At 40.2% G+C, this 72089-nt stretch overlaps 3 protein-coding genes across 4 annotated transcripts; 2 read left to right on the top strand and 1 right to left on the bottom strand.

Annotated features, from left to right (window-relative positions):
• Positions 1 to 7655: 7655 nt before the first annotated feature.
• On the top strand, positions 7656 to 12092 carry LOC139735260 (uncharacterized). The gene is made up of 3 exons (XM_071646015.1): positions 7656 to 8379; positions 8460 to 8731; positions 10708 to 12092. The coding sequence occupies exons 1-3, from the start codon at positions 7656 to 7658 to the stop codon at positions 11686 to 11688; spliced, it is 1977 nt and encodes a 658-aa protein (XP_071502116.1). The 3' UTR covers positions 11689 to 12092.
• Positions 12093 to 20204: 8112 nt separating this feature from the next.
• On the bottom strand, positions 20205 to 40080 carry LOC139735259 (uncharacterized). Its single transcript, XM_071646014.1, has 3 exons — positions 39993 to 40080; positions 38752 to 39040; positions 20205 to 21249 (listed from the first exon to the last, which is right to left on the bottom strand). The coding sequence occupies exons 1-3, from the start codon at positions 40078 to 40080 to the stop codon at positions 20205 to 20207; spliced, it is 1422 nt and encodes a 473-aa protein (XP_071502115.1).
• A 3903-nt stretch (positions 40081 to 43983) lies between these two features.
• Positions 43984 to 67865, top strand: LOC139735248 (galactosylceramide sulfotransferase-like). Of its 2 annotated transcripts, none has more exons than XM_071646003.1 (4): positions 43984 to 44471; positions 57661 to 57721; positions 59987 to 60467; positions 66904 to 67865. In XM_071646003.1, the coding sequence occupies exons 1-4, from the start codon at positions 44350 to 44352 to the stop codon at positions 67680 to 67682; spliced, it is 1443 nt and encodes a 480-aa protein (XP_071502104.1). In that variant the 5' UTR covers positions 43984 to 44349; the 3' UTR covers positions 67683 to 67865. The 2 variants fall into 2 exon arrangements, with proteins under 2 accessions (XP_071502104.1, XP_071502105.1); XM_071646004.1 differs by lacking the exon at positions 43984 to 44471 and adding an exon at positions 47454 to 48163.
• The last annotated feature ends 4224 nt before the right edge of the window (positions 67866 to 72089 follow it).

The raw sequence follows: 72089 nt of genomic DNA, 5'->3' as shown, positions 1-72089 counted from the left end.
CAGCAATTAAAACCTGCTGGCAAGACTGAAACATCATAACTTGATTTTGCAAGTTTTTGAATTGAATGCTTTTAGGAACTTGTATAAGAAGCCGCAAAAGTTATGTGTACTTAGATACATTACTTCAACAGTGTTGACAAAATCTTCATAGACCAACTTTTAATAGTATTGTGGAAACATCCGGACTGTGAAAAACACATCCATTTTATATTTCCTATAGCTGAATCCTACTTCCTGGTTACCATGGCAATAATCTGAAATACTTTGTGATATACGATTCTTTTGCATCTTATACAGCAGAGAAATCAGACTCATAAACTTTGACGGGGATGGTGTTATAGCAGAATAGAAGTAACACTGCTATCTAATCATTGGCGTCCAGTGGTGATACTGCTAATCTGTTGCAATGATTATGCGGATCTCGGCATGCTGCGACGCGGTACTACAAGAATGTTGTCGGGCCTCCATCCTTTTTTTTTTTTTTTTTCCTTTGTAAAGGTTACGTTTCGGTAGCCGGATCGGGCAGCTAAGACTAAAAATGGATTGCTACGTCTACTTTCACATTGGGCCAATACATTTATTTTTGTTTTTCATTTCACCGATATTTCAAATCTTAGATTTTAGTCACGTGGCCCGAATGGGCTACCAGAGGAAAATATTATAGTGTGGAGAACTGATATCCTCATTTCGCGGCCCATGCTTTATCATTATAGGGATGTAACCCAATAGCCATTTCAGGGGCGGATCCAGGATTTCCGTACAGGGGAGGCGCCTTTAAAAAGTTTTTCCTGAAACTTCAAAGAATTGTTTTATTTTTTTCTCAATATTTACTGATTATACTCATGATCGTATGACTGGAATGAAAAGATACTCACTTTAAATGCGTACATTATTTTGTATATGCCAAATAAATTAACAAACCTATATCGACAAAATTTCATGGACGTGTTCCTTATTTGCGTAAGATATGTGGTACCAGCAGGGAGCTTCAAACAGAAGCTCCGCATCGTTCCGTCGTATTCATGTATACTTACAGTGCACTCCTGTTATGACGAACACGGTTAATTCGAAATTCCGGTTACAACGTCGAAGTCAAAAAATTAAGGCTGCGACATTATCGGTTAAAATTTCGATATAACGAACGAAAACTGTCGGTCCCACGGACTTCGTTATAACGGGAGTCCACTGTATGGGGTTGTTCCTATAGAAGACGTTTAGTGTTTGCATCACATCCATCGCTTATTTAGTGGAAGAGATGTACTCCCCGCCATGTAACTCTTCCTGACCCAGGTGTAAACTAAATGGAAATGACAGGGCAATTCCGGAACAAAAATGTTGACCTGATTGAGACAGCTCTTGGTATGATATGAGACTACTGTTACATTACTATCATAAAAAACTGTGAATGAAGTTATTATCAGTATCATTTTATTTTTGTAAGATCAAGACAACAATCAGCACAAAAACGTTGAAGCTTCACTATTTTATCCATCTGATGGCCACATTGCATGCCCATGCAGAAGACATGCAACTGATGACATCTTTGCTACAGCATGACGCTATCCCTTCGTGGTCAGAGTGATAGAACACATCACCTCACGCAATTGCTTGCTCCGTATACAAGCAGCAATCAACACGAGACAGGCTTAATTATTCAGTCAAACAAGTAATAATTGTAGTATAGTCTATCCAAATACTCTGTTCGCCAGAAACCGTGCCACCATCTCCCTGGTACCGTGCACGTTATCTCCTTTGTACTCTTTCCTTCGAACTATTAACTCAAGGAGACAGGTGATGTCCTTAGTTAATCAAGACTGCCTAAGTTCTCACCGTTGTCCCGTCCCTCAAGTCGGTACATGTGTTTGACTGCACTGAAATAAATACCTGTCGAGAATATGTAAGTATATAATTTATTGCAATCCTATGTGAGAGAAACATCAAAGGACAAGTTCACCTTCATAGACATGTGGGTTGAGTGCATGGAGCAATATTAGTAGAACACATCAGTGAGAGTTTGAGAAGAATTGGACAACCCGTTCAAAAGTTATGAATTTTTAAAGTTTCTCCTCACTCAAGGCTGAATGAGAAGACTACTATAGCTTGTGATGTCACATGAGTACAACGATATAAAGAAAGAATAAGGAAAATTCAACATATTTTCACTTTTCTCGCATAACAAAAGAACACTTGACTTCTCTCTTTCAGAAGGCAGGGGGAATAATATTACCCTTAACATATGTCAGTAACATGTCGAAGAAATGTGCACTTTATTCAAAAAGTGAAGTTTTGTGAAATTCTCTTTTATTTTCTTTATAATATCGTTGTACGCATATCGTCGCTGGGGTGACAAAACCTCGTATCTCAAAATTGTCAAATGTTCAGGAGAGAGAGAAAAAAAAAAACAAAAACAAAACAAAACACCATGGCGGCCAAAGCACTATTGTGAATGGGAAAGCCTTTCCTTTGACATGTCATGGTGACTTCATTTTTGAAGTAAGACAGTTGGGATTTGGCCAAGACATCACTTGAACCATTATTTGACCATTAAGCTAAAAAAAATAAATAAAAAAAATTGACATTTTTGAGATACGAGGTCTTGTCACCCCAGCGACGATATGACATCATACATTGTAGTAGTCTTCTCATCTAGCAGTGACTGTGCAGATGCTTTAAAAATTCATAACTTTTGAACAGATTGTCCGATTTTCCCCAAACTTTCTCTGATATGTTCTACTAATATTGTTGCATTCACTTAATCCACATGTATATGAAGGTGAACTTGTCCTTTAACGGAATTAAAGTTTGATATGATATTTTCGACGTCAATGTTCTTTATAAAACTAAGTGTAGTTGTGAAGTGGAACTATACTATATAGTATATCTTGCCTTTAGGACGTCCCCAATATTGGTCACGGTGCAGTGGGTATAATAATTGTCATTGCCGTTGTCTACTTTATCGAAGTAGAAGGTATACACGAAATATATTTTGATATTATTATCTTACCGCGATAAACTAGGGAGGTGACTCCCTGGATAAACTGAAGATTCGTCATGCCTTCCTGCGCAGCATGGCGTTGCATGAAAGAACCTGGCACAAGTGTAATTGCACACCGCTTTCCGACAGATCTAAAAGGAAGGAAAAAGTGGGAAATCGGAGTGCGACGAGAAAGCAGATCCAAACACAAAAGGAAGGAAAAAGTGGGAAATGAGAGTGCGACCAGAAATCTGGTCATCGAGTAGCAACTCGTTTCTGTTCCAGGTGAGATTCATTTTACAAATGTTCTTAAACTAAGTGTAGTTGTGAAGTGGAACTATACTATATAGTATATCTTGCCTTTAGGACGTCCCCAATATTGGTCACGGTGCAGTGGGTATAATAATTGTCATTGCCGTTGTCTGCTTTATCGAAGTAGAAGGTATACACGAAAGATATTTTGATATTGGATAAACTGAAGATTCGTCATGCCTTCCTGCGCAGCATGGCGTTGCATGAAAGAACCTGGCACAAGTGTAATTGCACACCGCTTTCCGACAGATCTAAAAGGAAGGAAAAAGTGGGAAATCGGAGTGCGACGAGAAAGCAGATCCAAACACAAAAGGAAGGAAAAAGTGGGAAATGAGAGTGCGACCAGAAATCTGGTCATCGAGTAGCAACTCGTTTCTGTTCCAGGTGAGATTCATTTTACAAATGTTCTTTATAAAACTAAGTGTAGTTGTGAAGTGGAACTATACTATATAGTATATCTTGCCTTTAGGACGTCCCCAATATTGGTCACGGTGCAGTGGGTATAATAATTGTCATTGCCGTTGTCTACTTTATCGAAGTAGAAGGTATACACGAAAGATATTTTGATATTATTATCTTACCGCGATAAACTAGGGAGGTGACTCCCTGGATAAACTGAAGATTCGTCATGCCTTCCTGCGCAGTATGGCGTTGCATGAAAGAACCTGGCACAAGTGTAATTGCACACCGCTTTCCGACAGATCTAAAAGGAAGGAAAAAGTGGGAAATCGGAGTGCGACGAGAAAGCAGATCCAAACACAAAAGGAAGGAAAAAGTGGGAAATGAGAGTGCGACCAGAAATCTGGTCATCGAGTAGCAACTCGTTTCTGTTCCAGGTGAGATTCATTTTACAAATGTTCTTTATAAAACTAAGTGTAGTTGTGAAGTGGAACTATACTATATATCTTGCCTTTAGGACGTCCCCAATATTGGTCACGGTGCAGTGGGTATAATAATTGTCATTGCCGTTGTCTACTTTATCGAAGTAGAAGGTATACACGAAATATATTTTGATATTATTATCTTACCGCGATAAACTAGGGAGGTGACTCCCTGGATAAACTGAAGATTCGTCATGCCTTCCTGCGCAGCATGGCGTTGCATGAAAGAACCTGGCACAAGTGTAATTGCACACCGCTTTCCGACAGATCTAAAAGGAAGGAAAAAGTGGGAAATCGGACTGCGACGAGAAAGCAGATCCAAACACAAAAGGAAGGAAAAAGTGGGAAATGAGAGTGCGACCAGAAATCTGGTCATCGAGTAGCAACTCGTTTCTGTTCCAGGTGAGATTCATTTTACAAATGTTCTTTATAAAACTAAGTGTAGTTGTGAAGTGGAACTATACTATATAGTATATCTTGCCTTTAGGACGTCCCCAATATTGGTCACGGTGCAGTGGGTATAATAATTGTCATTGCCGCTGTCTACTTTATCGAAGTAGAAGGTATACACGAAAGATATTTTGATATTATTATCTTACCGCGATAAACTAGGGAGGTGACTCCCTGGATAAACTGAAGATTCGTCATGCCTTCCTGCGCAGTATGGCGTTGCATGAAAGAACCTGGCACAAGTGTAATTGCACACCGCTTTCCGTCAGATCTAAAAGGAAGGAAAAAGTGGGAAATCGGAGTGCGACGAGAAAGCAGATCCAAACACAAAAGGAAGGAAAAAGTGGGAAATGAGAGTGCGACCAGATATCAGGTCATCGAGTAGCAACTCGTTTCTGTTCCAGGTGAGATTCATTTTACAGGTCAAAGGATCAAAGTTAGGAAAATGTTGAAATTCTACTATCTACAGGTGTGATCTATATATTGTTGAAATATCATTACATAGTTCCTCCATACCTTGGGGATTACCCAATGTATAAAAAAAAACAGTATTGGCATGCCACCATCACTCCAAATTGACACGTACTCTCTAAAAAAAATCGAGTGAAAATTTTCACTCTGAAAAGAGTGAATACAAAAAAGAGTGAATTTCGAGTGAAATTGGAGTGAACTTTGAGTGAAAATGTACATTTTCACTCATTTTGGAGTGACGTCAGGGATCACTCCAAAATCTTCGAGTGATCCCTGACGTCACTCCAAAATGAGTGAAAATGAGCATTTTCACTCAAAATTCACTCCAATTTCACTCGAAATTCACTCTTTTTTGTATTCACTCTTTTTAGAGTGAAATTTTTCACTCGATTTTTTTTAGAGAGTACGGAAAGGTTTTGGCTATGATGGTCAAAGGTCAAGTGAAATACTAACATGACAGGATTTTCCCTATATTTTTAAAATGACCGCTCAAAGTATTTGAATTGTCATAAAGATAGATTAGTCAAAGTAAAAATGCTCAAATTCCTTAATACTTGCTCAGTCTGCGAGTCTTTAACAATAAAATTCCATCCATTCACACCTAGTTTAAGGAAAGTAAACACTCGACGCATTAAATTTTGTGACAAACACGCCATTTTTTTTTCTACCAGGTATGTGAAACTTTCGTGAACATTGGAAAGACGTACTCCAGACCTGTTAAGAGAACAATATGGCGGAGGTCCACCAGTCGCCGTTATCTTGTATAGGACATTTTCATTTGTTTTTTTTTACTTACTACATATCTATTCAATGATCATGGCAGTGTAGTTCTAATTTGGTGCGGATGCCACCGAGGATATCCCTCATAACGTAATCCAGGTACTGTCTTGTGCTTAGTTCAATTTCAGATCTTTCTCTTTAAATTATTTTTAAACAATTTGAGATCATTTTACATACCTTAATACGCACTTATCGATGACGTTGCCATGTTGTACATTGTACATAAGTGTATTCCTTTTGAATTACATACTAATGTGTACTAGTAGGCCTTCATGCCAGTTTCATACATATGGGAGTAAATAGGATGGTAATTGATGGTTATGTACGTGCGAATCATTAACAATTGTGGAATTCGTCTATCGTCTGTGCACAGCTAGAATTGTAAATTTATATATCATTTTGTTATACAACAATCTTGTTACCTGGACAACTTGCTAAATACAATATATTTATAGCATACAGTCTGGTTACAGATAATGACCCCGCCATTGTAACTTCCTTATTTTTTACAGCAATTATTTATCATGATATTCCTATAAAGGAATTATGCCTATTATTCATCAAGTTTATGCACCTTTGTGTTTGTGTCTATATGAATGTGTAAGAATGATTGCCATGACAGTTGGCTTTGTTCAACATGGTTGGAATGAAAGAATGTCCCTCCCCCAACCTACCCCCCCCCCTTTCTCTCTCTCCCTCTCTAAGAAAAAAAAAAGTTAAGCATTGCAGACAGTATGTCCCTTGCGCCTTTGGGACGCCTGCGCGTACACGCTAGTTCCCCAAGCGCACGCGCTAAAACCTTAAGCGCACTGTCCGCTGGGTAACGACATTGGCCCGTATTCTACTGTAGACCAAGGTTTAAACCTATTTTAGACTCACCTATGGTTTCTTCTTCTTCTGATTAAGTCTGCCTCCTTCAATAGACTGAAGATTCTTGCAGACTGGTGCTATTTACATTATAATACAATTTATTTACAGATATTTACAAGCACATAGAAAATTTGACGAAAATACTAGCCACTGTGATCAACCGTTTGACGGTTTCGAAATGATCCCACAGATGGCGCTGAAACAATTTCTGACGATAGGGAATTCCAGTTCCTTACAGTTCTTGGGAAGAACGAATGGCGATGCGATTCAGTTCTCGAATATGGTACCTGATAGGAGTGTGGTTGCGAGGCTCTCGTTAACTGAGTAGCCTGTTTGATGATAGGGTCCTGTGCTGAAAGAGGAGTGAGATTATTGTGTATTTTATTTCGTGAGTTTACGCAAGAACTCACAGTGAGAGCCCGCTCAACGCGCGCGCAGTCATATCGCTTCTTCGCACGTTTTGCACGAGGGGCTAAGTTCCCTCATCGCAGTCTAAATCCAGTTTTATTCGTCCTTTTAACTGTGCATCGTCGCAATATCTTATCATATTGTGGATTGTTATTATTATAGCTCAGTTAGAGCTGACTTTGCTTCGGAAGTGGATTTTTATTCACGAGATATCGCGGGATGGAAATTCCGCTTTCCGCTCACCCACAGCATACAGCTAAGCCTGTCGTGGGTGGCACCACTAGTACGAGCGCCCTGCATACAGCTAAGTCTGTCGTGGCGATGGTGACTACAGCCGTGCATCATGAACCCAAGTGTTCGCCGGCTAGTATTAAGGCTCCAACAAAGAAAGAAGGGAATGGGAAAACCCTTAAAAAACCCACCAAACCAGGCCTATAAGTAAGAAGGCGGCTCCCCCTAAAGAGAAGACGGACGCGGAGGTGCTTTCCCGCCTTTCTAAACTCGAATCCATGTTTGAAAAGGTCATGGAAATACTGCCGTCTCAGCCTACTCGTATCCAACAACAGCAACTACGTGCCGGCCATGTTGGCACGGCTTGTACCGCAGAAAACCACGGTGGTGTGCCGTTTGGGGGCATGGATGTGTGTGCTACAGACGATAGTACGCAAGCACGCGGTACGCTGCACGACGACCACGGCGGCAGCAGCTACAGTGGGGATGAATGCGATTTCCCTGCGGCGGCAGCGGGTTACGCACCCGCAGAGCTCACGGGGCGGCCAGTACAAGTGCCATCCTTTGCTGCAAAATTTGCGGTCTCCGCCTGTGTGGGCGACCCTATCAATGACGAATTGGCAAATTCTACAAATTATCTCATCTCCCATTGTCTGGAGGAAAAATCTATGGAAGAGTCAGCGGCAAACTACCCAGCACCGAGCAATTGCCCCAACTTACTAGTCAAAGTCAATCCAGTGATTTGGGATAATGTGACACAGACTACGCGCAGCAGAGACGTTAAGCTGCAGAGAGTACAGAAATCTCTTACCCGCGGGCTGTGTGCGTTCCTACAAACTCTTCCTACTGACTTGAACGAGGCGCAACAGGACGCACTCGCTTTACTCTGTAATGCCAATTACGAGATGAATTGCCTGAGAAAGGAGCTGATCAAGCCCGATATGAACGCTGCTTACGCACATCTGTGCAAGCCTACTACGCCCGTGACCGCGTTTCTATTCGGTGATGACTTGGGACAACGTGTAAAAGATCTCAAGGAGGAGAATAGGGCTGCCTTTAGTGTGGTTAAAGGCCAGGCTAAGAGATCTACTCATCAGCCGTACCACCCATACAAGCGCACGGCCAGCGGTGGATTCAGCCGGAAGCAATATCGGAACGCAGGCTGGCTCGCAGCTGGCGATACATCCAGGCCTTTTTTAGGCCAGCAGCAGCGGGGATACAGACATTCAGCCCCGCACACGCAGACTCGCCCACCTCCAGCTCATGCGCACAACCGGGGGCAGAGCTACTCGACAGCAACCCCAGCCAAGCCAAACACTGTGTCACGGAGAAAGTAACTGCACTACCCAAGGAGGTAAGTTGCAGGCCTAGCTCTTGTTGTGGAAATACACAATCTACTCACACTGTACAGTCAGTTTTTGACATTGAACATATAGATGTTCCATTAGACCTGCCCGTTGGGGGTCGATTGAGGCATTTTAGCAAACAGTGGAATCATATTACCACTGATCCTTTCATACTTGATGCAATTAGCGGTTACAAACTTGAATTTCAAGAGGCGTATAGCCCACCTCATAGAGGTAAACCGCCTTACCACTACAGAGTGGGTAATGCTGAGGAGAGCAAGATTGACAATGAAATTCGAAAACTGGCCGAGAAAGGCGTAATCGAAGAATGCCAGCATATGGCTGGAGAATTTGTGTCCAATATCTTTACACGCCCAAAGAAAAATGGGGACATACGCCTAATTTTAGATTTATCGGACCTCAATGACAGTCTGAATGTACAGCATTTCAAAATGGATAACATCCATACGGCTACAACCCTAATTTCCCCTGGTTGTTACCTTGCCTCAATCGACCTTCGAGATGCCTACTACTCTGTCCCTGTTCACCCCTCATATCGCAAGTATTTGAGATTTGTCTGGCACGAGAAATGTTGGCAATTTAAGGTACTCCCCAATGGCCTTAGTACAGCGCCTAGGCTCTTCACAAAGCTTATGAAGCCGGTGTTCGCAAAGCTGCGACAGGCAGGCCACCTGGTTGTGGGGTATTTAGATGACACTCTCATAATCGGTGAAACTGAATCACAAGCACTAGAAGCGGTGCAAGCAACCACAAAACTGCTCTCTGACCTTGGTTTTGTCATTCATTCAGAGAAATCTATCCTAGAGCCTCAGCAACGGCTCCAATTTTTGGGGTTTATCTTGGATTCGGAAAGCATGACTATAACGCTCCCGCATGAGAAATGTCAAAATATCAGGGCAGTATGTGCGGAATTGCTAGGGAAACAAAACCCTACTATCAGGCAGGTGGCGCAGGTCATTGGGAAACTGATTGCTACTTTCCCTAATGCTATTCAATATGGCCCCCTCTTCTATCGTAACCTAGAAAGAGACAAAATTCTTGCACTAAAATCAAGCAAAGGGCATTTTGATAGACCTATGAATTTGTCTGAAGCTTCTAAACAGGAGTTAATGTGGTGGTTCAATAACATTCACTGCCAGTCGGCACCAATTAGTCGAGATCGGTCAGCTTTAGAGCTACGTACTGACGCCAGTGGGCAAGGATGGGGTGCCACTGATTTAAGCAGTGAAACTGGCGGTAGATGGGATGATCAGGAGATGGTGCATGCTCAAAACAATGATATCAACTATCTTGAAATCTTAGCTGCAGGGCTTGGTTTGAAGTCATTTTGCGGCCACCTGCATGATACACATGTGCTCATTAGAACTGACAACACAACAGCTGTAGCCTACCTGAACAATATGGGAGGCATTAAATCTCGAGCCTGCGACAGGGCAGCACGAGACATTTGGGTTTGTTGTAAGGAAAGGAATATCTGGATCACAGCAGCCTATTTACCAGGTCGTGACAATACAGAAGCAGACAGGAGATCTCGTCGTTTTAATGACAGAACAGAATGGATGCTGAATAAGAAAGTTTTTACTGATATCACTAAGAAATGTGGTACTCCCCAAATTGATCTTTTCGCGTCCAGACTCAATAAGCAGCTGCCTGCGTACGTTACGTGGCTGCCTGACCCAGATGCGGTTTCTGTGGATGCATTCACTCTGAATTGGGGTGATCTGTATTTCTACGCATTCCCTCCTTTCTGCCTCATCCCCAAATGTCTCCAAAAAATAGAAAACGACAAGGCACATGGTCTCTTGATTGTCCCAAACTGGCCTACGCAAGCGTGGTTTCCTCGCATGAGGAGAATGCTTAAAGATGAACCACTCTTAATTCCTAGACACAGGAATTTGATTACGCAACCAGTATCTGGGGAACCGCACCCTTTACACGCTTGCCTTGATCTGTTATGTTGCAGGTTTTGAAGCTGCCGTTCGAGAACTCTGGCATGAGCAGCAGAACGGTGGACATCTTGGCAGCATCTTGGAGGGCATCAACCCAAAGACAATATTTTACATATGATTATATAAGGAAATGGAGAAAGTTTTGTACACTTAAGAAGGAAAGTCACCTTCATGCCAAGATTAATTTTGTTTTGGAGTTTTTTACACACATGTTTTATGAAGAGAACTTGAGCTATTCAGCTATTAACTCAGCACGGAGTGCACTTGCTACCTTTCTAGTGTTAGAGGATGAACAATTTACTGTCAGCACTCATCCGCTTCTCTCTCGTTTTATGAGAGGTGTGTTCCAGCTCAGGCCCCCAAGGCCGCGGTATTCGGAAATTTGGGACGTGAATATTGTTTTTAGATATTTGAGAAGTCTAGCTCCCGCTAACTCGCTTAGCTTGAAGCAATTAACGATGAAGCTGTGCATGTTACTGGCCTTGATATCCACCCAGAGGGTACAGACTTTGCATTGCCTGAATCTAGACAGCATGATTCTCAAACAATCTATGGTGTCATTCAAAGTTAATGAACATCTTAAGCAGTCTAGACCTGGGAATTTTGGATTGGACGTACTTTTGAAAGCGTACCCCCCAGACAGACGTTTGTGTGTAGTTACATACATTAAGGCCTACCTTCGGAGAACCAAAGAGATCCGAGGAGAGGAAAGTCATCTCTTCATTAGTTTTCGCAAGCCTTTCAAGAGAGTAACGGCACAGACAATTTCTCGATGGATCAAAGAAATCATGACTGGCGCTGGCATTGACACCACAATGTTCAGTGCACATTCAACCCGAGCAGCATCTAGCTCAGCAGCAAACAGGGCGGATGTACCTATTCCTCTGATCCTCGCAAAAGCAGGCTGGTCAAAAGAACGAACATTCCGTAAATTCTACGACAAACCTCTACAAGAAGAGGGACAGTGCCTGTCACAGCTCATTATGAGGGAATAATGGCCTCAGACCAAGGTAATTTGAGCTTACATTTTGCTTGCCATTGTGCATGCTTGAGTTTGTTCAGTTGGAACAAATGTGACTTCTGTGCTACAAAATCTCACTGTGAGTTCTTGCGTAAACTCACGAAATAAAATAGAAAGATTAAACGAGAACTTACCTGTTTGAAGTTTGATCTTTATTTTATGAGGGAGTTGGAGAAAGAATTCACAGTCCCTCCTCTCCCTTCCCATGGCATGAATACTATTACAAAATGTATAGATCAACTTCAAGTAAGTTCTCAATCTTTCCACTCTGACAGAAGTCACATCTTGTTGCTACGAAGTATGACTGCGCGCGCGTTGAGCGGGCTCTCACTGTGAATTCTTTCTCCAACTCCCTCATAAAATAAAGATCAAACTTCAAACAGGTAAGTTCTCGTTTAATCTTTCTATTTTGTACATCATAATTAGCCTGTCACTTTCTCTGCGCTGTTCCAGAGTAGTCCAATTAAGTTCTTGTAGCATTTTGGTGACACTCGAGGTGTTATGGTAGCGATTTAAAGTGAATCGCGCAGCTCTTCTCTGGACCATTTCCACTTGGTGGATTAGGTTCTTGGTAGATGGGTCCCAAACTGTGGAAGCATACTCAACAATTGGTCGAACCAATGTTTTGTAAGCTGTGGCTTTAACATCAGAAGATTTTATGCGAAGATTGCATTTTAGAAATGCAAGCACGTTATTGGCTTTATTGACAGTATTGTTGATGTGTTGGGTCCACTTCAAATCAGAAGTGATGGTTACACCCAAGTACTTCACGGATTCAACAGATTCAAGAGGGGCGTTATTTAGATGATACACGTGTTGCAACTTACTTCTTTTCCTGGATATCGTCAAAACCTTACATTTATCTGTGTTCAAATCCATCATCCATTTTTTCGCCCAGTCACCAATTTTGTTTAGGTCCTCTTGAAGATTTTGCGTATGATGTTGATTGTCGATAGTCATGTAAGAAATTGCATCATCAGCAAAAAGGCGAACCTTTGACGCGAGACCATCAGGCAAGTCATTGATGTAAAGTAGAAAGAGGCAAGGCCCAAGAACCGACCCCTGAGGCACTCCAGATCCTACCGCTACTGAAGAAGATTTAATACCATCCAAAACGACCCTCTGACTTCTTCCATTGAGAAAACTTTGAATCCATTTCAGATTTTTCCCCCTGATACCGTAGTAGTCCAGTTTACGTAAAAGCCGCTCATGCCCAACCTTGTCAAAAGCTTTTGAAAAATCCATGACTATAACATCCGTTTGACGTCCTGCTTCCAAGTTCCTATGTAAATCGCTTGTGAAACCAAGTAATTGTTGTTCACATGACATGTTCTTACGGAAGCCATATTGCAGGGGGAAAATGATGTTTTAGCTAGACCTGAGGTTTAATTTTGTATTCTGCTAGCTAGGTTTAGTTAAACCCAAGTCTATTTCGGGTTTAGATTAAACCCGAAATAGTCTTGGGTCAAGCCACCATGGTGCCCTCTATGGAAGAAGAAATTCTCCCTCTCTGAGTACTTTTCTCTCCACAAATCCTCTTCACTTTATTATTGGCAGTGTATCAGCCACATGAGCGTGACCTTCTTGGATTTTGAATGGTTTTTACGTGTATTTATGTCGAATGAGGGCATGCTGTACTTTTGCTTGCGACGACTCGTGAAGCACTGTACATTACTGTACAGTTTGTGTACGTGTGCGACGCACATCACAGGATACATGGTAAGCTTGGCGTAGCGCTATTATATTCCTGGCTAGCTAGCTTTGAATGCTCAGTTACCAGCAGAGTCATCGCGCCGCGCCGGCCGGCGACACGGTTGCTGTGTGCGCTGGATGGGACATGGCTTTTTAGGTCGATTGAATCGTGAATAATTCGGAATGGATTGGCGATTGATCAAACCAGGACTTTGAGGTAGGAAATTGAATAAAAGCTTTTCTCTTAAGATTGTCAGTTAATAAGAATGGAAACCATTCTAAAATTTAGAAATAGATCTAGGCCTATATCAACCCTGTCTCGTATTATTACTATATAGAGTATAATCAACAATTGTTAGAAGTAGATTTTACCTACCGACGGGACCGTACCACACTAACCTAACTTTTAATAGATCTAACGTTAGTCCTAACGTTACAATAATGTACTCTAGCTATTCGAATAGGTTCTAGTTACTAACGTTAGTAGGACCCTACTCCTAACACCGTTAGTAGTAACGTTTAATAGAAAGATTAAACGAGAACTTACCTGTTTGAAGTTTGATCTTTATTTTATGAGGGAGTTGGAGAAAGAATTCACAGTGAGAGCCCGCTCAACGCGCGCGCAGTCATACTTCGTAGCAACAAGATGTGACTTCTGTCAGAGTGGAAAGATTGAGAACTTACTTGAAGTTGATCTATACGTTTTGTAATAGTATTCATGCCATGGGAAGGGAGAGGAGGGACTGTGAATTCTTTCTCCAACTCCCTCATAAAATAAAGATCAAACTTCAAACAGGTAAGTTCTCGTTTAATCTTTCTATTTTATTTCGTGAGTTTACGCAAGAACTCACAGTGAGATTTTGTAGCACAGAAGTCACATTTGTTCCAACTGAACAAACTCAAGCATGCACAATGGCAAGCAAAATGTAAGCTCAAATTACCTTGGTCTGAGGCCATTATTCCCTCATAGTGAGCTGTGACAGGCACTGTCCCTCTTCTTGTAGAGGTTTGTCGTAGAATTTACGGAATGTTCGTTCTTTTGACCAGCCTGCTTTTGCGAGGATCAGAGGAATAGGTACATCCGCCCTGTTTGCTGCTGAGCTAGATGCTGCTCGGGTTGAATGTGCACTGAACATTGTGGTGTCAATGCCAGCGCCAGTCATGATTTCTTTGATCCATCGAGAAATTGTCTGTGCCGTTACTCTCTTGAAAGGCTTGCGAAAACTAATGAAGAGATGACTTTCCTCTCCTCGGATCTCTTTGGTTCTCCGAAGGTAGGCCTTAATGTATGTAACTACACACAAACGTCTGTCTGGGGGGTACGCTTTCAAAAGTACGTCCAATCCAAAATTCCCAGGTCTAGACTGCTTAAGATGTTCATTAACTTTGAATGACACCATAGATTGTTTGAGAATCATGCAGTCTAGATTCAGGCAATGCAAAGTCTGTACCCTCTGGGTGGATATCAAGGCCAGTAACATGCACAGCTTCATCGTTAATTGCTTCAAGCTAAGCGAGTTAGCGGGAGCTAGACTTCTCAAATATCTAAAAACAATATTCACGTCCCAAATTTCCGAATACCGCGGCCTTGGGGGCCTGAGCTGGAACACACCTCTCATAAAACGAGAGAGAAGCGGATGAGTGCTGACAGTAAATTGTTCATCCTCTAACACTAGAAAGGTAGCAAGTGCACTCCGTGCTGAGTTAATAGCTGAATAGCTCAAGTTCTCTATATAAAACATGTGTGTAAAAAACTCCAAAACAAAATTAATCTTGGCATGAAGGTGACTTTCCTTCTTAAGTGTACAAAACTTTCTCCATTTCCTTATATAATCATATGTACAATATTGTCTTTGGGTTGATGCCCTCCAAGATGCTGCCAAGATGTCCACCGTTCTGCTGCTCATGCCAGAGTTCTCGAACGGCAGCTTCAAAACCTGCAACATAACAGATCAAGGCAAGCGTGTAAAGGGTGCGGTTCCCCAGATACTGGTTGCGTAATCAAATTCCTGTGTCTAGGAATTAAGAGTGGTTCATCTTTAAGCATTCTCCTCATGCGAGGAAACCACGCTTGCGTAGGCCAGTTTGGGACAATCAAGAGACCATGTGCCTTGTCGTTTTCTATTTTTTGGAGACATTTGGGGATGAGGCAGAAAGGAGGGAATGCGTAGAAATACAGATCACCCCAATTCAGAGTGAATGCATCCACAGAAACCGCATCTGGGTCAGGCAGCCACGTAACGTACGCAGGCAGCTGCTTATTGAGTCTGGACGCGAAAAGATCAATTTGGGGAGTACCACATTTCTTAGTGATATCAGTAAAAACTTTCTTATTCAGCATCCATTCTGTTCTGTCATTAAAATGACGAGATCTCCTGTCTGCTTCTGTATTGTCACGACCTGGTAAATAGGCTGCTGTGATCCAGATATTCCTTTCCTTACAACAAACCCAAATGTCTCGTGCTGCCCTGTCGCAGGCTCGAGATTTAATGCCTCCCATATTGTTCAGGTAGGCTACAGCTGTTGTGTTGTCAGTTCTAATGAGCACATGTGTATCATGCAGGTGGCCGCAAAATGACTTCAAACCAAGCCCTGCAGCTAAGATTTCAAGATAGTTGATATCATTGTTTTGAGCATGCACCATCTCCTGATCATCCCATCTACCGCCAGTTTCACTGCTTAAATCAGTGGCACCCCATCCTTGCCCACTGGCGTCAGTACGTAGCTCTAAAGCTGGCCGATCTCGACTAATTGGTGCCGACTGGCAGTGAATGTTATTGAACCACCACATTAACTCCTGTTTAGAAGCTTCAGACAAATTCATAGGTCTATCAAAATGCCCTTTGCTTGATTTTAGTGCAAGAATTTTGTCTCTTTCTAGGTTACGATAGAAGAGGGGGCCATATTGAATAGCATTAGGGAAAGTAGCAATCAGTTTCCCAATGACCTGCGCCACCTGCCTGATAGTAGGGTTTTGTTTCCCTAGCAATTCCGCACATACTGCCCTGATATTTTGACATTTCTCATGCGGGAGCGTTATAGTCATGCTTTCCGAATCCAAGATAAACCCCAAAAATTGGAGCCGTTGCTGAGGCTCTAGGATAGATTTCTCTGAATGAATGACAAAACCAAGGTCAGAGAGCAGTTTTGTGGTTGCTTGCACCGCTTCTAGTGCTTGTGATTCAGTTTCACCGATTATGAGAGTGTCATCTAAATACCCCACAACCAGGTGGCCTGCCTGTCGCAGCTTTGCGAACACCGGCTTCATAAGCTTTGTGAAGAGCCTAGGCGCTGTACTAAGGCCATTGGGGAGTACCTTAAATTGCCAACATTTCTCGTGCCAGACAAATCTCAAATACTTGCGATATGAGGGGTGAACAGGGACAGAGTAGTAGGCATCTCGAAGGTCGATTGAGGCAAGGTAACAACCAGGGGAAATTAGGGTTGTAGCCGTATGGATGTTATCCATTTTGAAATGCTGTACATTCAGACTGTCATTGAGGTCCGATAAATCTAAAATTAGGCGTATGTCCCCATTTTTCTTTGGGCGTGTAAAGATATTGGACACAAATTCTCCAGCCATATGCTGGCATTCTTCGATTACGCCTTTCTCGGCCAGTTTTCGAATTTCAATGTCAATCTTGCTCTCCTCAGCATTACCCACTCTGTAGTGGTAAGGCGGTTTACCTCTATGAGGTGGGCTATACGCCTCTTGAAATTCAAGTTTGTAACCGCTAATTGCATCAAGTATGAAAGGATCAGTGGTAATATGATTCCACTGTTTGCTAAAATGCCTCAATCGACCCCCAACGGGCAGGTCTAATGGAACATCTACATGTTCAATGTCAAAAACTGACTGTACAGTGTGAGTAGATTGTGTATTTCCACAACAAGAGCTAGGCCTGCAACTTACCTCCTTGGGTAGTGCAGTTACTTTCTCCGTGACACAGCCCTTACGAAAAAGTCCTGTGGTACTCCTGTGGTAATTACCACAGGACGGTACCACAGGACAGTACCACAGGACAGTACCACAGGAAAGTACCACAGGACAGTACCACAGGAATTGTCCTGTGGTATTTTGGGACATACCACAGGACAGTACCACAGGAATTCCTGTGGTATTTTGGGACGTACCACAGGGCAGTACCACAGGAAAGTACCACAGGACCGGTACCACAGAACAGTACCACAGGACAGTACCACAGGAATTCCTGTGGTATTTTGGGACGTACCACAGGGCAGTACCACAGGAAATCCTGTGGTATTTTGGGACGTACCACAGGGCAGTACCACAGGAAATCCTGTGGTATTTTGGGACGTACCACAGGGCAGTACCACAGGACTAGTACCACAGAACAGTACCACAGGAACTGTCCTGTGGTATTTTGGGACAGTACCACAGGACAGTACCACAGGTCGATCATTACCACACAGCATTACCACAGGGCAGTACCACACAGCATTTCGAAAAAAAAAATCTGGGAGAATTTTAGTCACATATCAAGGAATATTCCTGATAGGTGAGTGATGGATTTCAGTACAAACATGGCCCTAGTTAATAACCTGTCCTACTCCTAACATATAACCTCAAACGAGAGTCTAATGGCCAAGTGCCAATCTAGTCCTATAATAGATCTATATAGTCATATTCTATTCCTAGGTAGCCATCGACCGTATCAGTACATATATATATGGCCGTCTATCCGTAAAGCATTAAGGCATGGTTACTAACTCGATTATACTTTATTATCAAGATATGAAATTACACTTTCATAACAATATCTATGATATTGGGAATAACATAACATAATTAGACAATCTTTCATACAGTTCAAAGTAAGGTCCATCATTAATACTTTGACATTTTAAGTCATATATGTATTTTCTAAAATCTAGAGTGCTTTTTATGAATATTCATGAGCTATGTAAAAATTTGTACCACAGGAGTACCACAGGAGTACCACAGGAGTACCACAGGAGTACCGTACCACAGAAGTCCTTATGAAATTTCTCATGCTTTACATCAGCACTTTCACTAAATAGGTAATACTGTAGGAGTATAGGACAGGATAAGTAATGGCAAATCAATTGCTATAATTCACAGCATAACTCATCTATCAATTAATTGAGAAATATTAATATGTGCTTTTCTGTTTGTATTTTTGTAATGAATTTCAGTAGATTCTGCCTTACAATTTTCCTGTGTGGTACTCCTGTGTGGTACTGCTGTTTGATATTCTCCTGGGGGGCGTTTCATCAACGAGTTCGTCGGAGTTTTCATCGACAAATTTGCTATCAGCCAATCAGATGCAAGAATTTCATTAGCTTTTGATAGTTGTCAGTGTAAATCCTTGCGTCTGATTGGCTGATAGCAAATTCGTCGGTGAAAACCTCCGACGAACTCGTTGATGAAACGCCCCCCTGATGTGATAGTCCTCTGGTATAAAATGTTAAGAAAAAAAAAAAGAATATCCTGTAGCATTTTTCTGTGGTACTTACAAATTTAATTTGCTGTGTGGTACTTCTGTGTGGAATAGCACCATATTATGATTTTCCTGTGGGATTTAATTGGACAGTTCCTGTGGTACTCTCCTGTGGTATACATCGAAAATTACCACAGGAATTCCTGTCGTACTGTCCTGTGGTACGTCCCAAAATTCTACAGGAATTCCTGTCGTACTGTCCTGTGGTACGTCCCAAAATACCACAGGACAAGTCATGTGGTACTGTCCTGTGGTACTATCCTGTGGTACTCTCCTGTGGTACTGTCCTGTGGTACTGCCCTGTGGTACGTCCCAAAATACCACAGGACAAGTCGTGTGGTACCGTCCTGTGGTACTATCCTGTGGTACTTTCCTGTGGTACTGTCCTGTGGTACTGCCCTGTGGTACCGTCCTGTGGTATGTCCCAAAATACCACAGGACAAGTCATGTGGTACTGTCCTGTGGTACTATCCTGTGGTACTGTCCTGTGGTACTGTCCTGTGGTATTGCCCTGTGGTACGTCCCAAAATACCACAGGACAAGTCGTGTGGTACTGTCCTGTGGTACTATCCTGTGGTACTTTCCTGTGGTACTGTCCTGTGGTACTGCCCTGTGGTACTGCCCTGTGGTACTGTCCTGTGGTACGTCCCAAAATACCACAGGACAAGTCGTGTGGTACTGTCCTGTGGTACTGTCCTGTGGTATTGCCCTGTGGTACGTCCCAAACTACCACAGGACAAGTCGTGTGGTACTGTCCTGTGGTACTATCCTGTGGTACTTTCCTGTGGTACTGTCCTGTGGTACTGCTCTGTGGTACTGCCCTGTGGTACTGTCCTGTGGTACGTCCCAAAATACCACAGGACAATTCATGCGGTACTGTCCTGTGGTACTGTCGTGTGGTATACGTCCCAAAATACCACAGGACAATTTGTGTGTATACTGTCTTGTGGTACTGTCCTGTGGTACTTTCCTGTGGTAATGTCCTGTGGTACTGCCCTGTGGTACATCCCAGAGTACCACCCGAGCCTGTGACACAGTACCACACAGTTCCTGTGTTAACATATATTTGTGTGGTACATTGTGTGGTACCAACCAGTACCACAGGGAGTACCACATGAGCCTGTAAAACAGTACCACACAGTTCCTGTGGTAACATTTATTTATGTGGTACATTGTGTGGTACTGACAAGTACTACAGGGAGTACCCTACAAGCCTGTGGTACAGTACCACACAGTTCCTGTGGTAACATTACAAGTGTGTGGTACATTGTGTGGTACCGACAAGTACCACAGGGAGTACCACAGGACTTTTTTGTTAGGGAGTGTTTGGCTTGGCTGGGGTTGCTGTCGAGTAGCTCTGCTCCCGGTTGTGCGCATGAGCTGGAGGTGGGCGAGTCTGCGTGTGCGGGGCTGAATGTCTGTATCCCCGCTGCTGCTGGCCTAAAAAAGGCCTGGATGTATCGCCAGCTGCGAGCCAGCCTGCGTTCCGATATTGCTTCCGGCTGAATCCACCGCTGGCCGTGCGCTTGTATGGGTGGTACGGCTGATGTGTAGATCTCTTAGCCTGGCCTTTAACCACACTAAAGGCAGCCCTATTCTCCTCCTTGAGATCTTTTACACGTTGTCCCAAGTCATCACCGAATAGAAACGCGGTCACGGGCGTAGTAGGCTTGCACAGATGTGCGTAAGCAGCGTTCATATCGGGCTTGATCAGCTCCTTTCTCAGGCAATTCATCTCGTAATTGGCATTACAGAGTAAAGCGAGTGCGTCCTGTTGCGCCTCGTTCAAGTCAGTAGGAAGAGTTTGTAGGAACGCACACAGCCCGCGGGTAAGAGATTTCTGTACTCTCTGCAGCTTAACGTCTCTGCTGCGCGTAGTCTGTGTCACATTATCCCAAATCACTGGATTGACTTTAGGGACTAGTAAGTTGGGGCAATTGCTCGGTGCTGGGTAGTTTGCCGCTGACTCTTCCATAGATTTTTCCTCCAGACAATGGGAGATGAGATAATTTGTAGAATTTGCCAATTCGTCATTGATAGGGTCGCCCACACAGGCGGAGACCGCAAATTTTGCAGCAAAGGATGGCACTTGTACTGGCCGCCCCGTGAGCTCTGCGGGTGCGTAACCCGCTGCCGCCGCAGGGAAATCGCATTCATCCCCACTGTAGCTGCTGCCGCCGTGGTCGTCGTGCAGCGTACCGCGTGCTTGCGTACTATCGTCTGTATAAATTAGCACACACATCCATGCCCCCAAACGGCACACCACCGTGGTTTTCTGCGGTACAAGCCGTGCCAACATGGCCGGCACGTAGTTGCTGTTGTTGGATACGAGTAGGCTGAGACGGCAGTATTTCCATAACCTTTTCAAACATGGATTCGAGTTTAGAAAGGCGGGAAAGCACCTCCGCGTCCGTCTTCTCTTTAGGGGGAGCCGCCTTCTTACTTAGGCCTGGTTTGGTGGGTTTTTTAAGGGTTTTCCCATTCCCTTCTTTCTTTGTTGGAGCCTTAATACTAGCCGGCGAACACTTGGGTTCATGATGCACGGCTGTAGTCACCATCGCCACGACAGACTTAGCTGTATGCAGGGCGCTCGTACTAGTGGTGCCACCCACGACAGGCTTAGCTGTATGCTGTGGGGGAGCGGAAAGCGGAATTTCCATCCCGCGATATCTCGTGCATAAAAATCCACTTCCGAAGCAAAGTCAGCTCTAACTGAGCTATAATAATAACAATCCACAATATGATAAGATATTGCAACGATGCACAGTTAAAAGGACGAATAAAACTGGATTTAGACTGCGATGAGGGAACTTAGCCCCTCGTGCAAAATGTGCGAAGAAGCGATATGACTGCGCGCGCGTTGAGCGGGCTCTCACTGTGAGTTCTTGCGTAAACTCACGAAATAAAATAGTCCTACGATCTAGGTTCTCGATCTAATAATGTTAGTCTATCTATGCCAAATCGACCTCGTCTGCAGGGTCTACCCTCTACTAGTCCTACATTGAGTTCTTGGTCTAGTCTTCAGGTTATTTTCATCGTAAAGTCTAGACTATTAACGTATTAGTACATGTAATACTAGGTAGTAGTAGTAGTATTTGTAACATTTAGATCTCGAGTCTCTTCTAACTTGTACCTAACTTGTACAAGTACCGTGGATCTAGTACGTAGTAGGCGTATCTTGTGTGTACACGCGTGTGGCCGGCAAGCTAGCTGCAGTGTTTCAAGCCAGCCACTCGTTTTGTGCCATTTTGGCATTGATCTGTGTGCTGGTACCCTTACCAGTCATCGTTAGACTCGATTTAAACTCGAAATAAACCTCCTCCTGGGTAGGTTTAATTTAAACCCAATTTAGACCACAGCAGGACTTAGTAGAATACAAATTAAACCTGGGTTTAAACCTGGGTCTAAACTGGTGGTTTAAACCCAGGTTTAAACCCAAAAAACCCACTTTAGACCCAAGCGTGGGTTTAAACTCGGGTCTAAGTTTTTAGCAGAATACGGGCCCATGGCGTCCAATTCATGAGTTGGCCAGACTCTCTTAAAGGTGCATGGTCCCCGTGTTTTAGTCAAATGCGTACGCGGGTGCACGGCGCAAGTTTCCTATAGAGACCTACGCTATCGACTTCTTTTGGCGCTTACGCTTTGGCCCACTTTCCCGAGTCCGAAGAAGTCCGATTCACTGTAGTCAGTGGTCCGATCACAGTTCGGCTCATGATTCGGCTGAGAGGGATGACAGATTTAGCAAACTTCTTTTGTGATGTCATAATAACAAGCACATATGCACGCACCCTTGCATTACAACAGACTGCGCGATGCGCAGAGAAGACAACAAAGGCAACGTTACTTAGCAACACCTACGCACTTTACTCTTGATGACAGCTCTACTTCGGTAATCTTCGCAGTATCATCAACAGCGCCATCTACACTACCGGGACTATGCCCCTTTAATATACGGCACTGCCCTCCGCACTCCCCACCCCTCTCCCTACATTAGCACGCGCGCAGAATGAAAAACTGCGTTAGCCAATGGGCGTCTCGTACTGAGTGCGCGAATGCTTGCTAGTGCGCGAACCTTTGTTACAAGTGCGTGATAAACATGTTGCCCGGGGGTAGGGGAGAGCAGGGGGGGGGGGGGGTCGGCTGATACACACCGATACACCCACTATGGCTGCGCCCTGTGCCGTAAAATGTCTGCTGCCCTCAACGAACCCGAATCGGTCAATAGAGAACACGACTTGTACACAAAGTCACCAAGGCGCCTTGTTTAAAGAGAAGATGAGACGGTGACTGACTTATGAAAACTCGCCAAGTTGCCTCGAACATGATGCGAGAAGGCGGATTGTTTAAACTCGACAAGGGTCCTTGATTAAACGACTATTACAAACTGGTCGAAAACGATTTGACGTATTTGTACAGTCACCTCGCATTTTCGAGAGAGACATACGCGGCGTCAAGCAGACGTGGTGAGTTTGTATAAATCAGTCGCCCTCTCTCCTTTTTTATTGCCAAAACATGGTGCCTAATACCCCTTTCCCGCTGCCACTGTCGGTGACCCGTCGTTGGATTACCCAGGTGAATTCACCGAGGGACCTCCGGTAAAAATTTCAGTGCCGTCTTTTCATACCTACGACAATGCTCTCGGTGAATTTTGTTGGCAACTTTCCCCCAGACGTGTTTTTCTGCTCGCACCGCGGCCGATCCCAGCCAATACCAGCGGAAGTGTGTAATATGGCGCTACATTTCGCGCGCTAATTTGAACGTGGTACTAGTGGTACTCGTAATACTTTACCTCTATTCAAAATTTTTCTCACAGAACTTAACTCCAAAATAGTTAATTCAACTGCAACTAAATTCAACAGGACAAACGACACGGCAACTCAAGAAATTTGATGTGTGTGTATGTGTGTGTGTGTGTGTGTATATATGTGTGCGAGCGCGCACAAGAACTGCCGATTTTTGCAAAATCTTTTGGGAAAATCAGTTTACTTTTAGGTGTGGGTGAACGGGTCATTTTGGTGTACTGCTGGTCGTAACCCACTAGTCATACAGTCCACGATCCATACTGCCTACGAGTAATCGTCTGCTCCTTCTCGTATCTGAGTATTGGATTCTTCATTGTATTACTTTCCCATATCTGGAGGATAAAATGTATCAGACGATTTCCCACCTCGGGAAATCCGTAAATAAAGAACTCAAACGGGATGCTGTCTGGTCTTGCTGCTTTACCGGGCCGAATGCCTTGTTGAACTCATGAGGTGATCGAGGGCGGCTGGACATCCAATGGCGGATGGGGGGGGGGGGGGAGGATCAGTGGGCGTGTCATGGAGGAAATCATCAGGCGCGCATGAGAGGCTCTCGAAATGTGACTTCCAGCGCGATGAAGGAATCCCTGAGTGTCTGTCATCGAAAAGCCACAGCTGCGTTTTTCAAGCTAGCCGCACCTTATGGGACAGAAGAGCTCCTAATTGGTTGCAGCTAAAAGTGGCACAGGTTTCGCTGGTCTGCACAGTTTTGTATAACCTCTGCTTTCATCTGCCGCCACAAGATGTTCTGCGCTTCTCGGATTCTTCGCTGCGGCATTTCATTGATGCTTGTTGGCGTTTCCATTGTTCTCCGCAGTGGCATGGTCCTCGATCGAGGAGGAGGCACATCCGGACTTTGGTTTCAAAGAGACGGGAGATGTTGTCACTATTCTCGTCAAACCAGTCTGAGTTCTTCCAAGAAAAGCTGATTGTTACCTCGGCAGCAGCAGCAGTCATGGCACAATCTTCAATAGAGACAAGCGCTCTGGGAGGTTCAACATGCAGGTGTCTTCCAATAGATTCCCCGATCGATATCTAGTTGATGCCTATGAGCTCTTGAGTTTGGCGCAGTTGAAGCGTCGACAGGGAATGTTTGCTGAGACCCACTTTGGTAGGCAGTTGACCTTGATGTCAAGACGTCGGGAGATAAGAAGACGGTGATCATTCCAGTGGTCATCTGAACCTACTCATAGTAGTGTGCATGTGCTGGCAGATCAATTTACCGTACATGTCCGATATGTTTGTCCAACCTTTACTAGGGGCTCCTATTGAGGGATGGGCTGCGGTGGATCCTAAAAAGGCCAACTAAGTCATGAATCTTGCAGCCAACTCTAAATTCTCCTCTATCCATACATTGGAGAGCGACTATCTGAGATTTGCTCCAAATGTGTGGTCATTTACCTGAGGCTTCCAATTCTTCAAACCTGCCTCCGGTACAGTTGATTATACCATTGCCATTGGGAATGCCAGTGGTAATGACGCAAAGAGTAGAAAGACGAAGCCAGTCGCAGAGTAAACTGCTTAAGATGATTATTGCTGCGCGACGGCCACGTCGAGCAGGCGCTTGTCCAGGGACGTCTCCACTAGGCTAAAGAATTAAGCCGAGCAGGTTTGATGAGGCTAGGTGCAGCGAGCTGACGGAGGCTGTCCCCCTCTGTCACGCCTATCCGCCAGGCGTTACCTTCTTCCGCAGAAGCAAAGCCTTGGGGCTTTTGGATTCCCCGTCTCTACTTGCTTTACTCTAAGCTTGGGGACTTGGTGTCGGTGATTGGTCGTGTTTAGTCTCAAACCTCATCCTCGACCATGTCGCCATGGCTGACCCTACCAGGCGTCTGAGACTCCAGACGGCATCGCTCTCAGAATAAGTGGAATACCAAGCTCTTCCACCTCGCCAACGACGACTATCTGAAAAGCTATGAGTGATACAGCTAGCCCACGAGTTATACAGCTTACGAGTCATACAACCTACGAGCGAAGCACTTAGTGAACAAGGCCCACGTGCTCGACGTCAAGTAAACTAGTCCCACGAGCTACATTCCATGAGCTACGTGCCACTAGCTACGTGCCACGAGCTACGTTCCACGAGCTAGACACTAGGCAAATACAACCCACGATCTCGACACTAGTTATAAGTAACCATGGCCCAGCTCGATATAACATATAGGATATAATTGATGTAATTTCGAGCCCGTGGACCTTTTTTTGTGTTTTTTTCCTTAGTGTCGAGCTACAGTGGGCCTTATTTGCTAAATTTCTAGCTCCTGAGCTGCATGTCTTGAGTTCTGTGTGACTCGTGATGGATGTATGTATCATTGGTATTTTTTTTCAACGTCTAGCTAATGGGGCGTATGACACGTGGATATCCAACTCGTGGGATGACACCGTTTCAACAATAAGACTACACACGCTGCCATACATAGTGTATTTCACAGCCCGCATTTTATACCAGTCATTTGAATACAATGTTGGACCTTCATAGTTACAAGACGAGCTGCTTCACGTGTTTACTCTAGAGGGATGTGTGTGTGTGTGTGTGTGTGCGTGTGTGTGTGTTGGGGGGGGGGGGGGATAAGGATAAAGAGAGCAAAAAGCAATTTCTTTTATCCTAATACATGTTATAACTTCTCCCTTCCGCACAGCCCTCCCCCTAATCCTGATAAAAACACGTTCCTTTTTCTTTTTGCCTTGAGTTAAGCAGTAATCCTCAATAGTGTTACGAGTGGTATTCATTGTTATCTTGCGACAAAAATTGAGCTTTGGATTCACTGGAGAAAGAAAAGGGAAAAAAAAAACGAGCTTCGAGTGCACACACCCTGCACAGATTATGGATTCAGCGCGCTTCACTTTGTCGCAGGTCTACTTTAGAATTGCTATTCAAATCATTCAATTTCTTCTGATTCTCTGAATCATGGATACGAACTACACTGTATTAGTTATTGCACTTTTAATAATCATTGTGTCGAAGACAATTTGTATATATATATATATATATATATATATATATATAGGCCTATATATATATATATGTGTGTGTGTGTGTGTGTGTGTATAGGTCAACGGCGTAAATCCGTACTGAGGAGTGGGGGGGGGGATGGTCACCATCACCACGATTACAAGCCCATAACCGGACCGGCGCAGCCTTGGGGAGGGGGGGGGGGGGGGGGGGAGAAGCTTGGTGCCCCCTCCCCCCCCCCCCACTTTACAGGGATCGGATGTCCCACTCTTTTGCATGAAATATAAAGTGGGAGGAAAGTGGCAGCAAAAATATGAAGACTTTTTGTTCTTGTTGTTGCTTTTTTTTTTGCTTGTCAGATGACTTGCGGCGGAAAATCAGACCTTAAATGTATGAAGACATTTTTTTGTTTTTGAAATATCTGTGAGAGAGAGCGGAGCGACCGGGTTAACGGGGGAGGGTGTGCATTGGGGGGGGGGGGTGTCCCTCTCCCACACGAGGAAGATTTTGCATTTTCAGACCTGAAATTCAGCGATCTGGTGCACACTTTTGGTGAAATTTTTGTTTGTTTTTTCTTTAAAAAACCAATAGAAAATGAAATATTCACAATATGTTATTGAATGACTAAATCGTGGTATTTCAGCTCTTGCTCCGCCTGTGCGACATCACTGCGAATGCCTACTAAATAGTGGGGCCTATCACCGGCGTAGACAGGATTTGATCTTGGGGGAGCGGTTATGAGATCGTGAGGGAGCGAAGCAAGCGGGGGGGGGGGGGGAGGGTATGGTAGGGGGGTTTCTCCCTCCCACGGTGAAATCTTTTTACATTGAAAATTTTGACATTTTACAGTCCAAAAACTGCCGTTTGTAGCTATATTCTTCGCTTTGGAAATTAAGGGGGGGGGCACACCGTGCGCAACTGCTGTCAATCACTGGCAGCAACATCAGGAGAATGGCATAGCGATTAAATGCGAGCGAGCGGAGCGAGCGAGCTTGAAAATTTTGACATAATGCTTTTACATGCTAAAAACTGCCGTTTGTAGCTATACCTTTTCGCTTTGGAAATCAAGGGGGGGCCGCACCGGGCGCAACTGTTGTCAATCACTGGCAGCAACATCAGGAGAATGGTGTAGCGATTAAATGCGAGCGAGTGAAGCGAGCGAGCTTGAAAATTTTGACATTTTACAGTCCCAAAACTGCCGTTTGTGGCTGTATTTTTTGGCTTTGGAAATTAAGGGGGGCGCACCGGGTGCAACTGCTGGCAATTACTGGCAGCAACATCAGGAGAATGGCATAACAATTAAATGCGAGCGAGTGAAGCGAGCGAGCTTGAAAATTTTGACATTTTACAGTCCCAAAACTGCCGCTTTTGGCTGTATTTTTTCGCTTTGGAAATTAAGGGGGGCGCACCGGGCGCAACTACTGGCAGTTACTGGCAGCAACATCAGGGGAATGGCATAACGATTGAATACGAGCGAGCGAAGCGAGTGACCTTGAAAATTGTGACTTTTTACAGTCCCAAAACTGTCGTTTGTAGCTATATGCTTCGCTTTGGAAATTAAGAGGGGTGGGGCGCACCAGGCACAACTGCTGGCAATTACTGGCAGCATGCAACATCAGGAGAATGGCATAACGATTAAATGAAAGCGAGCGAGTTTCAAAATTTTGACATTTTACAGTCCCCAAACTGTCGTTTGTGGCTGTATTTTTTCGCTTTGGAAATCAAGGGGGGGGGGGGGGGGGGACACACCGGGCGCAGCTGCCGGCAATTACTGGCAGTAACATCAGGAGAATGGCATAACGATTAAATGCGAGCGAGCGAAGCTAGTGAGCTTGAAAATTTTGATATTTTACAGTCCCAAAAACTGTCCTTTGTGGCTGTATTTTTTCGCTTTGGAAATAAAGGGGGGCGCACCGGGCGAAAATTGCTGGCAGTTACTGGCAGCAACATCAGGAGAATGGCATAATGATTAAATGCGAGCGAGCTTCAAAATTTTGACATTTTACAGTCCCCAAACTGCCGTTTGTAGCTATATTTTTTCGCTTTGGAAATTAAGGGGGGCGCATCGGGTGAAAACTGCTGGCAATTACTAGCTGCAACATCAGGAGAATGGCATAATGATTAAATGCGAGCGAGCGAAGCGAGTGAGCTTGAAAATTTTGACATTTTACAGTCCCCAAAACTGTCGTTTGTGGCTGTATTTTTTCGCTTTGGAAATTAAGGAGGCGCACCGGGCAAAAACTACTGGCAATTACTAGCAGCAACATCAGGAGAATGGCATAATGATTAAATGCTAGCGAGCTTCAAAATTTTGACATTTTACAGTCCCCAAACTGCCGTTTGTAGCTATATTTTTTCGCTTTGGAAATTAAGGGGGGCGCATCGGGTGAAAACTGCTGGCAATTACTTGCTGCAACATCAGGAGAATGGCATAATGATTAAATGCGAGCGAGCGAAGCGAGCGAGCTTCAAAATATTGACATTTTACAGTCCAAAAACTGCCGTTTGTAGCTATATTTTTCGCTTTGGAAATTAAGGGGCCGGGGCGCACCGGGCGCAACTGCTGCCATTCACTGGCAGCAGCATCAGGAGAATGGCATAGCGATTAAATGCGAACGAGCGGAGCGAGCGAGCTTTAAAATTTTGACATTTTACACTCCAAACACTGCCGTTTGTAGCTATATTTTCGCTTTTGTTTGTCCCACTTTTATGGGGGAACCATCCCCCCCCCCATCGACGCCTCTGCATATGTGGGTGCTTTTGTTAAGTGAAAGATCTGCTGCACACTCTTTGATAAATTAGGGAAATATACGTCAATCTCAAAAGTGTACAAAGTCTATCGAAAGGGATCCTGTATAGCGGAGCTTTTGCATGTTTATGACTGCAATACAACGATCTGGTGCATAGTTCTGGCGATATTTGGACAATTTTCCATTAAGAAAGTTCGAGATTTGTCCTCATCTCGGGAATTGCTTGGGGGATAAATGATTTGTCTGCCTAAACACTTCCGTAGGGGCGGGGCAAATGCCCCTTTGCCCCCCCCCCCCCCCCCCCCGAGATAGATTCGACGCCCCTGATCTTCCCTGGGTATGCTCATAGATGTATCCTGACTGAGTCACCAGTCACTGTCGTTTCTCAGGAATGATTCAGGAAATGGAGGGGGTTCAATTATGGCGATATAGTTTTTGTTATGGTTTGTTTGTTTGTTTGTTTTCGTACATATTTTGCAGATGGTCCCCAGTTACTCGCGTCATAGCATGTTTACATATAGGCCTATACTATTTGACGTTGTCAACGTCTGAGCCATACCTTACAGTGTATGTCGATGTTACTTTCTTCGCGAGCGAGCGAAGCGAGCGAGCGCTTGAGAAAATTATGTATACATTTTCCTACAAGATAGAATACTGTTCAGCTCTGTCACCTGTCTGAAGGCCGGCGTACAAACTTCATGCAATATGCCAAAATTGATACAATCACATTTCTGCTTCCTCCATTTTTTTTTTTCAAAATTCAGGGGGATGATTGTACAGGCCATCCCCCCCCTCCTCCATTTCAGGGGGGGGGGGGGATATATCCCCCCATCCCCCCGGATTTACGCCCATGGTATAGGTAGATATAACACTATTGATTTTTTTACAGACGTGTTAACCACTTAAATTCATCGAACGGCGTGTCAGCTCTCAAGTTTGATAGATAGATGATAGACTTAGATTAATCATCATTTATCATAATGTAATAGGATACCATCGATCGAGCGAAATGCGAGTAAACCGGATTGTACTTATTGCAATAGAACAATTGAATGGATTTTTATGATTTTGCTTACAGGCTTGTTTTACCATTTTTTTTTTTTTTTTTTTGCGGGGGCTGTCATGCTGCAAGACCAAGAATTTCATTAAAAAAACAAAACAAAAAACAAACAAACAAACGAAATAATGGATTATGTCCAGAGACGAAAATGAAGGGGTAAGATCAATGTTTCAATAAAGAGATTGATATATTTATTGTATGGAATCTCCATTATCAAAATATATTGGGAATTTTTTTATTCGATAGGATTTCTTTTTCTGGTATGTGAATAGGCATGGGTACAAGAAACTAATTCATTTTGAGAAAAGTCTACAGTTAGCTCTCCTTTCAGGAAAATTAGTTCAATGCAAAGTACCGCAAAGACGACAAAATATACAGTGATTGCTTCTTTAATGCTTGCGTATTGTATACTATGAATGTATTTCAGAGTCGAGAGCACGTATACGAGTTTTTTGTTTGTTTGTGTGTGTGTAATTATGCTGTGACTGATCAGTGTTCTCTTAACCGTTTTGTTTGTTCCCGATTTTATTTGCTTCTGCCCTGCCAGAGTTTACAGATATTTCCATCATGGTCTTCTGTACATACTACGTAAAGGTCACGCTGAACTGACATGCACCATACAGTATGTATTTGGATACGGCTATCCTGTTGAAAAAAGTATATGTGTATATAATTTAATCTCAAAGAGACAATGTAGGCGGACATGATTATGATGATTAAAATAATGATAATGATAATAATAACAACAGTTATCATAACTGATAGTACATTGTACTCCTTCAACAACTTCACATAATGTAATTCACATAACAGTACTATGGTAGCATGCCATGCCTATAATGATAACTATTAAAGTAATATAATTGTGATGAACATGATAATCTGAGGACTGATATATCTTTTCGAATCAGTCAGGACAGATACATGCATACTGTCTTCCTTTGAGTAACAATGATTATCATCAACATGAAAAAAAGGACACATAGAAACCTGATGACGAGCACAATAATACTTCCAGTTACTATGCTTTAACAGACTTATCCCTCTTGTGTAACAGCAAGTAAGAAAAATGATATTCAAAAGCATACGGGTACTCGAGTAGCACACACGGATGTCATGTCAACAAATTGTCCTTATATTCTAAAAATTGACGGAAAAAAGAGCAAAGTTTGTTTTTAACGACAGAGATGATTTGGACAAACATATGCTCAATGTCATAATTTCTAACTCAAGCACTTGAAGGGCTATAAAGACCGATGCAATCATGTATCGACCTAAAAAAAAAACCCATACCAAAAAAAAAAAAAAAAGATTTATACTGTATGTGGGGAAAAATTAGGCAGTGCCGCAGTTGCCAGTGTATAGTTACCGCAAAACTTGACCTGATAACCTCTTTATGAAAGGGGCCCTGTTTTACATAGAAAGTACCTGCTTATCTAATTTTGTCATTCTGTTTTATCCCAGTCAACTTGATTGCGTAGAGTTTACCCGTGACATGTCGCATGCAGTCACGTGAGTCATTTTCTATTCGATTTCCCAACCGCTAATATCTTCCACTGCTGTAAATTTTCGAGGTTTAGCAGTATACACTATTGTCACTCCTGTCCGGCACTGTATTTTTTTTTCTTTTCTATCTATCTATTTACTCATTTATTTATTTATATATACATTTATTTATTAATCTAATTAATCTAATTTATCTATTCGTTTATATATATATATATATATATATATATATATATATATACATATATATATATCATTTTTTTTTTGCTTGTCAGCTGATATCATACCCGAAAGTGGCACTAGGAATCTAAACTGTCTTACGCCCCTTCTTTACGAAATTCCTGGACCTGCCCCTGAATGTGAAAGTAGTACGTCATATAGACTATGTTCCCCTCCCACAGAAGTAGAGATATATAGATATATAGATAGAAAGAGGAAGGGGGAGGGAGGGATGGTGAGGTAGCTGGGACGGAGCCCCTCCCCCCCCCAAAAAAAAAAAAATATATATATATATGGGTGAAAACGTTGAACGATGTACAATTGGGCAAATCAGGGGTCAAAATTAAAAAACGTGACTCACTGATATAAAAATATCTCAGTCAAATGTCATTGATATCAGCTTTCTTGCAAACCCGATTATACTGGGATATCTCAAAGTGTGTTGTTTTTATTCAAGGTTAGATAGAACTGTGACATATTGGCGAACGTCTCTGACTAAAATAAACATTGTTTTACTGAAAATTCAAATGAAGGGTAGAAAAACATTCAAATGAATATATTTTAATCTTGTTCATGCTTTTGAAGACTGTGTTAATTTGTTCCTAAAATATTGTTTACCTCCTGTGAAGTTTACAAAAGCTAATACACACGGAAGTTAAAGTAAAAGTGGAGTTTTTGTCATTTAAGCAGAGATTTTTATATTCTTATCTTCACTTTCATCTCATTTGAACAAAACATATAGCAGGGGTCTCATTTCTTTAAATGTTAATGTTCAGTAGATACTAATAATGAATTCAGTGCATTTCCTTTGGTCAAATCCCCATAAAAGCCCTTTACAGATGCTGAAAGTAAGCCATGTTTTGATCAGAGACGTTCAGGTTTCACTCAAAGACGTTCCTCAGACATAGACAATACAAATGATGTCCTTTGATCCATAATTACGAGGTTTGTGAACAAATAACATTATTATTTTATTAAACACATGTTTATCTTTTGTCAACAATTCAGAATGGTAATTTCAACTTGAATTATTTTTCATAATAACCGATTGTAACTACAAACCTCCAAATTGTAAGAGGAATTTCGATTTCTACACCAAATATCAACAACAAACCTGTCCTTGTTATATTATTCATATCTTACAACACTTTTGAATGAGAGACAAATAAAAATTACATGAAATACTTGCAATTTCGACTACCTTACCTAAATTATTTGTTTATATCAGAGACATTTGCTTTTCCATCAGGGACGTTTCGGCTGTAAGTTTTCACTAGAATTAAACACCAGACTCCCTATCTTAAAAGATGCTCGTAATTCAACATTCCACATTCATTGAGAAATAATTTACCTAGGCATATATGTCAAGAATTGTTTTTGTTTATGATGACCACTACTTTGTATTTTACCTTCCGGTGTATACAAAGGTGTGCCCACATGCTATCAATATTGTATATGTTTTCTTTCAAATTTAGTCCAAATCTATAACAAAGGTCAAACACGAATTTACTAATACTATCTTAATTTGACCACTATACCTCAAATATGATTATATGTGTATGTCAGGCCAGTTCGGATTTTTATTAGGGACCGTACCTGGGCCACTGTTATGATGACGTCTCAGAAAGCTGTAATTAGCCTATACTCATCCTAGAAGCATCAAATTCCGCTGTGCTTTTTTGTATACTATGGCAGATTTAAATTGTAAACGCCAAACTCAAAAGAATATCAACGGTGTGGTACAGCAAACATTTTACCAAAAATGAACTGAAAACCTCTTTCAAGAGGTTGACAATGATAACATTACAATATCACATTTTACCTGTCACATCGGTCATAGGGGATTACCAAGCCTTCTTTCTACTCGAAGGCGATACATAAGTAGTGTTGTAGAGGAAACTAAGTAAAGGGACATTCTTAATAGACGTTCTCTTGTTTCATCACAGATGTTAGTATTTTTCCTTTTCTCATGTATTTTGCTTACAAACCTAAAAAATAATACCACTAGAATATCTCACCTTACTTCTAAGAGAAAAAGATTCATTACAGGGGAAATTCAGCCCAAATATGAGCTAGCCGCTGATAAGAAAGAATAAAATCTTACGGGCTCAAGAAAAATAAGGAAGTTATGACGTTTTGAAGTTTCGCTAATTTTTCAGGAAACAGCTTTTGAACGGTCATAATGAATATGCAAATGGCAAATTGAGCTTGCCATTCCCTCACAACTTGCAATAATGTTTGCACGTAAACATTTTGAAATTTTCAGTTTTTCATTCAAACATAATTATGCCCGAGGCTTAAATACGGGTATATCTAACTGATCACTATTCTGAAGGTAATCAACCAGGAATAGCATCATGTTTCAGATTTCAAAGACAGAAAAATTGAATTTTCTTTATTTTTTGTACACGATCATTGGAAAATTGTGAGGTTATGACATGGTTAGCTCACTCATTTGCATATTCTTAACAACTGTACGAGAACTTGTTTGCAGAAATTAGCAAAACTTCAAAAAGGCAGATAATTAAGGGTGCAATTAAGCACAATTAAGGGTGCAAGTATGCACCGCAGGTGTGCTGCTATTGTTACAAATTAGGTGCAAATTTGAACATTTGTTTCTTAGCGTGTAAGCCTCAGATTTTACAGGCTCAAAAGCAAACGTAGTGATGTGCATTAAAAACAGAGTCCGCATAATAACATTGAATTGTATTTCCCCTCCACTTGGTATTCCATGTCCTCAATCAGTGCATGGTACCGACTGCGTCACTTGCTACCTGAAACAGGGGTTGGGATAGTCATTATTTTGTAAACAGATGGCACCTCCAAGATGTCCGTCCGATCTTGCCAGTACCACGGCCGTTGTCTGGAACTTGTAGGCTACATGAACATGACTGAGCCTGTAAAGATCCTGAGCAGGACGAAATTCTAATATTCGGAGCATTTAAAATCCATCCGGTCTTCCCATCTTGCTGTAAGAAAAAAAGATAGAGTTAAACTGATATTAAAATAGATTTATCATGCACTGGAAGAACAATGTGCGCACAAATGAACGTCTCTGATCAAAATTATAAAATCAACATTGTTTTTAGATTGCGTAAATTACCTAGAACGATGTATGTATACGAGGGCCATATACTGTGGAATAATGAAAAATCTACTCCTTATTGTAGTAGTTGAAAATATGTAAAACGTTCAATGTAACGTCTCTGACGTAAACATCTTTGCTTATCATTACTTAATGGGTTTGATTTTTACAAGATATTGGCATTATATTTGGATTGAGTAACCTATGTGCTACAAACATAGGCACCAATTCGCCATGATGGGTCATTGATATTGGTTTGAGAGCAGATCCTATTTGTTCAGAGAACGTCTCTGACCTAAACCTGTTTTTCTTACATTTCTGCCTCTCTCACAAAAAATACGTAAACTAAAGTGACTTCTACATAATAATCATAGACTATTGACCTATTACTAGTCATAAAACATAGTTTCTGTCCTGGCAATGTGTTTACACTTGCTCAATCAACAGAAAATCTTAAATTTGAAACTCTTTTACATATTTTCAACATCTTTCAGGAAGCTTCATTTTTCTTAATATTATAACACGCCCGTGTTAACTTGGTTCTACTTGTTCCTATTATACTAACTGAGCCCATCCAGACATAAATTTACTTTAATGTTCTCATAATTTGTATAGTGGATGATTTTCATGAAACAGTAATTTTCAGAGACGTTTTTCATTTTGCTCAGAGACGTGCGGTCTTTGATCATCGTGCAGATTCTTACATATTTACTGTCTATCCTTTTTCAATTTACCTCTAATCCAAAGAATAAAATACATAATTTCACAAATGATACTGATTGGCAAATCTACGGAATAATAATTCTAATAAATTGGCATAAACACCAGGAAAGTTTTTGTTATTACTCACATTTTTAAGATTTGTGGGCATATCTGTCGTTGAACTGTGCTGACTCGATTCCAGGATGGCTAGTCAGTGCGTAAAATAAGCACGCAAATAAAGTATCATGCAGTGCGAAAGTGTCAGAAGAGGGAATATCCCTTCAGAGACTTTCAATCAGGGACATTCGTTTTGATCAGAGACATTCGCCAATTCGGGTTTTCAACCAGAACTCATTTTTGTGGACTGTATGCTACTAAAGTTGCCAATCATCATAGTCGCCTGGCTCGCACTGACATACTGATAACCACTTTTTATCTCAAGCATAATCCACTTTCATCAATGGCACCATTAAACAACTGAACATCTCTGATGGTTATTCAGTATAATTTTCTTTAATGAGCCACCACACGATTATTTCACACAGCTCACTCACAAATTTTGATGTAATGGTAGTATGGATAAGACACTAAATAAATATGGCCTTACATGTTTTCATAGTCATCCTGAATTTTTGGCGTCAAGGAAAAGATAATTCATTCAGAGACGTTCTTTTTCAGACATAAGTGAATTCAACATTTCCTGATAAGATAAATAATACACACGTTCATAGCAGAAGTACTTGATTAAATAGTTGAAGTGTGTGGGCTTCCTCACAAGGAAAAACAAGGCTGTAGAATTGCATTAGAACAAAAATTAAGACGTGTGATTCTGGGATTTTTTCGCAAAATATGCATTTTTGTCAATTTTTTCAGCTTCAAGGCATTATTTTTTAAAGAAAATGCAGTAAGAACAATACAAGGTATATATTTTCTGAAAGGTACAACCCTCCCCTACCAAATGATACCTAACACCATGAAAAACACCCCCAGGTGACAATTTTACAAGGGTTTGAATATCGAAAAGCCTGAAAATGGCCAATTGTACATCGTTCAACGTTATCACCCATATATATATATCCTGGTGTTTAATTGATTATAACTCTCTTTTTTGTTTTGTTTTGTTTTGTTTGTGCATGTGTGTGAGGGGACTGGTGCTGAAGCCCAAACACCACTTAAGCCCCGTTGATGCTTAAGAGGTTATTTTATTCATGTTGAGGGGTTGCACCTTTTTTTTTTCAAACAGTCCTAATCATTGATGAGAAGGAAGTTGTCTTTATCCACATCAATAGTGTTATATATCATAGAGTTTTTCTTTTCGTGAATCACTGTTGTTAAAATCTACTCGTTTTTTAATGATGTGACCTTTGTGAGGTGTGCTTATATCAGACGATTATATGGACATGAAAATCTTGAGCTTGTGAAAAACCTACCATCACATTCACATGACATTTCAGTGTGAACGAGTTGTGAACATTTCGGTGTATTAGGAGTAGGTATGTGTGGAAGTCTATGTCGTGTGAATGAGGTGTGAACACAATCTGCACTGTGTATACACAGTATACAAATTTACAAATATATATTTACTTACACACGATGGTGTGCTTGCGTATGCTATAGGCATACTAAACAGAGCACTTAGTGAGACCTTCAAGTCCAGACGATTTTCATAATTTCATAACTACATAGGCCCTACGTAGTATATAAATCGACAGCTCCATGACAATAGATTTTTGGAATCTATTGTGGTCTTTGAGCAGGGAAACCCATACTCCGACCCCCCCCCCCAAAAAAAAAAAAAATATATATATATATGTATATATATATATATATTTATATATATATATATTCGCTGAAGAAGGGTGATGACATAGGAAGTTCTCACAAGGTAAAAATATGTAGCAATGTAATTCCAATATCATGACACCTCTTGCTTAAAAAGTTCACATTTGTTCTGCTTCCTTTGAGCCTCCACTCATTTATTTTGATGGTGAAGCTGCCATTTCATCATCCTTATTGTTCATCGTGATTTGGTATACCTTTATAAAACTTTCTTATTCCTCATCCCAATCAATATAAATTCCGAAACCCTGTACCCAGTATAACCAATTTATATCTGTTCAAATGTAAAAGTCTAAGAATTTCCGGATGTCTCTTTTAAGAGGGTTTACATTACAACATACAATGAAATTATTTATAGTTGAAGGAAATTTAACAACTCAAAAAATTAAATCTAAATACTCTTCATGGGAAAGTACATTGTACTGAAGAACCCCACAGACATTACAAATTTAAACTGCTATATAATAAAACTGAGGTGACGAAGAAATATTATCAACAAGATCATGCCTTCCTGGAAAGAGCCGGAGACTAATGTTCATCTTTTATTTCATGCTCTCAACATTATGTTGGGAACGAAAAGAAAAAAAAAACCACCTGTATGGGCCAGCAAATACACAATGAGTAACAAACTTGGGATTGATATGGGCCTTTGTAAACCTCGGGCATTTTTGAAATGATGGCAAGACTTTACAAATTGTACGCGTTCTCGTCGACGGACAAACTCCTGACACGAAACTCACTGGTATGGCGACTTGATTTAGATCTCTGAAATAATCACGTATCAATTTGCGTCTACCTTTAAAATCTAAAGGAAGTCAGCAATAATTCTTTCGCTTCCTTTGTTGAAATTATGTAAAATACGGGCTGCAGCCATCCATTCATTCCTCCCAGTACTAGTGACAAGTCTTTCACGAAGAAGTCGGGCAGGAGATCATAAAACACATACAGCGCCCAGCACACGCAGAAGGAGCTGGTGAGCAGCAGCAACGTTGGGATACCCTTGGTTGACAGCCGCCAGCGCCGCCTTCGATTATGTCTTCGCTGCTGAGCGTCCAGTAAGATTCTTTCTCTATTTCCGTCAACCGCATACGAGGAGGACACCACGTGGATGACATCGATTCGACGAGCGTGGCGACCAGCGATACGCAAAAGAGCGATGTTCATGACGAGCATGATGACGCCGGTCAGAACGGCCGGTACTCCAAGACATGATCTTTCGAAGATAGGTATCCATACTGGAAAATCATCGAAGACACGAACACCAACACATCGATCATAGAAGAAGTAGTAAAAAGGTAGATTGGGCCACGGAAGTTGAATGATACAGAAAGGCAGCCAGATAATACACATGATTCCATAAGTCTTTCTCATCTTCGCGAGTGATATCATGCTTGGATAGCGAAGAGGATATGTAACTTGTGTAAATTTGTCGACGTTTATCAAGCAAAGGCAAAACATCGTTGAAATAAACGAGCAATAATGCGCCAGTGGATACAGTGTGTTTGTAATTCGGCATATTGTCCCTCCTTGCGATTCGAACCAAAACACAGACCACGAACACCACGCAAGATTGAGAATCGTATTGCTCCAGATGAATATTTTGTGCAACCATCTGGTCGCATCTTCGATCATTCGTTGCCTTGACAACAGGATGAGCAGAATTATATTTGGAGGAAGAGTCAGGACAAAATTGATCACTGACAAGATTGATACTGGATGCCATGGCTGGAAGTGAGGCTCGTTATTTGACGCGCTTGCGTTCAACATTTCAAGATGACAATCTATCTGCGAAGCTGGGGCAAGTTAGTTTCACCGCTTCTAAAGGCTACTTTGAAGTTTCCTGCCACGATTAGTCGAGTTTGCTACAAGCGGGACTCCTTTTATGTTGTCGAATAACTCTTTCCCAAATTAGTCGAATCTTGAGCGCGTTTTCAGTAGCAGCACTCTGGTATATCAACGGTGCACTTATCTAGCTCATCTCGCAGCCCAAATGGCTGCTCCAGTTTCGATTGTTCGTCACCCCGTTTATTATTATAGGGTTGAGATGATGTTTTACTGTCTTACTCTTCTCACTTCCTGCCCCTCTTTTTCATTTTTTCCTAGTCGAGCTCTCATCTTCTCCTTCTCTCTATCCTCCCCTTCTTTCTTTGTTTTGCAAGGCTCTTTATACATGTTTGATGTGCTTACCTTTTCCAAACCAATGCTGTTCATGGTGGTTAACAGCACTCATACATGATTCCAATACTCCTGTTTTCGGTGTTCCTTTCCGAGCCATTTACCATTATTTTTTTTTTCTGTCAGGTTCTTTAAGTATTTCGATGGATTTCCTTATCATTCTTTTCAATTTGCCTGATACTGGTATAGAATTCTCGATGGTAGCAATCTGGATAAGTGGGTTGTGGCATAATGGCCAACTTTTAGAGGAAGAAAGCAGGCCACCCATCTCACTCTGGTTTCAAGTGAAAAGGCGACGGGTGACTTTTCATGACAGTCTAGATTTCAGGTAAAAAACGTCTGTAACCTCTTGCTTTGATCGATGATAAACCTCAATATAGAGTAACTGCCCTCTTTCCCTCATGTTGATAACATTTATATAATAAATAGTTCAGGATTGGAAAAAAATTAAGTTTTACATCAGTCTTTTCTATCAGTCATTAAAATAATATACAATGTATTTCCATTTGAGCGGATGACATATTTCTGTAATGTGTGAGAAAATAAGAGAGAAAGAAAGAAAGAGAGAGAGAGAGAGAGAGGAACGAATGAAGACGAATATGACATGGGGCACTCGGGATTGAAAAGTAGAGTTGACTCTTACATGGCTCCTCATAAAAGTTTGGTGGCGATATAGAAAGAAGAAAGAAAAGAGAATGGAAGAGAATGGAAGATCAACAGAAAGTCATACGAAATAGTAATACGGAACACGACGTTGTCATACGAAGTTTCAGAAATATACGAATTTTACAATTTCATGTAACAGTTTATTATTCATTGAAGGTAAAACAGTTTCCATTTGTTGTCATGATGACTTGCAGCTTATCTTTAAATTACTTAGTACGTTTTGTATTAAGATCAGCTAAGGTATATAATATCTTTGTTTCAGTCTCTCCAGGGGTATTGAATTCTACGTTCACTTTGTGCTGTGTTCATACCCTGTGTCTGTATAGGCTTTCGTGTGACATTGTTTTTTGATACGTCATAAAGAACCGTGAAGGATGTTCGATAAAAAGATGAAAATCTATAATGGGCCTATAGAAAAGATTTGCGAATAGATTTGACGGAATGATGCCGGACATATATTATATCAAATTTCGGAGAATAGATAAAATGGTACAGCTCTTTCAAGTTGGCGTTTGTGCTGACTTTAGACATAAAAACTTTAGTAAGATCCGACTTGAAGGAGAAGGATATTGGTATTTTCAAACATACCGCGTTTCCGGCAAACAGTCTTTTTTTTTCTCTCATCATTCGTTTTTGAATTAACGAACCGCTGGAATAACTAACAACACCTTAATCTTTAATTGTGTGTTCGCGGTAATTACCTGTAAGAGAGAGAGAGAGAGAGAGAGAGAGAGAGAGGGAGAGAGAGTCTTGAAAAGAATATTGATAGGCTTTTATTTGAGTTTTACGGCATTCACATATTGGTCAACGTAGAACGATCGCGATGCAATCATAATTTCATTTTATTATTCATATAAGATTTATATGATTTGAATTTCATTCATGAAACACATGGGAAATGGAAATGATGTTATGAATAATGTTTTGAGAAATTGGGAGGCATAGAAGTCATACCAAAGATGTGATTCTGGGTACAATCGAGCAGCAACAGCTCATTTCAGCGATAAAAAGCCCCGAAACCAAAAAACCCTATACAACAGTACAATTCTCCTGATTATAGTTTGCCTTGGGCTTCTTTTGTGGAATTTCCTCAGAGAGGAAGTCTTATGGCATTCGATAGACTTTCCCCATCATTAGTTGCTGATTGTTAAAGGCATTCTTTACCATTTTGCAGATGAAACAAAAAACTGAGATTCAGTGCTTCAAAACAGTTCTAAAATGTGAGTTAGGGAGAGAAACAATCCAATGTAAACATTTGAATGAGTATAATTTAAGTTAACCCTTTAGCAACTGGAGATAGAGTACATAATGGCCTCTAGTTTTCTCTGGAAAGTACAACATTTTTACTCTCATTTGGACAACTTTCTAAATTAAACAAAATAGAGCACTGCATGTTTATTGTATTATAATTTCTGTTTATTTGAAAGCCTGTTAAGATTTTACCAAGAGACTTGCGTTTCACCGAAATAATTTTGACATACTTTTGTTGACCTTTAACCTCTTTAGAATTACGTAATCATATATTCTATATGAAACAATAACAAAACAAAGCATAAAACTATCAAAAAAAAAAAAGCGGACGGGCGGTTTCAGACGATGTAGGGAGTAATCTGATGGGCGGTGTTGGGCGGTTCAATTACTAATGGGTTAGTCGTTACGGTGTGTTGCTCCGTGTCCGTGGTCTTTCAAATCGACCGCAGAATGTTTAAGTGTTGTTGCAATTGTCTTAAATCGTGGTAATGCATGTACTCATGCTCTCTGCCTCTTCTATGAGAAAATATTAGTCAGGTCACGTGAATCGGCTGTAGCAGTTCATTCTTTCCTCGCCTGAATAATCGCGTACATTACGTAAGACTCAGGATGGGAATGATTGGAGAGCATTTCCGTCGTACACGATCGCGCAAACATTTTGTGTCCACTCACCTCTATGGTCAACTATAGAACAAAATGCAAAGGAGACAGAATGGTTCATCAAATTCGAACAGGAATCATAACTGGCAAGTCACAGAACTTTCCTCATGTTCTCACGGAACTCTTGCCAATGTTGATATAAGACGCAACGACAAAATGAGCTATTCTGTGGGATGATGCTGGCCATAACACGTCTTAAAATAATATGAGCTCTGAAATCTCGATATATTATATAGCTCATACTCTCTCTTGTGATATACACATACATGTTTATTACATTGACACGGAAAAAACGCGTCCCATTATTAAATATCATATATATATATATATATATATATATATATATACTATAACAAAAACATGCGCTTCCCAGCCAGGTTGAAGCGTATACCATTAAGGTTTTTATCATATTATTATCAATAACTTCGCCATGGTTTTACCGAGACCTTGGGTGCATTAACGGGCGGACACCAGAAATTGTAATGCCCCTGGCACCTTCCAGATGCAGAGACACGTATAATCAGATGAACTTGCAGGCCGATACAAAACAACGTCCACCCAGGGAGATGGGAAGTTTCTTGAACCTATTTCCGTGTCATGCATGAATACGAATCAACTTCTAACTTTAGATTGGTAACCTTTTTGCAGTGGTAGCTCGTTGGGAAAGACGTCGAAATTTAAGTCATTTTGACCTAAATGCAAAAGAATTCCTACAGGAGATAGGAAAAAAGCAGGAAGACAAACTATTAAAGGAAACCAAAACTCAAAGAGAAATGTGGATTGAGTGAAAGCAGCAACATTGGTAGAACACGTCAATGAAAGTTTGAAGCATAATGAATGAGCACTTGACTAACTGCTTTCAGAAGGCAGGGGAAATGATTGCTACCCTTAACATTATATTATGTCACTATCAACTTGATTGAATGTGTAATTTTCATGAAAAATGAATTTTGGTTGAATTTCTTTTGTATTTTCCTTATATTGTTGTCCACATACGACGCCATAACCTCTATAACGAGTCTCCTCCTCCAGCGGTTCCAACACCAAAACTTTAAAAATTCATAACTTTTGCATTGATTGTCCGATTTTCCTCAAATTTTCACTGATGTGTCCTACCATTGTTGCTGCTTTCGCTCAATCCACATTTTTCTTTGAGTTTTTGGTTTCCTTTAGAATTAACCAGCAAGTCTCTAAAGTGTTAAAAGTGTTGAAAAGCAAGTGTCTATGGGAAATGCGTGTTGAAGCAATTATCAGCTAAGTCGTACGAACCTCAATCTGGACCCACGCTCCTTTGAATGGACGTCAGAAATCGACGCTCGGCGAAGCGCACGCACCGCTCTATAGATAATGGGCCGGTCATTCAGTTTGCATTGTTTTTCTTTAAACAGTGGTTAGTTCTTTTGAAGATCATCACTTCTGGCGTCGACGTGGACACGGCAAGTTCGGGACCCTGTCGTTTGTATTCATTATACTTCTTTTCTTGTGTGATATTGTCCATGCCTCGCAATCTACTTTTCCAGGTGTACCATTTATGTGAGAGGCAATACGTGTATATTGTAATTTGGTTATGTTAATGCAAGATTAGCGAAGATATGACGATATCAGACGAGATTGCTGAGCTTACCTGCCGAACTGTCCGCCACTTAGCTGTGTATTTTTTTTTTTTTGCTACCCTTCCTGACATGAGTGCATCGATTGAGTCACAGAGTGGTTGAAGAACTCAAGGTTACGTTTTCTTTCGCTTTCCTTGAGTTAATACTGAAATGTTTCTCGCAGCCGTACCAAAAGAGGCATGGTAATTAGCACTTTGAAGAACGTTTTTATGTGTCTGCTCATAGTAATAATTATCACCGTTTGCCTATGTGTGATAACGACTCGGAGCCCGCTGGTTGACGTGCTTGTACAGTCCAGAAGGTAAGATACTGTTGTCTTTTTTTTTTGATAGATGATAATTATCACTAATCATTAAGCAGGAGCCGATTCTGTTTCATTAATCTCTCATTTCCATGTTAGTATAGTCCACCGTTGTCATCCTTATGTGGACATGAAGTGTTTTTGATTGCTAACAATGACATCAACAAAGCAATGTTAGTCGAAGTACGCAGTCTTGGTTCTATCACCGATCAATGAGAATAATGTGTAGATGTGAACAGATTAGTCCCTAAACCCTCATCCTATGTAGGCCTATAGTACCGAACGCCCGACTGTGTATTCTGTAGCGATGGAACGGTCGTTGTACTATCAAACACACTGCTTTGGTATAAAGTGAAATTTTGCAATAGCAACACAGAGAGTTCAGTTCAACCTTGTGTTCTATTAAAAAAAGATAGTACAAATAGGCTAACAGAATGATAAGAATTTTACCACAATCGGACTTAAAACGAAACGAAACTCAAGGCATTCTTCAGTTTCTTAAAGTTTTACCAAGCATATATTATTGTCCTATTTTATTTTGCAAATTAGCTGGTGATGAGGTCCTCAAGTTAGAACTCTTCGAATGCTTAATGCACAAAAGTATTTTCATCTTCATATCACTTCATTCTGTTAAGTTTTCAATGAATCGGTCAACAATATTTGAAGATTCATTATATAATATAATTATATCAGACCGAATCTTAAATATTTCATGGTACAGGATTGGTTTAAATGACAAGTTCACCGTCATATAGTAGGTGTGGGTTGAGAGAATGCAGCCATTAATATTAATAAAACACAACAGTGACGTGAGGAAAACCAGAAAGTCCGTTCAAAAGTTACGACGTTAGTGATACAGTTTCTGCGCAATCACTGCAGGATGAGAAGACTTGTACTACAGTGTTTGATGTCACATGCGTACAACAATGTAAGGAAACTATAAAGAAAATTTACAAAACCTCATATATTATATTCTTTTTTTAAAGTACACATTCCCCTATACTAGTTGCAGACGTATGTTAACGGTAATTTCCCCTACCTTCTGAAAGAGGCAAGTCAAGTGCTCTATTATGCAAGAAAGATTGACATTACTATATTCAATTTCTTTTCATTTTATTTTCTTTATTGTTTTACGCACATGACATCACAAGCTGTATAGTAATCTTTTTATATCCAGCGATGGTGGCACTGAAACTTTAAAAACTTTTGAACGGATTGTCCAATTTTCCTCACACTTTCACTAATGTACTCTACTAATATTGTTGCATTCTCTCAATCTACATGAATATTGAAAGGATTGTAATTGTTTGGCAGAGACCTAGCTTCTTTTTTTTTCTATCATTTTTTTAATGAAACATTTCTAATGAAATATGAAAGACCGCGTAATTCCAAGAGGAACTCAACAATTATAAAAGTGATTAATATTGGTTTTGAAATGGCTGAGATGTCCAAAAGAGGGATATCGTAACAAAAGGTGGGACTCACCTTTTATTACGATCACTCTGTTTTGTTTTTGTATGTGTCAGCCATATTATTCCAAACTGATTTTCATCAAATAAACTTTGAATTGCTGTTAAAGTGGTATGCTCTGTACTATTTCATAAGTGGTGAATTAAGATTATATGCGGGGAAACCTACTGTATAGATGCTTGGTGGGGCAGGTCCTTGGATAGGAAGACGTCGAACACACACACTCTCTCACAAACAGACACACACACCACACACTGCACGGTATGCAATCACTTTTTTCCATGTTATTTATTCACTTCCACTCAAATGATATAAAACCAGCAGTTATTTGGGCATTACTGTTCATCATAACAAGTAATTGTCATTTGAGTATGTCGCATATAGTACTGCAGTTCTATAGTAATGTTCTATTAAAGTATAACACCTTGACTAGCATGCGTGCAAACACACACTTATACACACACACGTCAGTGCAACAAAAGAGAACTGAGGTTTTTGCTAAACTTTAAGTTTAGCAACAACAATCCCTTTCACCTACATGGCATAACCGAATAAGTTATTATACACCATAACTATTTGGTACGAAGGTAGCGAGTCTTTTTATGTTGTTAATTTCCTTTCAACGCAAAAGGATTAAGATCATCAACACTGTGTAGTCGTAGACGCACAAGAAATCGCGAGGTTTGTTTTATATTTGTTTCGTGAAAATTTGTCTGATTCCAAGGAATCATGAAATGGAGCTGTAGCACAAAAACTAATACAACAAACGAACGAAGAAGCAAATATCTTTTCTGTTCAGAGTCATTGCTAATATTCATATCAGTATTTATTTACATGACCAGTACACTCACAAGTTTCTTCGAGAAATCATTTACAGGTGTTGGACCGTATAATCGGCAGCACATTTTGGGATTAAAGACATACCCTTGACTCGAGTCCCGATCTACATCGTGTATATGTCTACAAGGACAATGTAAACCAATATCAACTAAAGACATATGATAAATTCGATACAATCCTTATAAAGTTTAAAGTTTGCCACGATTGAAAATACTGTGTATATTAATCACCAGACTGTCCATTTTGTTTACAGACTCTGTCCAGACGTTTTGATATGCCTAGTGTGATGAGAGGTCATGAGCATAGTTTACAAGGCAGATGATGATTTTTTTTCTTTTCAAAAGTGGAAACTTATAAATTCGTTGAAATATTGCAATTAGTTGCATATTAACTGGGACGACGGGCAGTATTTTCTCCCTTTGATCCTGAATTAAGTGCCATATGGTTCTGCCATAGAAGCACGTCTTATAGTGGTTTGCGTTAATTGTTCTACTCTGAATTTGCACAAACTTTGTGTACTTACATAAGTTCCCCAAAATTATAGTGTATGACGGTAAAAAAAGATCTTCTCAGAGAGAGGGAGAGAGAGAGAGAGAGAGAGAGAGAGGGTTATGATACAATTGAATATGTCATAATAACATAATAATGTTCAGATCTGTTACTACCTTAAGTTTTCTGAAAATGTCTATATTCCATATACTGTTTTTAATAGATGTCATTACTCCCGTCTCTTGGTAATTTTCCATCCAAATGAACTGTAAATAGCAGGGAAAGAGACCCCTTTAAACTAAAGAGCAAAAGTTATAAATGCTTCGAAGAGCTCTAGTTTACATCCAATATTGCAGACTACGCCTGCTCTCATAATTACCTACGTGAACTCTCAAACTTCAAGTACCGCTCACATACTAATTGCTAGGTTCCTCTTATATGGATAGGTCAGGGCGCGAAGACGTGACATGAATCGTGCTATCGGGCATCTGCTCCGACTTCGCAGACACGTCCTGCATACTGCATCCACGGAGCTTTAGCCCCCTGCTGCATCTGAGTCATACAGCGCACTAGAAACTCGCTGGCTGCCTTCCATTCGAGCGGGCCACGGCACGGACTTTCATGTGCACTGTAGGACAACGGAAGTGGACGATTGACGCGTCTACATTATTTCGGTGCACGTCTGGCGCTGGATGAAGCCTGCACCTGTAACTGCATACAGTTTTTTCGCTCTATCTACTCATCACACCGCCGGGGAGGAAAACATGAACACAGTCAAACATGGTTTCTGGCCTGGGGAAGAAAATAATTTTGGTTATCTTAGTTACGGCTATTGCTATTTTGCTTGTGCTGAACTACGTCGGGCGATTGAGTTACGCCTCTGACGAGTACACGTAAGTACCGCACTTTCCCGAGACATAGCTCACAGACATGCCCGCAAACTAGCAGGTCAACTACCCGTACAAATTTGGTCTTCATTACTTCCTTCGGGCCGGTCGCAGGTGATGCTTCCAGGCTCACGATCCGCCATGAATAGTTAGAGTGATGAATAGTAATTTTGAGGGTATTAACACGCTTATTTCTGTTCTTGTTGGGAGTTTGACTTTGGGCCATTCGAATCGATCTCCTTCGACACCCATACACATAATCAGGTCAACTTTTTATGTGGATGATGTTGTTTCTTTTAAATTGGACAATCTCAGCTCAGATCGCTCTAGATTCGGAATATCAGTGAGCCTGTCGCTGTCGCTCATGTATACTGTACACGTACATAAAATGCTCGATCCTAGAACCTATGCATGATCATTGTCTATATTTCCCATCTCCTGCTATGGTCTGCTGTTATTTCGCTACTACTAAAAAAGCATACAACATGCATGTTTGACAAGAAACGATATGAGTTATTCAGTAAGAAAGACCTATAGACACGCCATCATGATCTCGAGACTGTGCCATTTTCAAAAGAATGAGAGAGACATAATGTAATCATCACCCCTTTATCGCAGACTTTCCAGACTTCAGAGTTGGAGAGCTGTAGGCATAAATACAGACTGTATTCATTCTACACAGTGAAAGTCTTGGCGGTGCATGGCAGTACGAAAGCAAAATACGTCAAGCCAGTAGGGAATTCATTGTCATCGACTGTACGTATTGTTATGTGCGGTGATTCTGTGCTGCGGTGCAATCCGGCCCCCTTACGTAACCACTCAAAAGTGCTCGAAGCAAACCATGCATGCAATATTTGATGTTTTAATACAGCTGAATTTGTTGTTGTCACACTTTACGCTTGTCGAACTGGAAGCATAAAATCATTTTTTTTTTTTAAATCGTCTTCTTTGCAAACATTCATCTCTGTGGATGGAATGATCGATAATCTAGGGAGTGACAGGGTTCGGGCAATAATTTAGGGCTATGATAGGAATATAGCCGCTCTCACAGTAGAAATGGCTTCCCCTGCTGCTGTTTGCTCTCTCTTTCAATGTGCTGGTAGCTATGAGTGTGTGTGCTTTAAATAGAACAGGGAGGTGAAGACTAGTGTCTCACCTCCCTGAATAGAAGCAGAGAATGAAGATGCGCTGTAAAACTACTTTTCTGATTTTTTTTTTTTCAACAGCAATGAATATAGAAAAAATACACTGGAATACGCTTTCCAGTACTCACAAAGGTCAAATACAAGCATGTCAGATTTAAAGATAGAAAACTCACCTGCGCAAATGTGTTCATCATGGAGAAATAGCCATCTCTGTTAAGCGAGCCTAATTTTCAGTTGATTTTGATAAGCTCATCATTAGTAATACAGAAGTAGAAAATAACAAGTCTCATGTTCAATTCATTTTTAAACTCTCCTAAATAAATTCTTGTATTTCGTCTTTGATGATGCGTTGAAACACGACTTGTATTAATTCACTGAAATGTGAAACATTTGCCTCGTTTCCGAATTAGTGGCGTCGAGCATGACTTTGGAAGCGAAGAGGCTGACTAATTTACATCCCTCTGGAATGCTTTAGAACCCAAGGATTTGTGTGATTGGATTTACAGAGAGTTGTCGCTCCATCTATAGCACCGTCCAAGTTTGTATTGCCTACTGGAAAGGCTCCATGCATCTAGTATGAATAAATGTTGCAGCACTGAGCCATACGGAATTATTCGCTGAGAATTACAGTATTATGGCTTGGATGGTTCTGGAGAATGCGAGAAGACATCTGCGTAACAAAAGACTTAAAGTATTACGCAACAATACAGCCTGTCAGGACAAAGTGAACGACGCGAGAGAGGAGATCACGTCTGAATGGCACTTTTCAAAGATGCCCCCCTCTACAACAACGGGAATGTACGCAGGGCAGTGGAAAGGGGGGTGGGTGTTTATAGACCTCTCACACACACTGTCGGCTCTTGAAAAAGAAGCGAAGGAAATGTATATTTCACTCATTCTTTAATGAAATGAAATGCAATGTTAACCTCATGATATAACTTGTAAAACATAAGTCAATCCGGCGTAGAAATTTGTGCGATAGTGTTAAATAGAGTTGCACGTTGTGAATGTGCTTGAATGTGTAACATGCTCATAATGCAAAGTCAGTTTTATCACCTGCCCGAGAAATTCGGACATACAAAAATGAGATTGCTTAAACTTATAGTAAAGTTTCTTAGAAATCAATATGTCGGAACATCAGGAGAGTAAAACTGATATTCATTTCACCAATGTTTGTGCACTTTTTGTTTGCGCATCCCATGCGTTTACCATTATGAACCGCTAATGATGATAATCATAATAGTCATAATGATAAAAATAAGGTCTTCTTTACGCAGGGTGACCTCTTCAGTCTCACCACTGCTTTACCAGAGGGCCGTCCCATTATTATTATCATAGCCAGGTACCCATTAATACACCTGGGACGAGGGGACATGGTGGGTAAGAATATCTCGTCCAAGAACGTATAAGGGCAAGTCCAAGATATCGCGCACCTTACGTATGGGACATTCAGAGATTTCAAACCTCTGAAAAGTAATGAAGGAGCACTTGGATTTTACTGTTTATCATCAGGAGGACTGGTAGCCCTGAGAAGAATATTGTGTTTAAGTTTGATGTCATTTGACCTTGGGTTAATTATTTTATTAAGAAAAATACGACAACTTACGTATGGGACCAGAGAAAAACTGGATTTTTCAAAATAAAGTTTGAATTGAAAATTCTCTGAAAGTACCTTGCTGATCAAGTTCTGTTTAGAAGTGAAAAAAGGTACAATACTAAAGTATCTTTCATCAAAGTTTCACTGCAAGAGAATGGCGCATATTTTCATGAAGTTGGTTTAATTAACGAAAGTACACCTTACGTATGGGACATGGCTGAACTTACGTATGGGACATTTGTCTTTAGTGCACAAGTATATTCATGGGAATGACTTTAAATTTCCCCATAGTGTCATATTCAGTTCCACAAATCATACTACAACATGTAACAAATGAAATAGACTTCTAAGTGGGTACTTTCCCGGTTCAGATACCTAACAAAAGCTAAAATAAGACAAATAAAAGTAATTACCAATTTACAATTAAATGTCTTAGTTTGGATTCCGTCATGCATTACCACTGTCCTCATGATGTCTACACATACAGATACAGTATACTGACACTCTATTCTATATAATACTCTGGTCAATATTTTTTATCAAATGAAAAAAAAAATGTGCGAATTCTAGCTTGCGACCTTGATGTAGCATACATGCACATGTACCATGACTAATTTGTAGTCTTGATAATTTCAACTGTCAAATCAAATGTTATGTACAGTGTAATTTGCAAATACAGTTTGAAGTGGGTACTTTCAGTAGTTTTAGGCTAACCTTGCAAGTTGTCTAAGTTTTTATAGAGCTTTGTAATTGTTTGAAATGCAGCACAAAACACAACAACAAGAGTAATTAATTTTGCTCTGTAATCATCATGTTTTGCCATGTGAATTTTAGCTTCTGCAAAATCAATCCAATTTTAATGAAACTTTTAGAGTTTAAAAGCCGTGGTAGAATAAAGAGATAGAAGAATGTATGTGCCAATGCTGGCTTTTTTTTTTCAAATTGCTTGGCTTCAGGTCTATGAAACCAAAGATGACAAAATTTGTGTTTATACTTTGTAGATACATACATGCTTGTGTAGTGATACAGGAAAGATTATCACTTGTACATTTAAATCTTAAGAGAAAATGTAATTCTAGATTTGAAACACTCAAGTAACTCACTGATCTGAAATTTACAAGTTTGATAAATTCTAATAACCTAATTTGATCATACACTACGAGATTGCAATGCTTGTTGATAATTGTGTAGATGTGGGGTACAAAGTAAGTATGAGTTGATTAAGGTGTCTCAGAGCACATTTGTCTCTTCAAACACAATATAGAAAAGAAAATTGAATTCCCTATTTGTTTGTGTAATTTGTGTTATTAGCACTCCAACCACAGAACCAGTATTGATATTGTGGTTCATGGCAAATGTAAACTATAGTCTTCATTTTACAGGATTTTCAGAAATCATGTTCATGACCTTGATAAGTCATGACATATTCTGAGGGTGTGCAGTTGAAATATTAAACATCATATCAAAATAAAAAGTATTCTTGTAGGGTTTTTCCTTTGCTATTAACTCAAGTAATGACAAAGTTACCTGCTGTCACCTCAAGTGATTTTTCTTTTCAGTAAGACCTGTAATGTTGTCATTGATGAGCACCACAAGCACAATTGTTTTGATTTCCCTTTTTAGGCTGTACAGCCTGTAGTACATGCTGAACAGTGTACTGCACCTACAATGACACTTAGAGAATCCCATTCTCTAGGACAAAGTCATTTTGTAGAGAGGTAAAGTCGAAAATGATAACTGAATTACGAGAATGTCCAATATCAAAATGTTAAAAGGAGGAATGTTAATTGAAGACCAGCTGCACAGCCTGTAATGAAAATAAGAAAATGCAAGTATAAATGAATATTCTTTATTTTCCTTTCTTAATCATAGAATGACTCAATAATGCTGTTCTTACACTCTCCCTGAGGTCAACTAAGTAGGAGAGGTAGATATATAGACATATCCTTCAGAGCAGGTGCAAAGATAACCATTAACCAAACAAATGTAAGGACATATAGCATCCATGTCAAAAGGCGGTTTTCCCATTCACTTTGCATGTAATGTCCCATACGTAAGGCATTTGTCCCATACGTAAGCAGACTTTAATTAGTTTTAAGATCAAGGACTAATTAAATTTCCACATTTAGTTTTGCTAATCTGGAGTTAAAATGAATAAATTAGAACTTCCTAAAGTATGATTGGTCAATGTTGGAAATCTTCAGAAAAAACTTAAAAAAAACATACTCAAATCCTTACGTATGGGACACTTCGTTCTGGGAAAGAGCATAATTTGCATAATTAATGTGCTGACCTTGTCTTACCTATTGGAAATTATACTAGCTCATACAGGGGTCATGTCCATAAAGGAACTAGGTCAAGGACAAATTCAACTGATTTTAGATGAATATTTTTAATTTGTCCCATACGTAAGGTTTGTTTTTAATTTATGCAAATTAAGGCCATATTTCTTGCATAAATTTGCATAATTAAATATTTTCTTTGCTAGAAATATATAATTTAACTCTTTGGCTACAACATAATATCAATAACTTTTTGATTAGATCAAGATGAATTTTGAGCATCTGAGGGGACATTATCTTGGACTTGCCCATAAGCATTTGGCGGGAATCAATCTTCGTTCCTCTGATTTGGAGTCGGGAGTCTTATCCACTATACCTCAGCGCCGGTCATCCTTTATTAGTACATGTACTACATTGTATAGTATATGAATGGCGAAGAGTAATCGCCATCGTAAAGACTTATTATTCCTAAAAATATAATGAAATATTATTAGAATTATATTGGAAATAATGAAGTACAAATCTTAGAGGGTAGCATTTTCTCTTGATCAGTCAGTGCATTCACACAACAGATTTCAAAGATATTAAACATTTGAAAGACATGTAGGCGTACTTTTCCCGCCAGGCACAGGCTCCTTTGCGAGTAAAGGCATCTTTTCAAGGCGTATAAAAGTCATTTTACTTTCCTCAAAATAAGCATTGTGCTCTCCGTAGTGTGGTAGCTGGCAATTATGTAACAGTAGCGCTGTAAAGTTGGACTACCATTTTTTTTTATATATACGCACTGTGTATGGAGACAATATCGACAGTAGTTGAGCTTGCAAGGCGGTAGATCTTGTACCAGCACTAATTCTGCTTATGAACAAGACAGTGCAAAAGAAATATTGCTGCTCATTGTCACTCATTAAAATTTCTGTTTCAGACAGACAAACGAACAGTTTGAGTTTGTCCTAGGCGCTTTGGCTGGAATGAGGGAGAGAGATATTATATCAGTCATGCTGGTTGTATGTCCTTGCGTTCTTTGAGGCACTGAGAAGTGGAAATGGTACAGTATTTAGGAGGCGATTCAGCATTTCTCACAGGTGATTGTAATAATACGCGTTTGTACGGCTGTCTTCATACACTATAGTCAACCTACTATTAATGTAACGTTTAAAGTAATTCAATCATGATTAGCTCACCTGAGCCAAAGGCTCTCAAGTGAGCTATTGCGATCGCCCTTCGTCCGGCGTCCGTCGTGCGTCGTGCGTAAACTTTTTACATTTTCATCTTCTTCTTGAAAACCCCAAGACCGATTTTCATCAAACTTGGCAGGTAGCATCCCTAGGGGGTTAGGAACTCAATTTGTTCAAATGGGCACCATGCCCCACCCAGGGGGCCCCCAGGGGGGCCCAAACCCTCCAAAATTAAGGAATCTGTAAAAATCTTCTTCTCCAGAACCAGAAGTGATAGAGCTAAGTTAATACTATGACTTAGTACATTGATGACTGTAGTTTCAAGTTTGTTCATGACAGAATCAGGGGTGCCCCCCCCCCTTGGGACCCAGGGGAGGGGGTGGGGAGGAATCTTAAAAAATTTGGGCCTTTATTGTACATTTTCATCTTCTACTTGAGAATGCCTGGTCAAATTTTGGTAGAGCTGTGAATAATTTAGATTAGTGACTGCGTGAAAGGTGAACTTGCGATACTCAGGTGAGCGCTAGACCCGCGGGTCTCTTGTTTAGTTATAGACGTGACTCACGTTGGAAATCATACGAGTTTCCCGTTTGACATGAATTTCCATTTTACAAATCACGCCAGAGAATGGCTGTGTGTCTGTCACACTTTTAATCACACGTGATGTAAAATACAGGAAATGCTGCAATGGTTTTGGCACTTTGGAGCCATTCAGGTGAAAGTGCTGGCGTTGTAACGCCAATTAAAGGGAACACAAACCCAAAGAGCAATGTGGATCGAGTAAAAGCAGTAACATTAGTAGAACACATCAGTGAAAGTTTGAGGAAAATCGGGCAATCGCTGCAAAAGTTATGAATTTTTAAAGTTTTGGTGTTGGAACCGCTGGATGAGGAGACTACTAGAGGTTATGACGTATGAGTGGACAATTATATAAAGAAAATATGTGAGCAATTCCACAAAAATTCACTTTTCTAGCAAAATGAAAGAGTACTTGACTAGCCGCTCTTAGAAAGCAGGGGGAATAAGTGCTACCCCTAACATATGTCAGTATCAAGTTGATGGAATATGTAATTTTCATGAAAAATGATTTTTTATTGAATTCCCTTTATATTTTCTGTATATTGTAGTCCACTCATACGTCATAACCTCTAGTAGTCTCCTTACCCAGCAGTTCCAACACCAAAACTTTAAAAATCCATAACTTTTGCATCGATTGCCCAATTTTGCTCAAACTTTCGCTGATGTGTTCTACTTATATTACTGCTTTCACTCAATCCACATTGCTCTTTGGGTTTACGTTCCCTTTAACTCTGCCATGTAGTTTTGTATTGAGCTCACACGAGCCGGTTGGTTCAAAACTGTTGCGATCGATTACCGCTGGACAACGATATTTAAAGGAAGTATAAACAGAATTCATTATAAATATATCTTTATTAATTTTTCCAGCAAAATTGACGAGCATTTGACTCCCCCTTTTTCAGAAAGTAGGGGTCATAATTATTACTAGGTGTTTCAAAAAACATTTCCCACTTTTGATCATTAATAGTTCAAAAACTATTCATCCGATAAAACTGTCATTGATATAAATAATAGCTGAATAGTGTACAATTTGGTTGGAGGTGATTTGAATGTGAAAGCATAAATCAGTTTCATTAAATCTAAGATTGATTTTGAAGTAAGGTTTCAGACTTTGGTCAAATTTTAACCCTCTGTACAAAAATTGAACCTTGCACAGGAACCAATGATGTGTATGTGAGTGTGTGCTGACAATGGCCCTGAACAATGGACATGCCTGAACCACCTGTTGACTAGGCGTCAGTCTCGCGCTCCCTGGCACATGAATGCTTAATCAATAATTCATGTGGATTGCCCTGGGCACTGCTAGTCTGGATTCATGCACGGTAAAGGGTAAAATGCATGCACATGGAAAAAGGAAGCATTTGTTTCCATGTGCTTGCAAACACCACATTCCATTCCAGCTGGCAATCATTTTCAATTTTTGCTTCACATATCACTAGATTTGGGATATAAATAAGCATAAATGATTTAAAGTTCCTCATTTTAATACAACTGTCTACTAATTCAATAGTCTGACAAATTTTTCGCTTTTTGATAAAAAGAAATCATCTTTAGTAAAGAGTTCTGCAGCATTTATCATTGGGGCGATATGTTTCACTGTAGATTTATCTAAGGCTCCATCTACACAAGTGTATACTCTAATTGATTTTCTTTGCTTCCTGTTACCATGTTTACGATAGAACAGAGGATATTCATTGTTATTTCGTTTTTCAGAAGTAGGGAGAGCACTGTCGAGACCTAACGACAGTATCGGCAGGCGTTTGACTTTACACAGATACTGCCAGAGGCTGAATAAAGACTAGTTGTGATAGTGGAATTTCTCATGAATAAATAATGAAGCATTCAAACCCTAACCATTGTTTAGGACCATTGTCAGGGTGTTAACCACACACTCCTATACACACCCATTGACCCCTGTGCAAAGTGAAATTTTGTACAGAGGGTTGAAAATAGAGCAAAATCTGGAACCTAACTGTGAAATTAATCATGGATTTCATGAAACTGATCTATGCTTTCATATTCAAACTACCTCCAACCAAATTGTACACTATTCAGCTATTACTCATATCAATGACAGTGTTATCTGATATATAGTTTATGAATTATTAAGAATCAAAAGTGGGAAATGTTTTTTGAAACACCTAGTACCATTAACATTGATTTGTCAGTAACAAGTGTGTACTTTTCACAAAGAAATGAATGTAATAAAAATGAATGAATGAATGAATGAATGAATGAATGAATGAATAAATAGATAAATAAATAAATAAATAGATAAATAAATAAATAAATGAATAAATAATTAAATGCAGTGACGTCACAAACTGTTGCAGTCTTCTCATCTAGCTACGGCGGCACTGAACATTCATAATTTTGAACGGATTGTCCGGTTTTCATCACACTGTCACGGATGTGTTCAGCTGATATTATTGCTGTATTCCCTCTATCCGCACTTAGATGAGCATGTTAAAGGCCTATGTCCTGTAAAGTGTAGTAAGAATTAACGACTCGTCATGTGCATTGTGATGATAGTGTCGCGAGATTTGTCTATGTCGCCAGAATCAAGACGCTTGTGATGTCTGTTATCAGGTTTAGTTTGTAAATCCTTTCGATTTGTGTTTTCATGGTTTTAGGAAGAATGCATTATATATGTTTGAATGATTTATCACTCTCGTATTTGACAATGTAGTTATTGCTTTCACTTTTATTTTCTCTTTACATGTAGGCCTGCTGCTGTACCTCGGATATGGCCGAATTTTTCCGACCACGATGGACAAGGAAATGAAGTAGGTGCCAATTGATGATAAGAACATTTTGTTGACTTTGTATCCTATCTGTGTTAAGGAATTAATATTCAGTGTGGGTACTATAGAATATCAAACACAACTTGCAATGGGTATAATGTGCAGCTTTTCCAACTTCGACATATTGACATGTTATACGTTAGCGTGACAATCATCTTGTTTAATTCATAACTCGGCTGTTTGGTTTTATGATGCAGAGGAGGTTGAAGACTGCTCGTATATAATTTACACACCCTATCCACAAATAGCCAGGAACAATGAAATAGTCTGGAAGTGTCGACCTCGGCGTTAGAAGCGCGATTATGTACAAGAACGGCCTTTGTTTTGGTGGAGAAAATACCCTACCTACCTGCTGGGTATCCTAAAAGTTTCGCACACACACTTTGTTGTGTAATCTAATTTGGGGGGGGGGGGGGGGAAGGAAAGCACTTTAGAGGGCATCGTCCATGCAACTAAATACTTGTACTTCATGATGCAGCCTTGTATTTCCTTATTCTACAACTCTCACACGTTGCTCCATCACATCATGCACTTAATATCCTTCTTGTTCTCTAATCCTCAGCAAGTGTATTTCATTGTCCCGAGCTCTGTTCTCCTTTGTTATCATACAGAGCGTATGAAAAAAGGTAATCCAACTTTGGAGGGCTGCCATTTCTTAAAGGACAAGTTCACCTTCATAAACATAAGGATTGAGAGAATGTAGCAATATTAGTAGAACACATCATTGAAAGTTTGAGGAAAATTGGACAGTCCGTTCAAAAGTTATGAATTTTTAAAGTTTTTGTGCAGTAACCGCTGGATGAGAAGATTACTGCAGTGTGTGAATAACTTAGATGTCACATGCGTACAACAATATAAGGAAAATATAAAGAGAATTTCACAAAATTTCATCTTTTGAAAAAAGTACACATTCCCCCGACTCGTCACCGACAAATGTTATGGGTAATATTATTCCCCCTGCCTTTAGAAAGAGTCAAGTCAAGTGCTCTTTTATTATGCGAAAAAAGTGAAAATATGTTGAATTTTCTTTACATTTTCTTTATACTGTTGTACGCATATGATTCACAAGCTGTAGTAGTCTCCTCATCCAGCGGTTCCAACACAAAAATTTTAAAAATTCATAACTTTTGCATCGATTGTCCAATTTTCCTCAAACTTTCACTGATGTGTTCTACTAATATTGTTCCATTCTCTCAATCCTTATGTTTATGAAGGTGAACTTGTCCTTTAATTGTCAGTTATTAAGAGCACAATGTTGATTTTAAGGAAAGAGAAACTCTTTCTCTTTCCATCGATGCCTAATTATGTTGACAATTGTCATGCATGACTGAGCACGTGGAAGACAACAATGACAAAATGCACTTTTTCCAAGTTTGCGTGTTGTGAAGAAACAATGCATGTCCCACTGCATGGATGAGATGTGTCAATGAAAGTTGCCAAATAGGCCAGCCTGTACGAATGCAGGTTCGTGTTCAGGATTAGTGTGTATAGGGTTTGTGTTAGGTTTTCTCCTAACATTTTATGGTCCGTAACCTTTAACATGGTCTTTTGTCCAATAACTTGGTCGCTCCCACAGAGGCCAACCCACACAATCCATTTTTCTCTATTCATATTCAGCACATAACTCCCAGTGGCAAACCATGTCTTGAATATGAAGAGAGTAAAATGGCTATTACAATGGTTTCTCCTTAATGGGAAGGACCAAGTTATCAACAACATGGCCATGTTGAAGGTTATGAACCATAAAACATTAGAAGAAACCCTAAACACGAATCTGCAGTGGTGCAGGCTGGCCTGATGATTCGACCACTTTCACTGACAGATCTCATCCATGCGGTCAGACATGCATTGTTCCTTCACAATAACACGCAAACTTGGACAAAGTGCATTTTGTCATTGTTGTCTTTAAAGTTCATGTGCTCAGTCATGCATGACAATTGTCAACATAATTAGGTATCATTGGAAAGACGAAGAGTTCCTCTTTCCTTACAGCCAACATTGTGATCTTCATAATTGACAATTAAGAAATGGCAGCTATCCAAAGTTGGATTACCTTTTTTATACGCTCTGTATATCATTAGAAGACTATCTGTGTCCAACGTTTTGCTCGACAGACTTCTAGAACTCAAAGTTTAGCCTAAATTCCTGTACGTACGTACAGGAATTTTTGTCATGAGGGTATCCGTATGCATAAAATTTGGACATACGTGAGTAAACTTGTGATGTTTCTCACATTCCTTGCACTAGGATGTTGCCAGCATTATTCGGCAGACAAATCGTACTTTTCAACTCAACGACACCATTGATAACAAGACAAATGGCACGGTGACGACACCAAAACCACCGGTAGTCCTACCGCAAACAACAAGAAAGGATGCAACATCGAAAAGTGCAGAGAAGGAAAATGTCGTGACGACTTCTGTACAGAGTCAGGTGACCTCCAGTAACAATCAGGTGACTTCCAATAAAGGTCAGATGACTTCCAGTCAAGTCCAGGCGGCGACCTGCAAGCGGCGCTACAATATAGCTTTCTTCAAGATGCACAAGTGCAGCAGCAGCACCGTTCAGAACATTCTGATGCGGTTCGGAGATAAGTATAACCTGGATTTTGTGCTGCCGTCATCCGGAAACTATCTAGGCCACACATACTTCAGTAAGAAGGCTGCGATGAATTTCCCCGTGTCCGACTACAACATCCTCTGCCATCATACCCGCTTCAGCAAAGAAGGTACAGTAATTGTATAATGAAGTCAGTTTTTTCCATATGTTTTGTTTGCGTGCTATATGTTTCTTAAGTCCTTCGTTGATACTACGTTTAAAATTAATTTGTTTCCAACAGATATAGGTTTAATGAATGCAGAAATATTTATAGAACATTATCAGTAAAATATGAGGAAAGTGGATAATCCTTTCCAAATGTATGAATAGTTTGTACGTTTTGATTAAAACTTGTATCGTCATCGCTGGATAAGACAGCTTGAACAGTCAGTAATGTCATAGTAGAATATAGCATAGTAGAATGATGTAAAAAAAAAAAAAAAAGAATTCCACATAATATGTTCGTTTTCAGGCACAATGCCAGGGTAGTCGACTCGCCTCCCCATCAGGAATCAGGGGAAATACTAAATTACACACCAGGTACTAGTCGAGGACATACATGTGTACCATTCATTTTGAAGAAATGTGGATTAATTTTTGTTCGTATTCATATTGTTGTACTTTCATGTTATCGGGTATTGTTTTATATCTTTCTCATCTTGCGATGGCGGCTTAAGAGATCTATAAAACCGAAACGTGATTGCAGATATGTTATGACTTTTCAGCGGCTTGTCCAAATTTCTTCAAACTTCATTATGTTTTCACTTAATTTTTCTGCGTTGTTAACTAAATTCACAAAACTGTACGTTTGGCTTAAATTTCCGCTTAAGTCGAGCTCATTCAATATAATTCCGCACCTAAATTGTTAGTCTGATCGGGGAGGTGTAAGAAAAGGAGAGACAACTCCTGCTCTCCTTTGACGTCATGCGCGGCACCGCCGAGAAGTTATGCGCTTAACTACAGGTGAAATCAGGTGCTTTGACAAAAGAGAGCATCAATAATCGGGAGTAGCGCTCTCACATCTAGAAATACTTGCCCCTCCTGCATTTCACTCTCTCTCTTTCAATGTGATGGCAACAATGAATTTGTGTACCTTGAATTGGAGCAGCGAATCAAAATGCAGTGTAAACTGACAATTTTAACAGCAAATACATGTAGTTTAAAAGCACGCTGGAGCACGCCTTAGCGAAGTACTTTATTTGAAAGATCAAAATATCCCAGATTAAAGGATAGAAAACTAACACGCGGAAATGTGCGCATTATAGAAAATATTAGGTTTTTAAGAGGGCCTAATGTTCATTTCATTTCGATTTGCGCATTACGAAGAAACTAGAAATACATGTTTATAATATTGAATTCTTTCCTAAACTACTCTTAATCAATTCGAGTAGTTCATTGAAAATTTTGCGAGGAAATAAAGCTTGTAATTCAACGAAAGGTGAAATGCGTTCTTCGTCTCCGAACTTCGCCTTGCAACTAGAGTGGTGCTGAGCATGACTTCAAAGCGTATAGTGGAATGCTAGAAATCCCAGTGTAACGCTTTGAACCCAAACATGTGTTTGCATGAATTACGAAGAGTTGTCTCTCCTTTTCTTACTCCTCCCTGGTCTGATAAACAAATCAGACCAAAGTGAATTTGGCCTCAGTGTGGTTTTTATAGAGTTCGGGGAAACTTTTCACCAACATAAGATATCCAGTAAAATTCTGAGTTCCAAAATGAGCCAAGGATTGATAGGTGAAAAGATCCTGCGTAGTATGACATGAGTCACTCAGTGGTAATTAAATCCACATGAATACTATACACAGATGCTTATTTCTTTAAACATTCTGTTGTATATCACCCATAATTGCATGACATCTAAGCTGGAGCATTAGAGCCATCCTTTGATCATGTTAGATACTCCAAATGCAGCTGTGCAAATTTGTGTATAGGAAGTGAAGCTGTTACGGAGTCAAGTGTGTAATCAGGGCATGCAAAACATGTAACATAACATACAGGTGTGGCCGTGGTACTACGGTAATTAATGGCAGGGACACAGCACAGCGTCTTGTCAATATCCAGATGGTCGCCAATTAATGTAGAGCACCAGCCACGGAGACAAACATTCCGGGCGATCATGTAATGCTTTTTATTCAGGAAAGAGCATCCATCGATCACAGTCTCAAGGAAGATGCGGTGTACCACGTTTTCACATCAGCCCAATAAAAATCCAAGCTCGAGATATTTTTCGCGATCGCAACTTCAGCACGCTATTTCATTTCCTATTCACATCAGCCCGAAGAGAATTAGCCCGAAATTTTTCGAGCTAATTCGACAGCTGAGCATGCGCAAACAGTGTCGGATATACCAGTAGAGCGCACGCTTTCGGGTCACACACGCTAGGCATGATGGGATGCATCGCGCTAATTTCTTGAGGCGATTTCACATTATCAAATAGCGCGCTAGTTCGCTATGTTTGTTCCCATTATCAAATAGCGCGCTATTTCGCGATCGGGTTAATTTCCCAAGTCAGAAAATAGCGCGCTATTTCGAAACATCGGGCTGATGTGAAAACGCCTATTGACAACGTTTTCACACGAAACGGAGTTCACCTTGTACATCGCTGTACACTTTACGCAACATTTAAGTGCAGCGCCTCTGCGTGTTTTCATGAATTTGTCATAATATAGAAACAAGACAATAAATTAGATATTTTCATCGAAATCAAACATCGAAGAATGAAAAGTTGTGGAATTGAAGTTTTACATGTTCACGCGGTTTGGGAACATTGAAGAGGACTGCAAATCAGGTACGGGCATTATGGCATGTCCCCGCAGCTCGTCTTAATTCATTCGTACTCTGTCACAGCTTGAAAATAGTGGTTTACTGATTATTCAGCAAGTGCGCCACCACATCTTCCCTCACATAGTCTGAAAGTTTGTTTTGCTAGAAGGCATTGCACAATTTTTATTCATTTATCTATTTTTTTTTTTTTTGGGGGGGGGGGGAGGGGTTGGTTGGCTTTGATATTCTGTGTATTTAAGCCTGACCGTAGAGGGGGTACTGTACGCAGTGACCTTAGAGTATAATACAGTGTTGTTTGTTTGTGTGTTTTTTTTCAAATGATAGAATTTATTGATTTCTCGAAGCAACATAATTATACACAGGATGGATGAAATTAATTATTACTTCAACACCATATAAAGCCATTTCTTTGGTACAAACGATTTAAACACTTATCTGTGTTTTTCATGTTTTCTTTTTCAAATATTCAAGTAACTCCTTACTAGCAAAGATACAATAAAGGGTCGTGCATGCAAGGGGAAATAGGACAAAACTCTTGGCAGTCCGAAAGCCCGCCCAGGCCCACACGACATAGCGACGAGTGCACAGTGAATAACTTCCACAGGACCATTGCAATGTACAGCTGATGAAAGTAAATTCGTCGATACTAATAGGCCCCATGGAAAGAAAATCTAAAAATTAGCTAACCACATGCACCCGTCGTCTCCACGCTTAGGCAGGCCTCCGGCGGACCTCCGGCAAACCATTGGGTCGCCAAGGATATACCCTGCCCGAAAGCATGCATACATTTACATTACACAATAAAAGCGAACTGCATACAATTGAATAAACCCGCTTGTTTACTTCATGCATACTACTTCAACAGAGGTTGCCACCGGCAACCCGAAGAACCCCTTTCGAGCAAGGATGAAGTCGCTCTTGGCAGTGCGACAGCTCGCCCAGACCCACCTGACATAGTAACAGCGCGTGCATGCAAATTGTATAAAGTACAGCAGTATCATTCATACGAATGTACAGGTTAATGAAAGGAAATTCGTCAATGGGCCCCACGAGAAGAAGCATCCATAAATTAGCCGATCGCATGCACCCGCCGCCGCCACGCCCAGGTAGGCCTCTACACGAGAAAGCCACCGGGTTGCCAAGAACATGAAATAGAATATATTAATGAAGCAACAACAGACAGTTCAAATAAGTTGAACATGTCTCCATTTATCCAAAAACACAGTGATTTTACCTTGTTTTAGATATATAGTTTCTTCAATTTTATTATAATGTTTCAAAGCTTTTTGGAATAACGCCAAAGATAATATGCCGTTCTTACATCTTGTGGTGAATATGTAATATTTGGCATGTAGAAAAACAGAATTCAATGTAGTGAAAGGACCATTTGAAATTCCAAATATGAAATCGTTAAATGTGAGAATAACTTCGTCTTTCAAAACTCGTCTTTGGAACTCTCTCAAAAAACGTTGAGTATAAGGGCACTCCCAGAACAAATTTGAAATTGTCTCGGTTGTATATAAACAAAAGCTGCATAAATCAGAATCTGACAAACCAATTTGTTTTAGCAGTTTATTCACCCCGAGGATGTTTGTATAAAATTTTAAACTGAAAATAATGTAATTTTGTCGACAATGAACTTTTAAAAGGAATGAGATGGTTTTTTTTTTTCCAGTCAGTGACTGGTTCTATCAAAATTGAATTCCATTTTTCTTGTGATTTGGAACTTCACGAAGTTAATCAACGCATTTTCTATGAATAAATCTACATACTGTAGGAGCTTTCTTGATATCAAGAATCAATTCTTCTTGATAATTTTTATCTTGAATTTGAGGTTTTCTGACAGCCTTTTTCCAGTTAAGAGGAATTGCAGATATGATGGAAAAAATCCAAAAAGATACACTGAATTTCATATTTGTTTTTAAATTGTGAAAATGAAAGGAAATTAACCCTGTTCATTCAACAGATGATGAATTCTTATAATACCTTTATCTATCCAATTATGATTGATAAAACTTTTCCATTAATTCTGATGCAAGAATTGTTCCATATAACCTGATTATGAATATAACGTTCAGGAGGTTACTTCAACAGACAAGAATTTCTCGTATGAATATATTTTTGACCTGATTAATCATATCCCTGCAATCGAGATTGCAAATCCAATATAGGTCTCCGCCGAGATCTTTCATTGATAAATCAAAGAAGCATTTCCAGCTACCTTTACTATCAGGGTTAAAAAAACATTTTACCCATGCGGTTTTGAGACCCATAATCATTGACTGAATGTGTACCATTCGTAATCCTCCCTCACTATAATCTCCAATAATAATTTTACGTTTTTATCTTATCTGGCTTCTTGCTCCATATAAATGAATATATAACAGACTCAATTTCTTTTATACAATTTTCTGGAGGTTTTGGAAGAACAGAGAATACAAATACTAATTGAGATATACCGAGAGATTTAACAAGAGTAATTTTACATATTGGGGTTAAATTTCTAGGAGCCCAAACTCTAAGAATTCTTTGGTTTCAATAATTCCATTTTAGGCTTAAAATTGAGTTCAAATAAATCATATTCGGGTTTGTAGTAAAACGGTATAATACAGTGTTAGTACAGTACTATGAACAACAAATGAGTGACTATCAGAAACTTGCATTAGTCATTCACCAGTATGTTTCTTTATGATTCTTCAGAGGGGAAACATAGCATGGATGCCTTTGTATCTGTGTTCATGAGGCCCTTAAAATGAAAATAGAGGGGGCAATTTCCCTTTCACCGTAGATGAGCATCTCAACCCCTTGGTTTATGCTGAGGACTTTAATTGTAAATAAAGTTGTTTATTACGTATTGGTATTTTTTTCAAACAAACTGAACACAGTATTTAGTTGAAAATTGCTCAGGATGATGTAAACAAAAGTACTTATGGATTCATTATGGCTTATGTGTGTGATATACAATAGAAAATCAGAGCGTTAAAACCCCCCACAAAAATAGCATTTAATGCTTCTGAGGAGGTGTGTATAAAGTGAATACATGTATTAACACTAAAATAGTGTCATTAATCAATTGTCAAACACAGATCCTACAGCAATATCTCAGATGATAATAGTATGCGATACACGGACATGTATTTGGTGTGTGTGTGTGCGCGCTCGAATGGGGGCGTGTGTTTTAATTATGAGTCAATTTGTTTGTTCTGCTATCTTTTAAAAAAGTTTTTTAATAATAATTGTGATATTTTGTCCTTCTATGATATAATTTTTTTTTAATTAATCAAAAATATGCATTATATTCGTGAAATAGTATCTCCATAAGGAAATTCTACTAACAGCATTGGAAAATATTACAAATGAGAAGGGTGCATGCATTATTGTCTAGGTATGCTGGGCAACCACTCTGACTTTTTGCAGTGTTATTATTAAAATGTGTTTTTTTTTCCATTAATGGTTTGCATGGATTTCGTCAGAGCAAATAATTGATTAGTGTTCAATTAGTGTTTATCGCCCATCGCATTTTTTTCTTCTTTTTTGTATCAAGAAGTATGATCGGCTTCAGGTGCAAGAAAAAAAAGAGAGAGAAATTAATATGCTTCTTAATCTTGATGTAAGCTAAAGAAAGCGGCTATCTACTTTGAAACCACTGAATTTTCATTGATGCCTAATGATCACGCAAGGACCATGTATTGATTCCTTTTGTTCACGAGTTATCGATGTACATTAGTCACGAGTAACAGCTCAAAACTCATCAAATCTTCATTCTCCATTCACACTCAAGGGTTCTCATCGGTGATGAAAAAGGACGCCCTCTACGTGACAATTCTGCGCGACCCTGCAACGATGTTCGAATCCACCTTCACATACATGAATTATCCCCAACGCTATCACCTCGCCGGCCCCAGCGCTCTGGCGACGTTTCTGAAGAGCCCCTTCAGGTATTACCAAAGCAGCTCAGGTAAAGACCACGTGAAGGACTCCATGCTGTTCGACCTTGGCCTCGGGATGGAGTTTAAATTTGACCAAGCTGCCATCGACAAGAAAATTGAGCTCAGCAGCCGAGATTTCGACCTGGTGATGATGACGGAGTATTTCCCCGAGTCACTCATCTTGCTCAAGGATGTAATGTGCTGGGACTTCGAGGATATCGCGTACTTCAAAATGAACGCGCGCAGCAAATCTCAGATCCCAAAGATCTCGGAGACGATGGTAAAGCAAATCAGAGAGTGGAACAAAGGCGATAGTCTCTTATACGATCACTTCAACAGGACGTTTTGGGAGAAAGTTCGGGCATTCGGCGAGGAGCGCATGCGAAAGGAGGTCGACCAGCTGGAAGAGATGAACCGCGAGTTGAGAGACAGGTGCATTGGTCAGGTGGTGGTCAACGATCGCCAGGTCTGGCACCCTGCGGGGGTCAAGGTGGAAAGTTTTAAGTTGAAGCCGTCTGCAGCCAATGACAGAATGTGCAAAGCTATGGCCAAGCCCGAGTTGCTGATGACCGGTTACATTCGGCAAAAACAGATCGCCAGATACTACGGGGGTGCGCCACCGACGCTTTGATGACAACACATTGTTTTTAACTGTTGCTCGTTTGTTTGCTTGTAGGCTCTTGTGGTTCCAGGCCTGCTCCTCCTTTCCTTTAAGTCCATCTTTGTCGGGATAATAATGCCCTACCTTCCATGCTTACACGTGAACATTGATACATCTGTTGTGTTGCTGTGGTATGGTAATACCAGGCTGGGAGATTGGGGGGGGGGGGGGGGGGGGGGGGGCGTTGTTCCCCTAATAATTCCCAACAAAATGTGTTTTTATTTTCTTATTATTTTATAGAAAACTGTCCAAGTAAATAATCCAAAGTGTGTACCAGATATCTGAATTTCACTTCTAAAAATGCAAAATCCCTCTCTCCTGGGACTGGCATACCTGCTTCTACACCCCTTTTGGCCCTTTCCCATAGATTTACATTTTTAGAGTGACAGATTTCAGAATGATTCATCAAAAGTGTGTTCCAGATCTGTCACTTCACTTCACGTTAGAGAAATGAAAAAGTTCTGTCTGGTGGGAGGGGATACATCTTTTCAATTAACCCTTTCCCTGCTTTGGTTTCCCTCCACTAGTTTAGTACACTTTTGGGGTTGACAGCTCCCAAATTCCATCAAAAATGTGTTTATGAGATATTGCAAAAGCTCTCTCGAATGTAGGTTCCTCCCATTCCCGAAATGAGGAAAACTTTCTTGCTTTTCTGAGAGAAACCTGTTGCAATATTTCACCCATTGTGCATCAGATCATTGAATTTCAATTCTGAAATTTGAAAATATTTCATCAAAAAGTATGCAGCATAGCATTCACTTCAATTCAAATATATATATATATATATATATATATATATATATATGTATATATATATATATATATATATATATATATATATATTCAAAAGTTCTGTCATCCTCATTTAATATGCCTACCCCCACCCCTTTGGTTTACTCGCTTCCTTACCATAGATTAAGACTCTGCACTTTGAGAGTGGGGATTGACGATATTGCATCAGATCGTTCTTGTTCATTGAATTTCAATTCTTAAAATGGAAGAACCCCTTCTTGTGGGAGGGGATATCCCCCTAACTTCGATTATCACTTAGTATTAGGCCTACATAGTGATGTCGCACACGCGGAAGAAGAGCTGAGATACCGCGATTAGTCATTTATTTGTCTGTGAATATTTATTTTTCTTACTCTTTTGATTTAAAAAAAAAACAATTCCCCAAAAGTATGCACCAGATCGCTGAATTTCCGATCTATAATGCAAAATCGTATCTCCTTCGGGTAGGAATGGAGATAGTATATCCCCTCCCACCCCCCCCCCCCCCCCCCGGCTCAGTCGCTCCGCACTTTCGACTGATATGCCTACTCCAAGGTTTGCCCCACCTACCCCCCACACCCCTACGCCATCGTGAAAACAGATCAACAACATGGTATTTTTCGTATTACTGTCGTTGATTATCTTTTTACAAGGACAATGTAACTCGCTCCCTGGCCAAGAACAAAAAAGGGCAGTGGAGACCTCCAAAAAAGGAGCTATTTTTTATATGGTGATTGGTAAATATTAATGAGTTTGATCACTCTTTTAAAACAAAACGTCGAGTTTGTACCGTGACGACAGCTCATGTGTAAAACACTGTTACGTGTATTGCCTTATCAACGATTCGTGGTATGCCGTACAGCACCACATTCTTTATGATGTAAGAAGCTTTTCGCCAAAAACTCTAGCCCATTTCTCTTTTGTAAACTCTCTCATACCGCGGGACTCACGCTTACATAAGCTGCATGATTTTAGATGTGATGCCCTGAATACCCCCAACTGATCCGTGAAATATACTTCCTCCCAAATTTATTTGCCTTGATGTTTTTGAAAGATTTCCCAGCAGATTTTGTTTGTGATTGACTGACATATTTAATGCATGTGACAAGACCACATCTTTTTTTTTTTTTTTTTTTTTTTTGCTCCCCTTCTCTTGTAAATCAACGAAACACACTGTGCGGTGATTGTTCTGTCTTTCTTTCTTTTTTTTCAGATTGTTTCATGCCTGTTCGCAAACTGGGTGACTTATTTAGCAAATAATATTATAGTGAAGAGGTAGGAAGTACAAGTAAATGTATAGTGACTCACAGAATTTTACGGTTCAAATCTTAATCTTATGCGATGTTGGGCCTGACATGTAAGAAGTTGCTTTATGTGAGTTTAAAAAAAATAACCAGGATCTGTGTCTGTTTTTGCTGTTGAAAGTCCATATAATGTGTGAAGGTCACCACATGATAATGTATAATCATAGTATGTATGGCATGTGTGTGTGTTTAATTTCGTTTTGTGTACGTTTTCTTGCCGTCGGCATGTGTGCCCGTAAGTAACTGCTGGTAGGGCTTTGTGTGGGAAGGAAGTGTCTGGGTGGGTTGTAAGATATTTGTACTTTATTCCATAGAATTATGGTGCCATGGCATTGAACTGAAGAATGTTGGAATGTGGGAGGTCGACTAGTAGGTGGCGTGACATATTGTACGAGGTTTGTTTGTCTTTGCAAAAAAACATAGAGATCAGTATACATAGAGCAATATTCGTCAAGTGTCGAGAGCTTGAACAAACAGGAAGTGACGAAACTTCAATTATCTACGATGAATGTGTTAAACAATATGTTATTCCTGGCTCAATAACTTCAAAATAATGATCAGATATATGAATCCATTTGAGTCTGAAGCGTACTTGCTTTGAATAACAAAAAAAAAAAAAAAATGGAAATTGGAAGATTTGTGTACAAACTATAATGGCAAGTTGTGAGACAATTGGATGACCAGCTCTTGCAATTGCATATTCGTTTCCACGGATCAGAAAGGGACGAGATGATGAGTAGGCTTCTTCCATTCCATTGCTGTTTAACTTTTAAGTAGTGTGAGATATGTCACTGAGACTCCAAACGCCTTCTGACACCTGATGGAAGAAGTTTAGAAAGAGTTGGCTCTACAGTTCGACGACCTCGATCAGAAAAGGATCTGGTTTCTACACTCAAGTGCTGGATATAACCAATAGCTGGCTGGGGCTAAGGTGAAGAGATAGGTATAGATTATTATCATTATTATTATTATAATATGTATGTATGATTTTTTTTTCTTTTAGCTCACCTGAAGGGGGCCTAAATTGTACATTTTCATCTTCTTCTTGAAAACCTCATGATGGATTTTCACCAAACTTGGCAGGTAGCATCACTTGGGAGTTAGGATCTCAATTTATTAAAATGGGCACCATGCCCCACCCAGGGGGCCCCAGGGGGCCCCAGGGGGTCCTCAATCCCCCCAAATTTAGGAATCTTAAAAAAAAAAACTGGGCCCTTATTGTACATTTTCATATTCTACTTGAGAATGCCTCCAGGTCAAATTTTGGTAGAGCTTTGAATAATTAAGATTAGTGACTACGTGAAAGGTGAACTTGCGATACTCAGGTGAGCGCAAGACCCCCGGGTCTCTTTTTTTTTTGGGGGGGGGGAGCCATTTTATATTTCTATCATAATTCTTTGCTTCCATTACATAAACGTCTTTCAAACCTATGGCTGGAGTATAGTTTGTTGATAATGTGAACTAAGCAATTCTTATTGTGTGGGAATTTCTAAGTTACCCTTAATGCTTGCTAGCTTACAATTAAAAATTTCGCTCAGGTCAGTTTCTTCTGAGAATTGATCACCAGAAGCTAGAAAGTGCAATAACATCCAAATCATTAATTCTTTTTCTTTTTCATTACAACTCACACTGTCTTCAAAATAGGAGATTTTGTCTCTGATTATCTTTTTTTTTATGCTTGACTTAAAAAAAAAAAAACCTCACCACACCCTTAACGAAACAGTTATGTACTCGGTCATGTAGTTGAATGTGTCGGTTATTTTCTAAAGTAGCATTCGAATGATTAAAATTGACATCAGACAGTATATGCACGGTTTGAAGTTGAAACGTACGATTTGCTTTTGCAATCTGAATTAGCGAATTCGTCTCTGGTTTCCATTGTGCCACATAATTTGTCAAAAATATGTACTGCAGTACACTTAAAATGGTAATATGCTGGTATAGGCCTGATTCTATAATTATAGTCTCCAAGCTTGTTGATCATAACATGAAAAGCATAGGCAAGTTTACAAAGTGTCACTGTGTATTGACGAGAAGTGTTTGGTTATTAAAAGCACAGATAAATAAGTGGGCTTCTACATACTACTTGGAATATAGTCACATCGAATATAGCACCTTCCTCGCTAATTGACAAAGATTTTGATGGACGCATTTTAAAATGTGTTTGTCGACGTTGGTCAAGAAATATGTGAAATATATGCCAAACTAATATTATTGATTATCATTTTTTTTTGTGCCAATGAGCACTTGTCGTTGTATGTCCAACACAAGGTCGTTGCATATTTGACAAATAGTTAAATAC

This window comes from Diadema antillarum, unplaced genomic scaffold (assembly GCF_040938485.1).
Source record: "Diadema antillarum isolate AM-2024a unplaced genomic scaffold, OU_Dant_1.0 seq00000567_RagTag, whole genome shotgun sequence".
NCBI classification, from domain to species: domain Eukaryota; kingdom Metazoa; phylum Echinodermata; class Echinoidea; order Diadematoida; family Diadematidae; genus Diadema; species Diadema antillarum.
This window is presented reverse-complemented; position numbering and strand designations above follow the sequence as displayed.

What these genes read in the sequence shown, in the direction of transcription:
- LOC139735260 (XM_071646015.1), top strand. Translation starts at nt 7,656, where the DNA reads ATGTTTGAAAAGGTCATGGAAATACTGCCGTCTCAGCCTACTCGTATC. An exon ending in CGTGACCGCGTTTCTATTCG is followed by an intron (nt 8,380 to 8,459) that starts GTGATGACTTGG and finishes GGCCAGGCTAAG; the next exon opens with AGATCTACTCATCAGCCGTA. An exon ending in TAACTGCACTACCCAAGGAG is followed by an intron (nt 8,732 to 10,707) that starts GTAAGTTGCAGG and finishes GTTATGTTGCAG; the next exon opens with GTTTTGAAGCTGCCGTTCGA.
- LOC139735259 (XM_071646014.1), bottom strand. Translation starts at nt 40,080, where the DNA reads ATGGCTCGGAAAGGAACACCGAAAACAGGAGTATTGGAATCATGTATG. An exon ending in ACAGCATTGGTTTGGAAAAG is followed by an intron (nt 39,041 to 39,992) that starts GTAAGCACATCA and finishes ATGATTTTCCAG; the next exon opens with TATGGATACCTATCTTCGAA. An exon ending in TTCTGCGTGTGCTGGGCGCT is followed by an intron (nt 21,250 to 38,751) that starts GTATGTGTTTTA and finishes ATGTTTGAAAAG; the next exon opens with GTTATGGAAATACTGCCGTC.
- LOC139735248 (XM_071646003.1), top strand. Translation starts at nt 44,350, where the DNA reads ATGGTAATTAGCACTTTGAAGAACGTTTTTATGTGTCTGCTCATAGTA. An exon ending in GTGCTTGTACAGTCCAGAAG is followed by an intron (nt 44,472 to 57,660) that starts GTAAGATACTGT and finishes CTTTACATGTAG; the next exon opens with GCCTGCTGCTGTACCTCGGA. An exon ending in ACGATGGACAAGGAAATGAA is followed by an intron (nt 57,722 to 59,986) that starts GTAGGTGCCAAT and finishes TCCTTGCACTAG; the next exon opens with GATGTTGCCAGCATTATTCG.